Source organism: Mustela nivalis, assembly GCF_964662115.1.
Source record: "Mustela nivalis genome assembly, chromosome: 4".
NCBI classification, from domain to species: Eukaryota; Metazoa; Chordata; class Mammalia; order Carnivora; family Mustelidae; genus Mustela; species Mustela nivalis.
In genome coordinates, this window is record NC_139023.1 from 152,296,670 (window position 1) to 152,368,758 (window position 72,089).

A 72,089-nucleotide genomic window follows, 5' to 3' on the forward strand; every position below is an offset into this window, starting at 1 on the left:
TTTGTTTGAATGCCATAGATCCTTCAGGCCTGTTTTGCTTTTTAAAATTCTTTTGTTTTGTTCTTCCAACTGTGTTATTTCAAAATTCCTATTCTCTAACTTATTTACTATTCTATCTGTTCAACTCTACTACAGGCATTCTCTATTCATTCTTCATTTCATTCATTGAATCCTTTTTTAAAATCAAGTATAACTGACATACAATATTGTATTAGTTTCAGATGCCTAGCATAGTGATTTGGTATTTATATATTGCAAACTTATCTGTCATCATACAAAGTTGTTATAATTATTGACCATATTTTCTATGCTATATATTATATCTCCCTGTCTTATTTATTTAATAACTGGAAGAATATACCTCTTAATCCCCTTCACCTATTTTGTCTATTCCTCCACTACCTCCCCTCTGGTAACTACCAGTTTTTTCTCTGTATCAATGAGTCTTTTTTTGTTTTGTTTTGTTTTGTTTGTTGCTTGTTTTTTAGATTCTATATACAGGTGAAATCACATAGTATTTTGTCTTTCTCTGTCTAACTTATTTCTTTAAACATAATACCCTTTAGATCTATCTATGTTGCCTCAAATAGTAAGATTTCATTCTGTGTTATGGCTGACTAATATTACTTACACACACACACCACATCTTTATGCACTTGTCTATTGACAGACATTTAGGTTGCTTCCACATCTTGGTGATTGTAAATAATACTGCAGTAAACATAGGCATGCATATGTTTTATTGAATTCATGTTTTCATTTCTTTGGACAAATACTCAGAAGTGAAATTCCTGGATTGTTTGATAGTTCTTTTTAAAATTTTTTGAAGAACGTCTCAGTTTCCCAGCACCAATTACTGAAAAGACTGTATTTTCCCTATTGTATATTCTTGCCTCCTTTATCACAGATTAGTTGACCATTTAAGCCATAGATTTAAGTCTGAGCTTCTATTCTGTTCCATTGATCAATGTGTCTATTTTTGTGTCATTACCATACTGTTTAGATTACTAATAGCTTTGTAGTATGATTTGAAACCTGGGACAATTATAACTCCAGCTTTTTTCTTTCTCAAGATTGCTTTGGCTATTCAGGGTCTTCTGGGCTTCCATACAAGTTTTAGGATTATTTGTTTTAGTTCTGTGAAAAGTGCCATTGGTATTTTGATAGATATTGCATTGAATCTGAAGATTGTTTTTGTAGTATGGACATTTTAACAATATTAAATTTTCTAATCCATGAGCATAGTATATCTTTCCATTTTTCTGTGATATCTTTAGTTTCTTTTATCAGTGTCTTATAGCTTTCAGAATATATGTGTTTTACCTCCTTGGTTAAATTTATTCCTTGGCATTTTATTTTATTTTTTGATATAATTGTAAATGGCATTGTTTTCTAAATTTCTCATTCTGATAGTTCACTATTAGTGTTTAGAAATTAGTATATGACAACAGATTTCCAAATATTGATTTTGTATCCTGCAAATTTATTGAATTTATTTATTCTAATAGTTTTTGGTGGCTGCCTTTAAGTATATATATGTGTATATATATGGCACATATATATATATGATTGAGATATATATATATATATATGGCATTATGTCACCAGAATGTAGTTGACAATTTTACTACTTCCTTTCTAATTTGGATGGTTTAGGTATTACTGTAATTCTGGCCTCATAAGATGAGCTTGGAAGAATTCCTTCCATTTCAATAATAATTTGAATAATTTGAGAAAGATCTTAACTGTTCTTTAAGTATTTGGTAAAATACAACTGTGAAGCCATCTGGGCTTGGATTTTTGTTTGTCAGGATTTTTGATTACTGATTCATTTTCATTACTAGTAATTAATCTGCTCAGATTATTGTGTCTTCTTGGTTCAGTCTTGGAATATTGGTTGTTTCTAGGGGTTTATCCATTTCTTCTAGGTTTTCTAATTTATTTGTGTATAACTGCTTTTAGTAGTCTTTAATGATTCTTTGTGTTTCTGTGGTATCAGTTGTAATGTCTCTTTTTTCATTTCTGATTTTATTTATTTGGGCCCTCTCTCTTATTTTCTTGATGAGTCTTGCTAAATGTTTATCAATTTTGTTTATCTTTTTGAAGAAAAGTTTTATTTTTTTAGTCTCTGTTTATTTCTGCTCTCAGTTTTATCACTTTCTTTTTTCAACTAATTTTGTCCTTTTTTTTTTTTTTTTTCTAATTTCCTTAGGAGTAAGATTAGATAGCTTACATTTGAAATTTTTCTTGTTTCCAGAGGTGGGCCTATTTCATTTTATTTTTTTTTAAGATTTTATTTATTTATTTGACAGACAGAGATCACAAGTAGGTAGAGAGGCAGGCAGAGAGAGGGGGAAGCAGGCTCCCTGTTGAGCAGAGAGCCCAATGAGGGGCTCGATCCCAGGATCCTGGGATCATGACCTGAGCTGAAGGCAGAGGCTTTAACCCACTGAGCCACCCAGGCGCCCCCTATTTCATTTTTTTAAAAGATAAGATACAAGTCAAATTTATCAGATTTGTCCAGTCAGCAATGGTGATCTTCTTTCTGGTCTTGGCATTCTTGGACCCAAAGCACTTCATGGTTTCCATAATATTCATGCTCTCTTTCACCTTACAAGGACCATGTGCTTGTCATGCAATCACTCAATTTTGGCAGTGCAGATGAAATCCTGGGAACCATTTGTATTGGGTCTAGCATTTGCCATGAGCAGGAAGCCAGGACCCGTATGCTTCAGGATGAAATTCTCGTTCTCAAATTTCTCCCCAGAGATGGACTTGCTGCCAGTGCCATTATAGGATGTGAAATAACTACTCTGGCAAATAAATCCTAGCATAATCCTGTGAAAACAGGAGCTTTTATAACCAAATCCATTTTCCCTGGTGTTCGTGAAAGTTCTCTGCTGTCTTTGGAAATTTGTTTGCAAACAGCTCAATGAGATGTGACCTAAAGGCTTTCTATCTATGGAAATGTGGAAAAACACAGTAGGGTTGTTCTTGGCTTGGTGATATGGGTGGTTCTAGGGCAGCTGTGTCTGCAAGGCCTGTGTCTTCATTTTCATTGGTCTCTAAGTAGTTTTTGATTTTTTTTTTCTTGACCCATTGATTGTTTAGTGGTATGTTGGTTTCCATGTGTATGTTTGTTTGTTCCATTTTTATTGTAATTGATTTCTAGTTTCATATTATTGTGGTTGGAAAAGATGCTTCATATGATTTCAATCTTCTTAACTTTATTGAGACATGTTTTGTAGCCTCATGTGCAATCTATCCTGAAGAATGCTCCATGTGCACTTAAGAAGAATATGTATTCTGCTGATTTGGGTTAAATAGTCTATATATATGTCTATTAGTTCCATTTGGCCTAATGTATCATTTAAGACCAACATTGCCATATTAATTTTTTGTCTATCCATTAGAAAAAATGGATATTGCCATATCCATTTTTTGTCTATTAAAGTCCCCTACTACTATTGTGTTATTGTTAATTTCTCCCTTTTTGTCTTTTAACATTTGTTTTGTATGTTTAGGTGCTCCTATCTATGTAATGACCTTATTTGTCTTGTTACACTTTGTTTTAAAATCTCTTTTGCCTGATATTTATAGTAGCATTATCTATAATAGCCAAATTATAGAAACAGCCCAAGTGTCCGTCAATTGATGAATGGATAAAGAAGATATAGTATATATACACTGTAGTATGTTACTCAGTCATAAAAAAGAATGAAAGCTAGCCATGGATGGAGCTAGAGAGTATAATGCTAAGTGAAATAAGTCAGTCAGAGAAAGACAAATACCATATGATTTCACTCATATGTGGAGTTTAAAAACAAAACAAAGGGGAAAGAAAGAGAGAGAAACAAACCAAAAAACAGACTCAACCTTTGAGAATAAACTGATGGTTATCAGAGGGGACATAAGGGTGGGGGAAGATAGGTGAAATAGGTAATGGCGATTAAATAGTGTGCTTGTGATGAGCACTGGGTGTTGTATGGAGGTGTTGAATTACTATATTGTACACTTGAAACTGATTACACTGTAAGCAGACTCCTGCCCAGCAGGGAGGCGAATGCAAGACGCAATCCCAGAACCTTGAGATCATGACCTGAGTTGAAGGCAGATACTTAACCAACTAAGCCACCCAGGTGTCCCTGCATGAAATATCTTTTTGTATCTTTTCACTTTCAGTGTGTGTCTTCAGGTTTGAAGTGAATCTCTTGTAGGCAGCATGTAAATGGATCTTGGTTTTTTGTTTTTTTGTTTTAAATCCATTCAGTTATCCTATGTTTTTTGCTGGGTGCATTTAGTCCATTCACATTTAAAATAACAATTGATGTATATGTACTTATTGCCATTTTGTTGACTGCTTTTGTGGTTCTCTGTTCTTTACTTCTCTTGCTCTCTTCTCTTATGATTTGGTGAGTTTCTTTAGCGTTATTTTTGGATTCCACTGTCTTTACTTTTTGTGTATCTATTATAGGTTTTTTGTTTGTGGTTACTAGGAGGTTCATGTATAAAAACCTATATGTATATAACAGTCTATTTTAAATTGGAATGCATTATAAAAGCTCTACATTTCTCTCCCCTACATGTTTTACATTTTTGTTATCTTTTAAGTCTTTTTATTTTGTGTATCCCTTAACTAATATTGCAGTTATACTTGATTTTATAAGTTTTGTCTTTCAACAACTTCATACTTGAGTGCTGTGAAGTGTGTAAACCTGGTGATTCACAGACCTGTACCCTTGGGGATAAAAATATATGTTTATAAAAAATAAAAAATTAAAAAAAAAAAAAAGAGTGGGTTTACCTTTCCCTTCACTTCGATAGTTTTCCTGGAGATATTCCCTGTTGGTTTTCAAATCCATGTGTTTTGGGGGCTTTTCTCTCCTATGCAGGATCTGAGAACTGTGGAACGTCTTTTATCTCTCTGGGTGTCTACTGTCCCTTGTTGTAGAGGCTCTATAGATTTAGTTTCTAGGTCCCCTTCAGAGGGAATTATTACATATGTAGTTGTGGATTTGTTGGGTCTACGAGAGGAGGTGAGCTCAGGATTTTCCTACATGGCCATCTTGAACCCTGTCCTCATCTGCTGAATTCTTAACTTTGGAATTTGTTGATATTGATAAGGGAAATCTGTGTTCTAAGTTGGCCAATCGATCCAGAAGGGGAATCCCAGTCCAGGTCCTAGGGCCATTACAGGTTTTCCCCCCTAACCACCCCCCCGCCCTGGCCACAGGCACAAGAGTGGCACAGATATGGAAGTAAAAGTGTATAAACTACCTCCTTTGTTTGTGCTTGGGTCTCAGACCTTGGGAGATTATGCTCCTCTGAGCCCGCTAGTGTTAAATAAACCTCCCATCCTCCAAGGTCTCTGAGTCCTGAGTGGTTCTTTGACCAGGATCTAGTCCAAGTTCTGTAACAGTATCTTTGGTAACAAGCTCATTTTGGTTGCATATTTTTTACCCTTATATCAATGAGATATTTGAGTTTTCTCGTAGCTCACTGTTTTTTTTTTTTCTTCAAAACAGCTATTTTAAATTTTTTCCCAGTTTTATTGAGATAGAATTTATATACATCATTGTATAAGTTTAAGGGGTACAGAGTAATGGCTTTACTTACATATAATTGTGAGATGATTACAACAAGTTTAGTTAGCATCCATGTCTCATATAGATACAATAAAAAGAGAAAGTAAATAAATTAAAAAAAAAGTTTTCCTTTTAATGAGAACGCAGGATTTTTTTTCTTTCCTGTATATAATATAACAGCATTAACTATAGTCATGCTGTATATGATATCTCTTATACTAATTTACCTAACTGGAAGTTTTTGTCTTTTGACCTCCTTCCTCCATTCCCTCCCCTCCTACCCTTCTGCTTCTGGTAACCACAAATCATATCTTTGCCTGAGTTTGGTGTGTTTTTTTCTTTGCTTGTTTGTTTAGATTCCACATACAAGTCAGGTCATATAGGTTTGCCTTTCTCTGTCTCTCTACTTCATTTAGCATTATGCCCTCATAATGTTGTTGCAAATGGCAGGATTTCCTCGCATTTTTAAATTTTAATTTTACTTTTTTGAAGATTTATTTATTTGAGAGAGTCAGAGAGAGAAAATACAATACAGGAAGAGGGACAGAGGGAGAGGGGGACAAAATCCTCAAGCACACTCAGGATCCTGAGATCATGACCTGAGCCAAAATCAAGAGCTGGCTGCCTAACCAACTGAGGCACCCATGTGCCCCCTTTATGTATGTGTGTGTGTGTGTTATAGTTAAATAATGCTCCATTGTATTTTTCATTTTCAAATAATGTTCCATTGTACCACAACTTCTTTATCCATTCATCTGTTGATGGACACCTGGGTTGTTTACATGTCCATGCCTATTGCAAACAATGCTGGTATGAACATGAGGATACAGATATCTTTCTGAATTAGTGTTTTTTCAAAGCAGCTATTTTGAGTTCTTCATCACCTAGGTCACAATATTCCATGGATTTGAACGCAGTTGTTGGGAATTATTATTTTCCTTTTGGTGATGATGTATTTCCTTGATTAGTTTTATTCAGAGGTGACACTCTTCATTGTTGTTGCTTTATCTGGGGTTGTTGAGGATTTGTGCGGTGGACCTGCTCCACTCCTCTCTCCCTCTTGTGGCAAAATTCTAAATTCTTTATGCTTTCCTGTGTTACAACTCACCAGGCTGGCTGCTGGAAACTTTTTTTATTTTCCAGAGGGTGGCGCTAAAGCACCAGTTTGTAGTTCTTCCCTTGCTGGCCCTGATCTGTTTTTCTGCGAGCATTCTTCTGACCAGACCTGTCTACCACAGCACTTGGGAGCAAGTCTGAGGGTCTGGCTAGGAGGTGGGGGTGGGTGGGGTGGGGTGGGGGGTTGAGTTTAGCATTGGGGAGGGGGGTGTTGAGGGTGCTCCTGTGGGGTGATCCTTTAGTGGGTTACTCCCAAAAGCTTGCATGCAGGATTCTGAAGCAGTCAGCAGGAGCTGTGTCCCTTTGAAATTCTTATTTGCTCCCATTTTTTCCTTCTCCCTCCCCTCAGACTTGGAGGTCATGCGTCAGAACTCTGAGTGCTGCCTGAGAGAAACAAGACTTCTCTGGCCATGACCAGCAGAGCTGGGAAGACAAGCTCAGTTATTGAAAAATTATTATTTTCTTTTGTGATGATATGTTTCCTTGATTTTTCATGTTTCTTACAGTTTTATGTTGCTGTCTTTACATTTGAAGCAACAGAAATCTTTGCTAGTTACCTTTAGACAGGGTATTCTGTTTGATGGTGTTGTTATTAACTGAGGCTTTCTCTTTGTATCAGCACACCTGCTCCACTCTTTTTGCTCTCCCCTTTGGCAGAATTCTTAAGTTTTTATGGTTTTTTTTTTTTTGGTTCTTGAGCCTCACCATGTTGGCAACTGGAATCCTCTCTTGTACAGAAGGTGGTAGTAGAGCTCAAGGGTACGGCTTCTTGCTTTCCCATGCATGTCCTGTTTTCTGAGCACACACTCTGCCTATACTTCAGTGTTTCATACATGCGTGGGGGAAAAATGTACAATGAACAAGAAAATGCACATACTTTTCTAAATATGGGGGCCGGTTAAAGAGTTAATGGGGAAGAAGGAAAAGAAATAGGTAAAATTAAGGCACATAGTTTTCCCAACTCAAAATTGGTTGCAATAAATACCCAAGGAATGCCACAAACAAAGCAGTGACCTTGAAATTATAGGTGATTCCCATCAGAGTTTTAAAATGCCATTGTGTTTAATTCTAGAAACTACAAGACTGAATCATCTTCTGGAGCCATTGTTTCCTCTTTTGTTTCTTAAAACAGACCGTGATTACTAAACTGAACCTACAATAAACATTAAGGTTCCTCACAGGGATCAAGCCCCAGGCACCCGACAGGTCAATAGAGAGACACTTTGGTGGTGATAATGCCAGGGACTCCCTGGCTGTTGCCCCAGCTGGCTTATGCCGCTATGCCTTCAGCAACTTAAAGAGGTTTCTTTCCTTCTTTCTTTCTTTCTTTTTTTTTTTTTTAAGATTTTATTTATTTATTTGACAGGCAGAGATCACAAGTAGGCAGAGAGGCAGGCAGAGAGAGAGGGGGAAGCAGGCTCCCTGCTGAGCAGAGAGCCCGATTGGGGGGGGGGGCGATCCCAGAACCCCGGGATCATGACCCGAGCGGAAGGCAGAGGCTTTAACCCACTGAGCCACCCTCTCTCTACCTGATTAGGATTTTTTTGAAGCAGCAATGTTGCATTCTGTCCGTTGCCATTTCAGTATCTATGGAGATGATGAGAGGTTGCTCTCCTTTCATCCGCTGACACTCATTCCTTAGTAGTTTTTCTAATAAATTGCAGTCTTCTTGGATTTCTAAGACAGTCACAATGCATTAGGCTTTCAGTACAGTGCATGGCTCACGTGGCTAGTATTTATTTAGGAGTTTTGCACATACTTGAAATGCCAGATTAACCCTTTCTTTCTTCTTTGTGTGTGATCCTTTGGGTTTTTTCCCTTCTTCTTTTCAGTTGGGCTAAAATGCACATAACACAGACTTACCATCGGAACCATTTTTAAGTGTACAGTTCAGCGGTACAAAATACATTCACACTGTTGTGCAACCACACACCATCCCTGCCCCTAAGTCTTTTCATCTTGTGAAGCTGAGCTAAAGCTCAAACTCTGTACCTTTACTCCCCCTTCTTTATCCCTGGCCACCACCACTTTTTGTCTTTATGATTTTGACAACTCTTGGTACTCATGTAGTACTAGTATATAAGATGTCCCCATCTCCCTGTTGACGCTGCGTGAAAAACATTTTCTTCTTTATTTGACTCATTCTCTACAATGTTCTATAATTCAGCATAACAAGACGGAATTGCTAATAAAATATTATGTTCATTCTCCAATAAATTCTGTATACATGAATCAGCAATGAAACTTAATCTGAAAAATATATGTTCCACAAAATATGAACACTATACACTAAACACAGTTTAGTTTTGGCTATGTTTTCTCTTCCAAAATGAAGCTACATTTACTTAATCCAAATAAAGAACACTCAATATTTACTTTCTTAAGTGTTTAATTTTCCTCAAATGTGACAAAAATATGAGATTAAGGGAGATTGAAATTTTAACTACTTTTATATCCTACATTATTTAACTTGAGGTGTTTTTTTTTTTTTGTCGTTTTTTATTTTTTTTCCTAATACCCTGCTTATATTATAAATGTCTTAAAAACATTTTTTCCATATGGATGTTTCTATTTAATCTTACTCTGTCTAGTAAGGGTTTGGGACTTGACAATATGTTTATAGAAGATACTGTTAACCATTTAACAAGTTACCATTGGATTCTGCTTGGGGTTTATAGTTAAATTATATATCCAAGATTCCAGAGCAGGTAAGTGAGGCCATGCTGCTGAATTCTAGCCAGAGAGTGTGAGCAGACATGGCAGGTATCCCTTCTAGGCCTGGCCAGAAGAAAGTTCTATGTATATTCCTCCATGTTCTTTCTTTCTTCCTGTTGAATGGGGTATAAATGACGTCTGTTACACTGAAAGCCACGTACTAGAGATGGCAAAGTCGTTGTTAGCTGGGTTCTGGAGTGACCACCTAGAAGTAGACTCAGCCTGCTTGAGACAACTTTCCTGGACTGCGGGTGTCCATAGATTCTGTGTGTGGGAGAGGTTTGGCAGCACATTTGTTACTCTTTATTATAACTAGTGTTACTAATTAAAAAAAAAAAGATTTTATTTATTTATTTGAGAGAGAGAGAAAAAGAGCAGTGGCAAGGAGCAGGGGGAGGGGGAGAGAGGGAGAAACAGACTCCCTGATGAACAGGAAGCCCTTGGGTGGGGCTCCATCCCGGGACCAGACGCAGAGATCATGTCCTAAGCTGAAGGCAAATGAGCCACTCAGGCATCCCTAGTGTTACCAGTTAATACTGGAATTCCTGATTTGAGGTCAGACAAAAGGAGAAAATAGAAGAGGGTGAGGACAATAGATTAGGAATGTGGCAAACAAAACAAACCCCACACTATTATAACCTCTATACTGATTTGGCTCTAAGACAAAAGAGACTAAGGAATTCTGATTAATAAGCAAATTACCATATAAGAACACGAACGCGAGCAATTTCACAAGATGAAGTATGACAATATAAGGATTTCTCTTGCCATTCAACCAAAAGTAGCAATTATATAAACATGTTTCCACAAACTTTGGGGCAATATTCTTATAATGTTTCAAGGACGATTTTAATGATCCACAATATATGTTGATGTCATTACACTGGAGTTCCCTTTTTTTTTTTTTTTTGAAGATTTTATTTATTTATTTGACAGTGCATGAGAGAGCGCAAGTAGGGGAAACAATAGAGGGATGGGGAGAAGCAGGCTCTCCACGGAGCAGGGAGCTCAATGAGGAGCTCGATCTTGTGACCCCAGAATCATGACCTGAGCCACATAAGCATCCCTACACAGGAGCTCCTTTTAGTAAAAATAATTTGGTTGGGGGCAAAAATGAACTGGTTTAAATACACATCCCTTAACCGATCTAGATTGATAAGAGTAGGTATAATACTGTTCAGTCCAGTGGGCTAGTCTCTGAAAACTAACTTCATGTAGCTTTCTGTTGAATTTACAAGTATATGTAATAAATGCTGTGTGAGTAGGGTTAGCATTCTTTTATGACAACTGAGAATATCAGGAATCCTGGGTCCCATATGAGGTCTTCCCTGCTTTGCTCAAAAGACAGTTGAAAGAAGAACACATTTTATGTTTTAAGGTTTTTAAAAAAAGTGCAACTCTCTCAACATTTATTTATTGAGCATCTACTTTTGCTCCACACTGCACCCAGCTTTGATTAGACAGCAGTTTTTCTTGTTTAGACTTTATAATCTAGATCAGATGTTATGGGGTTTCTTTTTTTTTTTTTTTTTTAATTTATTTACTTTTTATTTTGGTATAACAGTATTCATTATTTTTGCATCACACCCAGTGCTTCATGCAATCCGTGCCCTCTCTAATACCCACCACCTGGTTCCCCAACCTCCCACCCCCTGTCCCTTCAAAACCCTCAGGTTGTTTTTCAGAGTCCATAGTGTCTCATGGTTCACCTCCCCTTCCAATTTCCCTCAACTCCCTTCCCCTCCCCATGTCCTCCATGTTATTTGTTATGCTCCACAGATAAGTGAAACCATATGATAATTGACTCTCTCTGCTTGACTTATTTCACTCAGCATAATCTCTTCCAGTCCCATCCATGTTGCTACAAAAGTTGGGTATTCATCCTTTCTGATGGAGGCATAATGCTCCATAGTGTATATGGACCACATCTTCCTTATCCATTCATCCATTGAAGGGCATCTTGGTTCTTTCCACAGTTTGGCGATCATGGCCATTGCTGCTATAAACAATGAGGTACAGATGGCCCTTCTTTTCACTACATCTGTATCTTTGGGGTAAATACCCAGTAGTGCAATGGCAGGGTCATAGGGAAGTTTTATTTTTAATTTCTTGAGGAATCTCCAGGCTGTTCTCCAAAGAGGCTGCACCAACTTGCCTTCCCACCAACAGTGTAAGAGGGTTCTCCTTTCTCCACACCCCTCTAACACATGTTGTTTCCTGTTCTGCTAATTTTGGCCATTCTAACTTGTGTAAGGTGATATCTCAACGTGGTTTTAATTTGAATCTCACTGATGGCTAGTGATGATGAACATTTTTTCATGTGTCTGATAGCAATTTGTATGTCTTCATTGGAGAAGTGTCTGTTCATATCTTCTGCCCATTTTTTGATATGCTTATCTGTTTTGTGTGTGTTGAGTTTGAGGAGTTCATTATAGATCCTGGATATCAACCGTTTGTCTACATATAGCTGTCCAGTTTTCCCAGCACCATTTATTGAAGAGACTGTCTTCTTTCCACTGTATATTTTTTCCTGTTTTGTAGAAGATTAATTGACCATAGAGTTGAGGGTCCATATCTGGGCTCTCTACTCTGTTCCACTGGTCTATGTGTCTGTTTTTATGCCAGTACCATGCTGTCTTGGTGATCACAGCTTTGTAGTAAAGCTTGAAATCAGGTAGCATGATGCCCCCAGTTTTGTTTTTATTTTTCAACATTTCCTTAGCAATTCGGGGTTCCTTCTGATTCCATACAAATTTTAGGATTATTTGCTCCAGCTCTTTGAAGAATACTGGTGGAATTTTGGTCAGAATGGCATTAAAAGTATAGATTGCTCTAGGCAGTATAGACATTTTAACAATTCTTCCGATCTAAGAGCATGAATGGTCTTCCATCTTTTTGTGTCTTCTTCAATTTCTTTCATGAGTGTTCTGTAGGTCCTCAAATACAGATCCTTGACCTCTTTGGTTAGGTTTATTCCCAGGTATCTTATGGTTCTTGGTGGTATAGTAAATGGAATCAATTCTCTAATTTCCCTTTTTGTATTTTCATTGTTAGTGTATAGGAAGGCCACTGATTTCTTATTTCTGTACATTGACTTTGTATCCTGCCACATTACTGAATTGCTGCATGAGTTCTAGTAGTTTGGGGGTGGAGTCTTTTGGGTTTTCCATAGAAAGAATCATGTCATCTGCGAAGAGAGAGAGTTTGACTTCTTCATTGACAATTTGGATACCTTTTATTTCTCTTTGTTGTCTGATTGCTGTTGCTAGGACTTCTAATACTATGTTGAACAAGAGTGGTGAGAGTGGGCATCCTTGTCGTGTTCCTGATCTCAACGGGAAGGCTGCAAGCTTTTTCCCATTGAGGATGATATTTGCTGTGGGTCTTTCATAGATAGATTTGATGAAGTTTAGGAATGTTCCCTCTATCCCTATACTTTGAAGCGTTTTAATCAGGAACGGATGCTGGATTTTGTCAAATGCTTTTTCTGTATCAACTGAAAGGACCACACGGATGCTGGATTTTGTCAAATGCTTTTTCTGTATCAACTGAAAGGACCACGTGGCTCTTTTCTCTTTTCTTATTAATTTATTCTATCACATTGATTGATTTGTGAATGTTGAACCATCTTTGTAGCCCAGGCATGAATCCCACCTGGTCATGATGGATAATCTTTTTAATCTGCTGTTGGATCCTGTTTGCTAGGATCTTGTTGAGAATCTTAGCATCTATATTCATCAGTGATATTGTTCTGAAATTCTCCTTTTTCGTAGGGTCTTTGCCTGGTTTGGGGGTCAGGGTAATGCTGGCTTCATAGAAAGAGTCTGGAAGTTTTCCTTCTGCTTCAATTTTTTGAAACAGCTTCAGGAGAATAGGTGTTATTTCTTCTTTGGAAGTTTGGTAGAATTCCCCAGGGAATCTGTCAGGTCCTGGGCTCTTGTTTTTTGGGAGGTTTTTGATCATTGCTTCAATCTCTTTACTAGATATCGGTCTATTAAGGTTGTCGATTTCTTCCTGGTTCAATTTTCGAGTTTATAGTTTTCCAGGAATGCATCCATTTCATCTAGGTTGCTTAGCTTATTGGCATATAACTGTTGATAATAACTACTGATGATTGTTTCTACTTCCTTGGTGTTTGTTGTGATCTCTCCTTTTTCATTCGTAATTTTATGAATTTGGGCTTTCTCTCTTTTCTTTTGGATTAGTGTGGCCAATGGTTTATCGATCTTATTGATTCTTTCAAAAGCCAGCTTCTAGTTTCATTGATACGTTCTACTGTATCTCTGGTTTCTATCTCATTGATCTCAGCTCTAATCTTGATTTTATCCCTTCTTATGTGTGGAGTTGGTTTGATTTGTTGTTGATTCTCCAGTTCTTTAAGGTGTAGAGACAGCTGGTGTGTTCTGGATTTTTCAATTTTTTTTTTAAGATTTTATTTATTTATTTGACAGAGAGAGATCACAAGTAGGCAGAGAGGCAGGCAGAGAGAGAGAGAGGAGGAAGCAGGCTCCCTGCTGAGCAGAGAGCCTGATGCGGGACTCAATCCCAGGACCCTGAGATCATGACCTGAGCCGAAGGCAGCGGCTTAACCCACTGAGCCACCCAGGCGCCCCTGGATTTTTCAAATTTTTTGAGGGAGGATTGGATGACTATGTATTTCCCCCTTAGGACCGCCTTTGCTGTATCCCATAGGTTTTGGACCAAAGCGTCTTCATTCTCATTGGTTTCCATGAATTGTTTCAGTTCTTCTTTGATCTCCTGGTTGATCTAAGCATTCTTAAGCAAGGTGGTCTCTAGCTTCCAGGTGTTTGAGTTCCTTCTGAAATTTTCCTTGTGATTGAGCTCCAGTTTCAAAGCATTGTGATCTGAGAATATGCTGGGAATAATCTCAGTCTTTTGGTGTTGGTTGAGTCCTGATTTGTGACCCAGTATGTGGTCTATTCTGGATAAGTTCCATGTGTACTTGAGAAGAATGAGTATTCTGTTGTTTTAGGGTGGAATGTTCTGTATAAATCTATGAGGCCCATCTGGTCCAATGTGTCATTCAATGCTCTTGTTTCTTTATTGATTTTCTGCTTTGATGATCTGTCTTTTTCTGAGAGAGGTGTGTTAAGATCTCCTACTATTAATGTATACATATCAATATGACTCTTTATTTTGATTAACAGTTTTCCTATGTAATAGGCTGCTCCCATATTGGGGGCATAGATATTTACAATTGTTAGATCATCTTGGTGGATAGTCCCTTTAAGAATTATGTAGTGTCCTTCTGTATCTCTGACTACAGTCTTTAGTTTAAAATCTAATTTATCTGATCTGAGAATTGATACCCCAGCCTTCTTTTGAGGCCCATTGGCATGAAAGATGCTTCTTCATCCCTTCACTTTCAGTCTGGGTGTATCTTTAGGTTCAAAATGGGTCTCTTGTAGACAACATATGGATGGGTCCTGTCGTTTTATCCAATCTGCAACCCTGTGCTATTTTATGGGTGCATTTAGGCCATTCACATTGAGAGTGATTATTGATAGATACATTTTTATTGCCATCGTGTTACCTTTGAAGTCTTTCTTTCTGTAGATTGTCTCTATATTTCTGTTCAATGCTATTCTTAGGATTTTTCCTCTTTTATAGAACCCCCCTTAATATTTCCTGCAGTGTTGGCTTGGTGGTTGCATTGTCTTTTAAGCCTTGCCTATCTTGGAAACTCTTTATCTCTCCATCCATTTTGAATTTCAGTCTTGCTGGATAAAGTATTCTTGGCTGCATGTTCTTCTCATTTAGTGCCCTGAATAAATCTTGCCAGCCCTTTCTGGCTTGCCAGGTCTCTGTGGACAGGTCTGACGTTATTCTGATGGGCTTTCCTCTGTAAGTAAGGAGCCTCTTTGTCTTAGCAGCTTTCAAGAGATTATACTTACAATTATGATTCCTCAATTTGACTATCAGGGGCCTTGATGTTTTTTGGAATCTATAATCTTGGGTGGAGACTGTTCGGCCTCTAGTACATGAACGCTGGTTCCATTTGCGAGATTGGGAAAATTTTCATGAAGAACTTGTTCCACTATATCTTCTAGACTTCTTTCTTTCTCCTCCCCTTCAGGGATTCCAATAATTCTGACGTTGGAACGTTTCATGGCATTATTTATTTCCCTAATCCTGTTTTTGTGGTTTCTAAGCTGTTTGTTCCAGGCTTCCTCCTGATCCTTTCTCTCTATCTGTTTGTCCTTCAGATCACTAATTCTGTCTTCTGTCTCAGTTACCCTAGCTTTGAGAGAATTTAGATTAGATTGGAATTCATTAAGAGCATTGTGAACCTCAGCCCTGGTAGCTTTTAGCTCTGCCCTAACATTGTGAACATCTTCCCTGGTAGCTTTCAGCTTGGCCCTATTCAATTCCATTTGGTCATCCATGGCTTTCTCCAACCTAGCTATTGCCTGGATAATTGTTAGCTGAATTCTCTTTCTGACATATTGTCTATGTTGATAGCTGTTAGCTTTGTTGCAGAAGGTCCATCCTCTGTATTTTTCTTCTGTTGGGCATTCTTCCTCCTAGTCATTTTGGTGAGAGATGACTGAACAGATGTAGCTACATGTATCGACCGTGGTGCAGTCAAGGTGCACCCTGAACCCTTCTGAGCAATCAGGATTCCCCTCCCAAATGAGAGAAAAAAGAAAAGAAAAAGGAAGAAAAAGAGAGAGAGAGAGAGAGAGACAGGAAAGAAAGGGAAGATGAAAGAGAAGGTTCCCCCCAAATGGGCCCCAAGGTAAGATTTATGAAATATACAAACAAAAACAGACAAACAAAAAGACTGATAAAAGTATGTGACAAGAGAAAAAAAAAATATATGCAAATAAAGGAAGAACCTCTTCAAAAAGAATCCCAAATGTTAGATTTATATACTATCAGGGCAAACACAAAAACACAGAAACAGTGGTGTGAGAAAAATATGGGAGAGTGGTTATAAATTCTCAGTGTGGGCGAGGAAGGTCGTTTTGATTCTTCCTGGATGTATCTTGATATCTTTGTTAAAGGACCCAACTTTCCTAAGATAAAGGGGGATTAAAAATTGGTTTGCTTATAGGGGTAGTATTGATTTGGGAAAGGGGGTTACTTTGAAGTTTAACTCTGTATGAATATTAGAAAATAAAAATATAAAAGGAATAAACTAGACTAAACTAAACTAAAATTAAAAATAAAAGAAATTTAAAAAATAAAAATGCAAAAGAAAAACACAGGTGTATGTATCAAAAAGTTCAGATTAGAAGTTTATTATGGAATTCGATGTACTGGACAGCTCGCTGTGATGGTAAATAGGTTAAAAAATTATCTATATATATAAAAAAAATAAGCCAGAATAGTGGGAACAAAATAAAAATAAAATAAAAGTTGTCCTATGAAGTAGTGATGGTGGTTCTCCTGTAGTCTTTTTTTTTTTTTTTCTTTCCTGGTTGGTTTTCTGGGGGAGGGGCCTGCCACGTGGGTTTTCAGTCAATAATGTTCCCTGAGTTAAGTCCTCCAGTCCCCCTCAAGGGGGTGGGCTCTGAGGAAACCGGTTTTTTCAGGCTTTTGTTCTCTGGAGGTTTTTATGTTTGTTCACTTTTTTCTTTCTTTTTTTTTCCCCCTCTCGCCTTGACCGCTTTTGATGGTTTTTGTAGGTTTAGAGAAAAGCAAACTGTACCCTGACCTCCCTCTCAGAGAGAAGCCTCAGTCTGGCTACAGAGCCCATATAAATTTCCCCTTGGCCGCTGGCAGAGCAGGTTCCGAGTCACGGTCCCTGGGGACGCAGGATCTTCTGCTTGTACCCAAAACCAGGGCAGTGGCTGCTGTCTGGGCAGCTCCAGACCACCAGAGAGGTTCCAAGCAGCGAGAGCACACTGAGATTTTCCCGCTGGCCCAGGCTGGGAGTGCCTGGTCTTTCTGTGTCTAAGAGCGCCTGGCTTGCACGCACCTCTTTCCAGGGAGGCTGTGGGCCCTGTGCGCATCTCGGGCTCTGAGAATGGGGCACAGATCCGAAAGCACTAGGCTGGGCCTTCACGCACCTCTCTCAGGGGAGAGTTTGGGGGGCGTGTGTCTTAGGCTCTGAAACGATGGCGCGGGTCAAAGAGCGCCGGCTGGGCCCTTGTGTACCTCTCTCAGGGGAGGATGAGGGGCATATGTGTCTCAGGCTCTGTAGCAGGGCTTGCACATTCTGCCATCCGGCATGGCTCCCATCCACTCACAGGAGCCGGACCCCAGCAATCTTGGGCACGCTGGTGGCTCAGGGACCAAGACCTGTTTTCTTACAATTCCCTGCCCCCCCCCCCCCCATCCTTTGCTCTTTTGGAGTGCTTTCAACCAGTCTCCAAGTTAATGCTGGTCCCCAGACGCGAGGCACTCTCTCTCTCGTATTAGGGGTATTACTTTCCAAACGGTTACCTCTGGTGGCTCCCTCCCCCTTTTGTTTATCTTCCGATATCAGTCCTTCGTTCCCACTCTGCTTTACCTGCCCACTGGTGTCTTCTGCCCCTGTAGAGATCCAGACGTGTATAATTCTGATCTCAGGCTGATTTCATGGGTGATCTGAGTTCTTTGGTAGGTAATCAGCTCACTTTAGGGTACAGGTTGAAAAGGAGCCTCCTCCTACTTCCCCGCCATCTTGTCCCCCCCTTATGGGGTTTCTTAAGAAAGGACTCTGAATTGGATTGTTAAGTAAGAAAATCTCCCTGGAGGAGGCTACAACTCAAGTTGAGTCCTGAAAAGAACCTCAGCAAAGGTCATGCGGAGAGAAAAGTACAAGAAAAGGCACAGGCAGCAAGGAAATAAGACCTGTCACCTCTTGACAGAACTGTAAAAAATGTCTCCTTAGAACCCAAAGGTTAAGTGAGAGGTGGGTTGAAGTGTGACAGAGGTAAGAAAGGGATCAGATTATCGAGTACCAAATATACTATTCTCAATCGTTGATTCTATCTGAATGGGGAGCTACTGAAGGTTTTCAGCAGGACAGAGCTGTGAAATTTGTATCTGAGAAAGAGGAATTCGAAGAGTACAGAGGACAGGAAGACCAGTAGCTGGGAGATCAGTCCCAAGGTTTAATATAATTGTCTGTGGAAAGTGGTAGGAATTAGAGTAGTGGTGATAAGAACAGTGAACGTTTATTAGACTGAAAGCTGTTATGGATTATTTCCTTTTATCTTGCAACAATCCTTTGAGATCAGTGATATTAGCTCATGTTTATCTTACAAATGAGGAAAGTGAACACTAGGAAATTCACACTCATAACTGTTGGGGTCCGTTATCAAAGGAATGAGACTGAGACAAAGTGAAGGTTATGCAAAGCCTCATTCTATGCCAAGCATGAGAAGTTAGGCTGACCAGCCAGGGGAACGAGACTGAGACAAAGGGAAAGTTATGTGAAGCTTTGTTCTATGCCAAGCATTAGAAGTCAGACTGACCGGCCAGGGCCACCTCCGAAGAGAGCGACCCCCTCCCGATCTAACAGGCTGGTTTTATAGGGCATAGCGGCAGACCCAAGGTATGTGGCTTCTATTGTTAAGGTGTTTACTCCCGGAATCGATACCTGGAACCATACCAGGAACTAAGGGGGCGTTTATTCCTGGAATGAAGTCTGTGGATGTAAACAACAATATGGTTACCTAGGCAATGTGGAGTTGCTCTGGCTAAGCAGGCCCTAATAGTTAAACAGGTTTTAACATTAAATTGGCCCTAACAATAACAAAGGGCACTGTGGGTATTTGGACCCAAAGCCTTTCACCAAAATCCACACTGTCTACTGAGCATTTGAGCCAATCCATCAAATAGGTCCTATTAGTTCAACTTCAAAATGTATCTCACAACCGGCTACTTCACACTCCCTCCAAGCTGCCAACCTGCCCCAGCCCCCATTATTGTCAGCCTGAATCATCACAGGTACCTCTTCAGTGGGCTTCCTTGCTGTCACCTGTCTATGTATTGTCCATTGTCACAGAACCGGCTGAGTAATCTTTCAAGTCTTAAACTACGTCAGTCTCCTGCTTACTGTTCCAATGGTTTCCCATCACAAGGTCCCAAGTGAGCTGGCCTCCACATGCCTTTAAATTTGAGTCTCATAGGAGGAAGGCCAACTTACTTTCTACCCACAGTTTTCCACTGGCTGTTTCCTCTTTCAGGAATGCCCCTTCGCCTTGTCTTTCTCTGGCAGGTTTCCTGTCATCCTTGAGCCTCTGCTCAAATGATCATGCTCTTTTGAATAATTTCCTACATGACACTCACTCTAGGAGGTAGGGGGATGTGCGTGTATTTATATATGTCAAGAAACACCTTACTTTTCCATCTTCTTGATTTACCCTTTTTTACATTATATGGTATATTTTATTATATTTTATTCTTCCTTAGGAATGGTCTTTTTTTTTTTTAAGATTTTATTTATTTATTTCAGAGAGAGAGAGAGAGAACAGGTAGGGAGAGTGACAGGGAGAGAAAGAGGGAGAAGCAGATTCCCCACTGAGCAGGGAACCTGATGCAGGGCTCAGTCCCAGGACCCTGAGATCATGACCTGAGCTGAAGGCAGACGCTCAACAGACCGAGCCACCCAGGTGCCACAGGACTAGTCATTTCTGATTTCATTTATTATTTTAGAATTTTTGTAAGTTCAGTCTCTGAACACAGCTTCAGAGCGTCACAGCAGTTTCCTTTGTGTACTGATCACCATAATTCCTCCACTTTGATAATGAAGCTGAAGTTAAAAGAAATGAAGCGAACTGGCCTATCAGTGAGTAACAGGACTAGACTTTAACCCATTTCCAGTGTTTTTTCCCCATATATCTGGATATAGTTTTCCTGAAGAGCAAATCCATAGTTGTTGGTAAGCAGTTCAGCAGAGCACAAGTTATGTGTTAACTTCAAGCTCAGATTTACTGATACTTATATTTATGAGCGCTATTCAAAATAATCTTTTTTTTTTTTTAAAGATATTTATTTATTTGACAGAGAGAGAGAGAGAGAGATCACAAGTCGGCAGAGAGGCAGGCAGAGAGAGAGAGAGGAAGGGAAGCAGGCTCCCCACTGAGCAGAGAGCCTGACGTGGGACTCGATCCTAGGACCTTGGGATCATGACCTGAGCCAAAGGCAGAGGCTTTAACCCACTGAGCCACCCAGGAGCCCTCAAAATAATCTTTTAAAAGCAATTTTATTTTTATTTTCCCATTTTTTCCTTAAAACTGTCAAAGGAAGCAAGAGGTCAAATTACCCAATTTTTAGATGGAGACACAGAAATGTGGGTGACTGCCTAAATTGGCAGTCTTGTGTTCCAGGGATAATACTTTTTCCACAAAACTGATGTCAACTTAACTAAATAACAGTATTTAATTAAACTATTGGCTTGTGATCAAATTAAGGACAGTGAAGAGTAGAGTCACTACATTTCCCAATGAGTTAAGGTTTATTATAAGGGCTTTCATAGAGAAGTCACATTTATGGGGACCCCTCTGTCTAAAAAGACCAATGTATAGAATTAACATGGCACAATGACAGAATTACAGAAACATGACTAAAGAAAAACCTGGATCAATGAAACACTGAAAATTTGAGCATAGTATTATTTGTAAAGCACGTAATATATTTATAAAACTTAGCATTTGAGGATGGGAGTAGAAAGGTGTTTTTGTTTTGTTTTGTTTTACAAATTGGCATAAATTTTCAAATGCCAGAGACACATAAATATTAATAAAAATATTAATAATTAGAATAGATCTAATCTTTAAAATGAATGTTAAGGAGGCCACCACGACTTTCCATAATGATGGAATCCTGAAATAGATTGAGTATAGGTGTGGAACTATCAATTTCTAATCCTAAAATCAAGGCAAAAGTTTGAGACATTTACCCAGTAATTCAGTGTAAAATAATCCCTTTTATTTTTATATCCGGAAAGAATTTTTTACCTTATTAAATGATTACACCTAGTAAACTGTGCCTTCCTTACTAATCTGCTTTATCCACTTTCCTTGGGATTGACTTTGCTTTACAGAAAACCACCATTAAAATTTCTTTCCTTTGGATGTGTTGAATCACTATGCATATACCTGAAACTAATATAACACTGTATGTTAGTTAACCAACGGAATTAAAATAAAGGTTTAAATAGTCAAGCATTATATACAGATACAGAAAGACCTATACAAGTAACAAATGAAAATATAACTCCAAATCATGTGTGGACACTGACAGTAAGTGCATTGGTATATTCTATTCTGTATTATGCTAGAGTTAACAGTTGGTGATGTCAAATAGTGGTTTCCAAGGAGCTTACCTAATCAGAACTTTAGAGGGCTCTAGAAACCTTCTTTTTTAACAATAGCCCCAGAGGATTCCAGGTTTTGATTGAAAGTATTGTTTGGGGAAGCACTTTCAACTTCCATTGTGTGTCAGATTACATACACATTAATTGAACCAAAAATAAGTTTTTATTTTTCAAGAGTAGTTGAACAAAAAGTATTTTTCTTATAAAAACTATTGATAGACACCTAAATGTAATGCGGTTGAAATATGAAATCATGTGTATTTGGTATTTGTATTTATTTCATAAAGGTAAGTATACCAATGAAAAGCCATACAACAATGAGAAACAAAACAACAAATACAAACGAAGGCATTTCTCTAAATTCTGTGCTTCGTCAAGTATCAAGAGCCACCAGTCTTTTAATTCTTTTCTTGTATGTTGTTCTGTATGTGCATTCTCTGCTTCTGACTGGATCTTTTGACTCGATCTTCTGTCCTTTTCCATGTGGCATTTCCCACAGATACGTGTCATTGGCTGCTGCTTTGGGGGTTGAATGTTCTTCTAAGTGTCTACTGTTCATCCCCTTGTAGCAGGGAAAGACTCCTCACTCTGCACCTACAAACAGATTCTGACTTATCACAGTGTCACCAAGATATATATATATTTTTTTACCACTATCAAAAAATTATCTTCCCATCATGTTTCTCATATAAATGAAAATCTAGATATTTTCACCATGACATTTGTCATACTCATGCAATTCCACACAGTAAAGACAACAAAGGTAGATCAGGCATTTCAATATGATATTAAAAACCCAGTGAAATTCTCTGGTTTTGTTTATGTTTCTTATAGTTTTGTTCTAAGTAAAGGATAGAAAAACAGTGTTATTTAAATGACCTTTACATGTTGACAAAATTTTAGGACTTTTGGACATGGAGGTAATAAAAAAAAGCCTACATCAGGTACTCCTCTGTATGGAATCTATAATAAGCAAATTATGTGGCAGCATACAGTTCAAAGCAGACAGAACATATCCTTCTCTTTTTTGTGTCAATTGGTTAGTTGCTAAGGAAACTGGTTTAATATTATTTATTTTTCCCTTTATCTCCCTTTTTGTGATGTTCTACAGTAAGTTATCACTGTCAATTCATTGTGTTTCCTGAAGACAGCCTACCCTTTTATATCCACACATTAGTCAACTCAGATCAGGTATTTGTGTACTTGGTTAAAGTAGAGTATACTTAAGTTGAATAAACATTTGCATTGTGACAATTTCTGTTTGTTTTTTTTTTTTCCTCTTGACGCTGAACAGTTTTGATTGCTTTGAAAGGGCACACAGCTTTAGCTGTCCTTGTTTCAGCTCTGTCAAAATCATCACTGTCAGGGTCATCAGTGTATTTTATGTGTTGGAATGGTTTGTTTGCAAATTTGGTGCTATGTTGAACACAGACTTGGAGTTCTAATTCTGTTGAAAACAATGTGCTCTGAATGTCCAAACCCCAAAAAGACAAAATGTGACTTGAAGTCTGGCCATATGCTGAAACCATAGCATTCACATATTTATTGCTGATATCAAGACATTCTTTGATACAAGATTTAGAATGATTGAAATTCAAAATATCGTATTTAATCTTATAAGTAGTTAACAATTTTTTTCTTTAAATTCAGAGTGATGGCCTCCAGGTAAGATGATAACTTTTAATGTTTGAAATTGCAATTTGACACATGTCACATTTATATAATCCAATTCTTTTCCACAGGAAATAGAATATTAAGCATGAGTTTTAGCTGTCAGAGAAAATTTCACTGTGATAACCTGTATCTCTAGAAGTAAAAAGAGATGTGGGAATAAGTCAAGAATGTCTTTATGACTTCCAATTCTAAAAAATGTGACAAGATGAATTTAAAAATAACCTTTATATTTTTTAAATGTATTGATATATTATTTGAAAAAAAAAATGCATGCAATGAGGGCAGTTAAACCAACAGAGACAAAATTTGCCTTTTCTTGCCTCTATACCTAGTATTGATTGGCCTATGTTAAAGGAAGAGATGGACTTTTATGATAACAAGTGATAAGTCACTTATATAATGTTATAACTTTTAAAAATGAAATAATTCTAAATACACTTATTCTATAAAAAATCAAACTGAATTTATGAAGGATAAAGTCATTTCGCATGGGGACACATTTTGGTATGAACTGGGTGACTGGGGCAGTTTCGCATCTCCTTCTTTCTCAGTGGACGTCTCTACACCCCAGAAACTGTTGATCTGTTTCTTGGTGAGTGTCAGGTTTGGCAAGAACATCACAGAAGTCAAAAAAAAAAAAAAAAAAAAAAGATAGAGAGAAGTTCACTTTTATTATACTTGAAGAGAATGCTGACTGTTGAGCTTTGGTTTGAAGTTCTTTTTTAGGGGAGGGATTGAAGTTCTCAATCAAAGTTTATATGATTATGTAATTTTGGGGGGCTGGGGCTGTTTGGAAGGCTTTGCTTATTGTTTATACCCATATAATGTTTCAGAAATTCTTTATTCTTTTGTTGTATGTAAAGAAGAATGACCTCAATGTGAGTTTCATTTCATATTTACTGTAAAGACTATAATCATATTTTCTTTATAAATACCTCTGTTTTATTAATTAAATACAACACCAAATTGAAAAAAAATTATGGGTGCATTAGGTTCATATATATGGGTACATTAGTTCATATATATCTATAAAATTCTAATTAGCATATAATGGCCCAGAAATGCAACTAAAAAGGAGCTAAATATAAGTTAGTTATTCTTAATAATAATGTAATAGAGAAATTTATTTATCACTGAGCTTCTTGGAATTTAAGGCAAAACAATAAGTAGATATTAATCTATACTACTTATTTTGTCTAAACCATCTATATGTTATTATTTTTCTACATTTCATGAGTTAGTGGTAAACCTTCATGGTAAAAACATTTTATCAACCCAGAGTTTAAACATTGAATGAAAAGCTTAAAGCCAGTACAGCATGAACCAGAGCTGTCTAAAGCAGAGATCTTGCTGGGTAGAAAAAAGCACATAGAAATTTCAGCCTGACTCAAGAGTTTCAGCAAAAATATGTTAGAAAATACACTTTTCAGATATCTCCCATTTCCCATTTTTTTGAATAGGAAATTCAGGCTGAGATCATTTTACCCTTCTTTTAAGGTTTAAAAAAAAAAATTATAGTTAGTTGTGGGGGAACCCAAACTCCGGCCATTATTTTTCAGATTAAAAAAACCCAAACAAACCAAAAAGCCAGAATTGGCACTAGGTGTGCATGAGAATGAAAAAAAGAAAGAAAGAAGGGACCTAACAGACTTATCAAAGGAGTTGACAAGATAAAGGAGATAGGAATAGGATAAAGAGATAATTTGAAAAAGAACTCTATAGAAAAGAAGCAAACTAGACATACTTACTATCCGTTTTTAATTCTCATGAAAATCACAGTATAAATTCTGGAAACTGCTGTAACTTCAAAGACAAGAAATTTGGAAAAATTTAAGGGAAATTTTACAGAAATAATAATTCCGTAGTAGCTTAATCAGAAAAAATGATAACTGACATTACAAAAATGTAGATACTTTGTGGATAATGTAATATTAAGGGCAGTGACAAAGGTACCTGTAGGGTCCTTTGTGCTATAGGAAAGAGATTCACTAAGGTCACACAGGTAATTGTAGGGATAATCTTATTATTAAGGTATTTGTGAAAAAGTAAGTCAGGCTTCTCAGAAAAAGAAGAATAGACTCATCTCAGTCCATTGAATGAAAGAGGACCTCAATGCAAGTAGACTTTACAAAAATTAGGCCGTAATTTTGTCATCTGGTCAACAAAATTTAATTTGTATTTACTATATGCATTTGGGTTCTCCAGAGAAATAGAACAAATAGGGTATGTGTGTGTGCGTGTGTGTGTGTGTGTGCGCACGTGCACAAAGAGATTTATTATAAGGAATTGGCTCACATAATTATGGAAGAGAGCAAGTTTCATTATATGCAGAGTGATTTGTGGGCAAGCTGGAGACCCAGGAGAGCTAATGGTTAATTTCAGTCTGAGTCCAAAGTCAGGAGACCCAGGAAGAGCCAATGTTTTGATCTGAGTTTGAAGGCAGACAGAAAGCTGATCTCCCAGTTTGAAAGCAATCAGGTGGGAGTCTCTCTTACTTGGAAGAGAGTCATCTTTTTGTTCTATAAAGGGTTTCAACTGATTAGATGAGACCCACCCACAGGAGGGAGGGCAGTGTGCTTTACTTGGTCTTCTGATTCAAATGCTAATTTTGCCAAAACCCATTCTCAGAGAAATACCCAGAATAATGTTTGATCAAATAGCTGTGCATCTTGTGGTCCTGTCAAGTTGATACATAAAATTACTGTATAATGAATTTTTTTACTTAAATAAAAAAAGGGAAAATGTATACAAGACAAAAATATTTTTAAATGGACTTTCAATATCTCACTTCTTAGAAGCCAATTACACAATAATATTTCCCAGTATTTGCTAACCATTTTAGTTATAGTCATGGCTCATTGCAGTGCTGCTAAATGCCAAGCCCTATACCATGTGTTTTCTTTTTCATATATTAGATTTCTGATAATTAATGAAATAACATTGATACATTAGTAACTGAAGTCTATGGTTTATATTAGGATTCACTCTTCGTGTTGCATAGTACTGTTGGTTTTGACAAATAGATAATCATATATTCATTATTACAGTACCACTCAGAATAGTTTCAGTGCCCTAAAAATCCACTGTACTCCACCTATTCATCCCTCCTTGCCTCTCTGAAACCCTTGAAAAATCACTGATCTTTTTTTGCTGTCTCCATAGTTTTGCCTTTTCCAAGATGTCATATAGTTGGAATCATGCAGTATGTCACTCTTTCACACCAGCTTCTTCCACTTAGCAATATGTTTAAGATTCTTACATACCTTTGTATGGATTGACAGTTCATTTCTTTTTATCAATGAATACTATTCTCATGCATAGATACACCCCATTAATCAATTCACATATTAAGGGATATTTTGTTTTATTCCAGATTTTGGCAATTATGAATAAAGCTGATTTTTGCAGGCTTTTGTGTGGACATATTTTCGACTCATTTGGGTAAATACCAAGGAGCACAAATGCTGGGTGCTTTGATAAGTCTATGTTTAGCTTTGTAAAATGTTACACTATGTTTGAAGGTGTCTGTACTCCTTTGCATTCCCATCAGCAAAGAATGGGAGTTCATGTTGTTGAAGCATCTCACAAGCATTTGGTGTTGTCAAATGGCCTAGGTGTATAGTGTTACCTCATTGTTTGAATTTACATTTCCTTAATGACCTGTTATAGTGAGCATCTTTTCATGTACTTGTTTGCCATCTATTTATCTTCTTTGGTGTGGTATCTCTTTAGATCTTTTGTCCACTTTTTGGTGGTGGTGTTTGATTTCTTATTGTTAAATTTTAAGGTTTTTGGGGGTATATTTTGGATAATAGTCCTTTATCAGATATTCCAACAGTCTCTGGCTTGCATTTTTATTCTCTTAACAGTGTCTTTCATAGGCAGAAGTTTTCAATTTTAATAAAATCTAATTTATCAAAATTTTTAATGGATTGGACTTTGGTGTTGTACACTAAATCCAAAGTCATCTATCTAGATTTTTAATGTTTTCTACTAGAATTTTTATAGTTCAGCATTTTACATTTAGGTCTGTGTCAATTTTGAGGTAATTCTAGGGATAGATATAGTATTCATATCTAGACTTAGTTGTGTGTGTGTGTGTGTGTGTGTGTGTGTGTGTATCTTTAATTTTTCCAGGACCATTTGTTAAAAAGGCTGTCCTTTCTCCATTGGGTTGCTTTTACTCTTTTGTCATTAGTTGACTCTGTTTATGTAATTTTATTACTGGGCTCTCTCTTCTGCTCCATTCATTTGTCTGTTCCTTTACCAATACCACACTATTTTAATCACTGTAGCATTATAGTAAATCTTGAAGTCAGGTAATGTAAGTTCTATGACTTTGCTATTCTGAAATATTGCATTGGCTATTCTGGGTCCTTTGCCATTCCATAAAAACTGTAGAATCAGTTTGTTGGTATTCACAAAACAACTTACTGGGATTTTGTGGCATCTATAGATCAAGTTGGGGAGAACTGACATCTTAACAATATTGAATCTTCTTTTCCATGAATATGGATTACTACTTCTTTTTTAAAAAAGTCATTTTTGTTGTGTGTGTGTGTGTTTAAAGATTTTATTTATTTGAGTGAGGGAGATAGAGCATGAGCAGAGAGAGGAGCAGAGGCAGAGGGAGAAGCAGACTCCTTGATGAGCAGGGAGCCCAATGTGGGGCTTGATCCCAGGACCCTGAGAACATGACCTGAGCTAAAGGTAGTTGCTTAATCAGCTGAGCTGCCCAGGCACCCCTTTCTTGTGTTTTTAATTTCAAATTTCAATAGTTCATTGCTGGTGTATAGGAAAGCAATTAATTTTAGTATAAAAATCTTATATTCTATAACTTTTTATACTTGGATATTAGTTCTAGAGTTGGTCTTTTTTTTTAAATCCATTTTGGAACCATATTAAATTACTATACAAATGTTAACTGATATTCCTATTATTTTAAAATAAGGATTTAAAAATCTGTCATGCTAACTTTTCAGATTTGTAATGAATATATCAGGAGACCATATTAAATTAGATATTTATTTAATATATACACTTTGTAAGGCACTATGCTAAGTATTCTTCAACAAAGTGAAAACACATTGAATCAATTTAAAGTGTTTTCAATCCAGTGGAAAAAAGGAATACAGTATTTCAGTTATCTGTCAGTGCATAATTATCCACCTGAAATCTTACTGACTTAAAACAATGACATTATTTTGCATGATGTTTTGAGTTGAGTACGTCATTCTTTTGCCTATGTGGTAGGAAACTGGTGAATGGGCTGAGCTGAAAGTTGAAGAAGATCTCTCTCATGTGTTTGGGTCTTGGTGATGACCACAATTTAGAGCACTTCACTTGTTTTTCCAAGTGGTCCTTTTCTACATCTGTGTACAATCTTCCAGTATTTTACTACATGAGCCCTCTTTAAGCAGGATAGTCTAGATTTTTTTTTTTTTTTTTTTTTTTTTAGTATAACAACTTCTTGAATTCTAAGAGGAATTTTCCCAAGGAGATAAGGACCAATGTTCAAAAACTTATCAAGTCTCTGCTTGTATCACATCCGCTAATGTCCCATTTTATAAACAGTAATTTTGCCAAGTCCAGGGTCATTGTAGGAGAATATAAATACAACATAAGATATGAAGAATATGAATACTAAGGGCAGCATTCATTGGACTGTCAATGTAACAGTTAACCATGCACCTGAAATAAAAAGGGAGAGTAGATTGTTGTTTTCCAGTGGGATTAAAAAGTCAGGACTGATTATCTTGAAATGAGGAATAATGTAGGCCAAGGATGAACATGAGATTTGAGATTGATAAGATTTCAAAATATAAGCTTGATAAAGTTTTCCAAGTGTCGAAAGCACTTTTTTTTTTTTTTGCTATTTTTTAATTTAAATTCAATTAATTAACATATAGGGTATTATTAGTTTCAGAGGTGGAGCTTCAGTGGTGAAGTTCAGTGATTCATCAGTCTTATATAATACCCAGTGTTCATTACATCACATGCCCTCCTTAATGTCTATCACTTGGTTAACCCATTCCCCCACCTCCACCCCTCCAGCAACCCTTGGTTTATTTCCTATGATTAAGAGTCTCTTATGGTTTGTCTCCCTCTCTGATTTCATCTTGTTTTATTTGTCCCTCCTTTCCCCTATGATCCTCTGTTTGTCTCCAAGTGTTGATAGGATTTCAAGTGGAAAAAGCATTCAAAAAAAGCATGAAAATCCAGCATGAAAAAAAGCATACAAATGAAAATGGATTTGCTAATGTCTGATTTGAATGCAATATAAGCAATGAGAAAAAAACAGTAAAAGTTAAGATCTGGAAGTGAATTAAGACCATATGACAGAACCATGAGTGTAATCTTGAGGAGTTTGAATTTTATTGCATAATATTTTTTGGGCAGAAGAGAAACAGGATCAGACTTAAGAATTAAGAAGACAATTTTTTTTTCTTAACATATAATGTATTATTTGTTTCAAGAGTATGGGTCAGTCTTTTTTTTTTTTTTAAAGAATTATTTGGGACGCCTGGGTGGCTCAGTTGGTTAAGCAGCTGCCTTCGGCTCAGGTCATGATCCCAGCGTCCTGGGATCGAGTCCCACATCGGGCCCCTTGCTCGACAGGGAGCCTGCTTCTCCCTCTGCCTCTGTCTGCCATTCTGTCTGCCTGTGCTCGCTCTCTCTCCCCACTCTCTCTCTGATAAATAAATAAAATCTTAAAAAAAAAAGTTAAAAAAAAGAATTATTTATTTATTTGATGGAGAGAGAGAGAGAGAGCGAGCATATGCAGGGGGAGTGGCAGGCAGAAGGAGCGGGAGAAGCAGACTCCCCACAGAGCAAGGGGAGCTGATGTGGGACTTGAACCCAGGACCCGAGGATCATGACCTGAGCTGCAGGCAGGTGCTTAAGCACCCAGGCACCCATCAGTCTTACACAATACACAGTGCTCACCTCAATACAGACCCTCATCCATCATCTATGTCCATCATCTAGCCAATGTCCATCACCCAGCCACCCCATCCTTCCTACCCCTTTCCATTCCAGCAAGCCTCAGTTTGTTTCCTGAGATTAAGAGTCTCTTGTGGTTTGTCTCCTCTCTGGTTTCATCTTGTTTCATTTTTTCCTCTCTTCCCCTATAATCCTCTGCCTTGTTTCTCAAATTCCACATATCAGTGAGATTATATAATAATTGTCTTCCTCTGACTGACTTATTTTGCTTAGCATAATACTCTCAAGTTCCATCCACATCATTGCAAATGGCAAGATTTTGGTTTTTTAATGGCTATGTAATATTCCATTGTGTGTGTGTGTGTGTGTGTGTGTGTGTGTGTACCTCCCCACATCTTCTTTATCCATTCATCTGTTGATGGACATCTAGGCTCTTTCTGTAGTTTGGTTATTGTGGGCATTGCTGCTATAAACATTGGGGTGCATGTGTCCCTTTGGATCAGTACATTTGTATCTTTGGGATAAATAACCAATAGTGAAATTGCTGGGTTGTAGGGTAGCTAGGAAGACTATTCTAAGAGTAGAGTAAATAGTTAACTGAATGATGTTGGTTGTGGTGGAGTTGGAGGAAGAAGAAGTCAAAATTTACTGAGAGGAAGTAAGAAGTATTATATACTACTTATGTTGTATCCTTTCCTGATAAAAATTTGGCAGATCTGGTGTGTGAAAATTAAGATGCAACATATTCAGGGAGGCATGGAATTGAAAAGAAGGGAAGTCATGACAGGTAGAACTCCAGTTCTAATCAAGGCTCCTAAGTATTTAACATAGTTTAGGGGCAGTTTCACTCTCTTTCTCTCTCTCTTTTTATTTATTCATTTAACAGACAGAGATCACAAGCAGGCAGAGAATCAGGCAGAGAGAGAAAGAAGGAGGCTCCCCACTGAGCAGAGAGCCTGATATGGAGCTCAATCTTAGGACCCTGAGATCATGACCTGAGCTGAAGGCAGAGGCTTAACCCACTGAGCCTCCCAGGCACCCCAGGGACAGTTTTTCTTAAATTGCTTCTACTGTGATCACATGGATAAATGGAAGCTTATACCCAGGGCTTAATGAGAAAGAAATGACTTTACCTTTTTTTTTTGAGGGGGGACAAGGAGGGACAAAGGACATGTTATGTGGACTATATTCATGTGGTAGGAAAAGATCCTATATAAATGTGGAGTTCTTTTCCTTTCACTGTGATACAGAGACTCTAGAGGGAGAGATTAATTTTTTAGGGCAAATATCCAAGATTATTTTTCCTTAAGAAATAGGAGGATGGGCAGTAGAGGTATGGCGAGATGCTAACAGAAGAAGCAAAGTGACAACAGAGGTTACTGACTCACCAGCCTTCTTTCCTTTCAGATCTAAGATATTTATATTTCCAAGATAGTTAAAAATCTTGTTCCCAGGTGTTGGTGATGACAATTCAGCTTAAGTGGACAAAAACACCCTAAAGCCTTCAGCGTCGAGTTAAGCCTGACTGTACAGGGAAAGAGAATAAGGGAGAGGATTTCGCCATGAGCCTCAAAATGATAGAGAAACTACAAAATAGATCGTGTTGCTTTCTTTGTATATGATCATCACTTATTTTCCCAGTAGAAGAAAGTTACAGATCAGTATTGATAAGCATAGACAACTGACCCTTGAACAATAAGGGCATTAGGGACACCAACACTGACACAGTAAAAAAAAAAGCCATATATATTTTGATTCCCCCATAACTTAATTACTGATAGCTTATTGTTGACATAAACAGTCAACACACATTTTGTATGTTATGAACTATATTTTTACACTAAAGTTAGCCAGAGGAAGTAAAATGTTATTAAGAAAATAAAAAAAAAGAGAAAATACATTTGTAGCCCTGTACTGTAAAAAAGCCATGGGTCAGTGGACCTGTGCCATTCAACTGTGTGTTGTTCAATGGCCAACTGTATATGGACCTGTTAATTCTTCAGAGGACAGTTAACCCCTTCAAACGATTTGATTTGCTAACTGTGGTGATGAGTGGGAATTATAGAAAGTGAGAGAGGGAATACTTCTCTTAAATAATTGAGAAGGACTGACCAACAGTAACTCTATGGTTATTGGGGAGGGCATAGAAACAAGTATAAATAGGGGAAGACACAAGGGAAGGAAGTGAGAGAGAGGAGATGGGAGGAGGGTTGAGAAGATGAAGACTTGAGAAAAGACAAAGGAACAAGGCAAGATATTTTACTTGAGAGAGAAAAAGGAGAAAAGTCACAATTGGCACAGTGAATACAATTATGGGATAAAAAGGTGCATGTAGAGTATTTATAGAAATATTTTGGTGTTATGTGTCCTGGAAACTTTTAAAAAATTACATTTGAATGAGTAGGTATTCCTACTTTTATTTTCCTTTTACTTCTAGTAAATCTGGTGGTTTAACAATGGCAAAAATTGGATGTGCTGATCTTGTCTCACATCATGTAAAGTCAATAATTACTATCCCAGTCTTGATATAGATAATGAAATAAAGATGGGTTCTATTCGGATTTAAAAAGACTTGAATATAAAAATATTTTAAGTCACAACAAGAGTCCATACTTAGGGGACACCTGGGTGGCTCAGTTGGTTGGACGACTGCCTTCGGCTCAGGTCATGATCCTGGAGTCCCGGGATCGAGTCCCGCATCGGGCTCCCAGCTCCATGGGGGGTCTGCTTCTCCCTCTGACCTTCTCCTCGTTCATGCTCTCTCTCACTGTCTCTCTCTCAAGTAAATAAATAAAATCTTTAAAAAAAAAAAAAAGAGTCCATACTTAGAAAACAAGAGAGAAAAAATAGAAACACCAAAAGAAAGTAGGCCATATAGCAAAATTAAAAAAGAACAAGATTCAAAACAGTGAATAAAATATACAATAGAATTAAAACATAAAACACTTACTAAGCTAGATAGAAAAGTTAAAATCATTGGTAGAAAAATGGAAACTCCAAGGTTTGTCAAATATAATGTAATATAAAAATAAAAATAAAAATAAAAATCATGTCAATATAAAATGTATATGATCACCATCTTCCTAAAAACTTGAAAAATAAAAGACCCAATAAAAGTACAATAAGAAAATGCAAACAAAAGACAAAAACAAAAGCATAGATCCCAAAATTAATATGGGAAACAGGAAAAATTTAATTAAAAAACATGAAGAGAAAAATCATGATAGTGATAAATCATACATTCTACAATAAAATATTTATTCATTCATTTAAAAATATTTATTCATTTTAGAGAGAGCATGAGTGGGAGGGGCAGAGGGAGAGGGAGAGAGAATTTCAAGTAGACTCCATGTTGAGCACACTGAGCCCAATACAGGGTTTGCTCTCACAATCCTAACACCAGGGCCCTGAGATCACCATCTGAGCCGAAATCAAGAATTGGGCAATTAACCAACTATGCCTCCCAGGTGCTCCTACAATAAAGATTTGAAAGACAGAGCTTGTCACATGATTTTTTGGTCTCCAAAAGTAGAGCAGAAAAAATTATAAAGTTTCGTTAAAGTGTAAGAATTAATAGATAAAAAAACAATAATAATGTTGGAATTTCTCTCATGTAAATTAGAAAGAAAAAATAACAGCATAACCATTCTGACTCCTGTATTTTATAATTTTTTCCTTGAAAAATTATATAACACAATAGGAAATAGTAGAAAGCGAAAGCAAAATGTAATAGATATATAAAAAATAAAATATTTCAATAAATGAAAAATTCATGAGAATCAATTATATGTTAATAAACCACATTAAAGTTATATAATTTAATATCAAAACCAAAATACATTTTGAAAAGGCATGTCTGACTTTTATAAAACAACTATTTGTAAGAAATGTAAAAAGTCTGGAGGAATGTTTTCCTTGTTACAGTGACTTTCATAAAGATATTTATTTCCCTGACAAATTTCCCCAGATTTAAATAATATAATGTTATTTTAATTAACTAAGCAGTTTAAAAAAAAATAGAATAAAAACACCTAAGATACATTTGGAAAAAGTGTTTTTTAAGTTTTATTTTATTAATGTACCATCCTTGCCCAGAACTCAAATTCTTAGAAATGACAGAGAATGAATACTTATTTAAAAAGATAAGCAAAATGCATAATTACCATGACAATCAGAACAAATTTCAAGTTGAAAGGGGGCAGCAACATGGAAAAACCACCTGAAGCAGAAATGCCTTTGGGATGAATTTGAAAAAGATAACCCCAAATGTACCCAGTACTCAGGGCAGTGGCTCTGAGGGCATTTCAAGGTTGGATGTGGGGGACACTGCAGCGGTATAGGAGTTTGAATATTAACTAGTTGATGTCTGGGATAGCAAGAAATTAACTTTCTTGCTATGTAATACTGACATTGACTAAGTCTTTGGGTCTAAACAAAATGCTTTTTGTACTATACTCTGTTACCCCAGAGAGAAGGAATAAGCATCTACATCTTAGTTGGAGACACAGGGCAATTTGCATGCAATCCAGTGACATGAAGGAGGAACAGGGCACTCAGTACTCAGCTCAAGCTGGCTCACCTTTCCCCACAGCCCACCGTGTTCCTTCTCATCATCACTAGAAAGACACAGATCTTACAAAGACATAAATGAGAGTTAAAATTTATAGGTAAGAATACTATTAGCAATTATACTCCTCCAAATAAAATAGATAGCACAAAACTTAACAAATTGAAAGATTTCACATCTACATATAGTAACATTGTTGATAGATCAAATTTAAAAGATAATAGAATACTCTGAGAGTTGAGAAAAAATGGAATCCATATTTGATTACTTATCAGATCTATGAGGTATTTGATCAAATTGAAGATATTTGGAGATCATGGCTAACATGTAATCCTACATGGTACAATCAAGGAGCAGAATGGCTTTTTGGCATTTTTTTTTTAAATGATCATAAGTAGGCAGAAGCAGGCAGAGAGAGAGAGAGATGGTAAAGCAGGCTCGTTGCTGAGCAGAGAACCCGATGCAGGGCTTGATCTCAGGACCCTGAGATCATGACCTGAGCCAAAGGCAGAGGCTTAATGCACTGAGCCACCCAGGCGGCCCACTTTTTGGCATTTCTGTTTATGAGATATTTTTGGTCTGAATGTGAGCTAACCCAGCATGGTAAATTCTAAATCATGACAGGAAGGGAAGCTACTAAGGATTCACAGTTCTTACGGGAAACTTAGTTTATTTTGGACGAGATCGGGTGCGTTCAGGGTGGTATGGCCGTAGACCTTAGTTTATTTTGGAAAAGCAGAAATTCGAAAGTCACACTTTTAAGATCTTGAAATCTAAATAATTATTCATCAGCGTTTTTATAAACGTTCTTCAAGGGATTTTTTTTCATTTTATTGAAGACAATTCACAGTCTCAAAAATGTTGTATAAATTAGGATATGGATTTGGTTGCTGTATCAAAGACTCAAATAACAAAGCTGTTAACATGGATAACATAGAAAAGTGAAAGAAGGTAAATAAAAATCATTTATCAATTTTTTCTCCCAAGGAGAATCACTGTTTTCGTTCTAATGTATTTTCTTCTATGCATTTTTCTATGTATGTATGTGTGTGTATTAAGTGTAAATTAGGAAATTTATACCATTTATATAAAAAGATTATACTGTCTTACAATTTTGTATCACAAATTTTCAGTAAACCTTAAACACCACCATGGAATTAATGTTTTTAGGAAAATTTATTTTGAACACCATATAATTTTTCCTTTATATTTATCATAGTTTGCAAGGCTATTTTCACACTGTTGGACATTTAAATTTCCTCCAGGTTTTCACTATTATAATTAATGGCACAGTATTTTGATTCCTATGTAACATCTGAATTTGAGATTATTTATTAGCATTGATTCTTGGAAGTAGAGTTATTGATAAGGAAGATTGTATGGCTCCTTATTTCTATCGTCAGTTTGCTATTCTGAATGTTTGTAGCAGTTTATACATCCACCAGTGCCTCGTTTCTTACATACTTTGCCAGCCAGGAGTTTCAAAGTATTATAAGAATTATTGCTTGAAAATTTTAAGTAGCTCCCTTGATCCTTGACTATTTTATGTTTTCCAGTCCTTTATGAGCCAACTGGAAAACTTGTCTTGTTTCAGAAAATGGTACAGTTGTAGATGAGTTTTCTATTTTTAATTATCCTTGGATTTAATCTCATTATCTTTTTTATCAAGATGGATTGATGACTTAAATATAAAAATAAAATTTCTGATATAATAACACAATAAAGTCAAGATTTTCCTGACAAAATAAGATGAGGAGGGAAATTATAACTGAGCAAATAAAATAAATCACAAAGGAAAACCCACATATGTAATTAAAAAATTGAAAACCATAAAACAAATCATAATTGGAGAAATTTTTCTTTAATATGGTTGTATATTAATGTATATGTATGAATATGTAATTAGTAAGATGTGTATACACACCCATACACTCTGATGCTACGATGTATTTGACATTCCATATTTTAGTATTTTCTCATTTTTTAGTTTTATTTTTATTATCTTAATTATTTCATTGTTTCTACTTATTTAATCTTTCATATAATATTAGATGGTATATTTCCCTTTTATTTGGGTATCACCAATTTTATACTTATTATCAATATTTGTCTTAAAACTTTAGGGTAGCCTAAAAGATATAAGTAATTCTTAGCATTCTTTTTTTTTTTTTTTTAAGATTTTATTTATTTATTTGACAGAGAGAGAGCACAAGTAGGCAGAGAGGCAGGTAGAGAGAGAGGGGGAATCAGGCTCCCTGGCTAGCAGAGAGCCTGATACAGGGCTTGATCTCAGAACCCTGAGATCATGACCTGAGCCAAAGGCAGAGGCTTAACCCATTGAGCCACCCGGGCAGCCTTGGCATTTGTTTTTTAAGACAATGTGTTATAACTTTAATATGATGAGCGATGAATTCTCAACAGCTATTACTAAATCTCTGGTTGCTCAATAACAGGCAAGAGGAGAAAAAACAAAAACAAAAACAAAATCCAAGCCCTTATGAAGCTTTAAAAATTGCTTATTGAATTATGTGTTTTTTTTTTTTTTCCTGACAGTGTTATATTGAGTAATTCTATGGCAAAAAACTCATGTTCTGTTAAAAAATATTTAACATTTTAAGTTCCATACTGAAGGACTAAATGTTAGCAGTGATATTTTGCTATTCTTATCTCCTTAGCCTACTAAATTATTTTGGATGTTAATGAGGAATTTAATGTCAATTGAGAGGGATATGGGTTATAACACAACTGACCTTGAAATATCACAATGATAGACTTGAAAGACATTTTGGACATAATCTAGATCACATGAAGGAAAAATATCGCCGGTGATTGGTACCCAGTTCTAACCTAGGACACCTGGGGAAAAATGACCTGATCAAATCACCTTGTAAACATGTCTCCTGAAACTATTCCTTGATGGAAAGATAAAACTCTTATTTATAGAATGATTTTAGCAGGGTATGCATGGTCTGTTTGGGTTGTTTATGGCAAACAAACCAAGAGTCTATAGATTGATGAGTTGTGATTTACTGGAAAATGTCAGTGTGAACTGTGTAGTTAGGGAGTATAAAATAGAGATGTTTCATGATTAAAAGAGCATTCATTATACAATGAGGCTGTGTTTGGTTTACTTAGTGACCTCATGTATTAGCTCTGGGCCAGGGTATATTCTTATACATCAAGAAAAGACCCAGACAGCTAGTTCAGGAATTCCAAAACTTTCCATATTTATCTGTTTCCCAGCCACCCCTATCCATTGAATTATCAATGAAAAATGACACTGGGTAAGAGATGTGACTCATGGCAGTGATGATTTAAAAATCCTACCTTCTGTGATATCTTCAACCTTTTTATTCACAATTGAGAACAGAGGCCCTGATGGGGTAAATAACTTTGCCAGGGGTGCTATATCTGTGTAGATGACACTCATTAGATGTGTGACCTTAAGACGTTGCTTAATATTTTTATGCTCAATTTTTTCATTTGTTAACTGGAAATAATAATGATACTTGCCTCAAAGTTCAGATTAAATGAGCTAGTTTATATTGACAAAATTAAAACATTTCTTAATGATAGTAAAAATGATGTGTCCATTGTATTATTATTTAGCACACTGGAGTTGTATGCTTTGAGTTTAATTTTTGGTTTCTGGTCCCGCACTCTGTATCTTCTAGGGTTCATGAATTTCTTTTTTACTGAAGGAAAAAATCTTAATAAAATAAGTAATTTCAAAATGTGCTCTTAGTTTTATAAAACAACTAGTAATTAGAATTCTTCTCTTTCCAGACTGCATAAACAATGTTTTGAAGATCAAATTATTCATGCATAGAAAAAGGATTTGTAGATTCTACAAATTAGAATAGAAATCATCACTCTAACCATATTCAGATTCGCTTTTGCTTCCAAACAAGTACAATGTAAATTAATAATAGGTGAGAAGGGATATCGCTTTTATAGATTATTTGTAACTTTAGAAATTTATATTAAATGAGTGATAAGTTTGGGGCAGGTCCTGTGTCTAACTATTAAGTTTTATTTGTTATATGACAAATAATCTGAGAAGTGTGTTCACATAAACTCATCTCACTTAATAAGCATAATAATTTAATGAGATAGATATTTTGATTGTCCTTATTGTACAGAGGATGAAATTGGGCAAGAAGTGTTTAATAAGTTACTCAGCTTCCCATACCTGACAGTGGTTGCCCAACTATTAAAGACCAACAGTCTATGTCCTCTAGTCTCAGACTTCTTCCCTGCCTGCCGTACCATATTGGGCAAATGAGCGTTCTGAGTCTTAGTTTTCTTCTCAGTAAAATAGTATAAAGATGAGATAAAGTATTCAAAGCACTTAATGGAATGCCTGGTGTATCCTCATAGCCTACTAAATTAATAAAAAAAACCATGATGGTCACATAGATAACGACAACAGGATTAGAGTCAATCCTGGTCTATCAAAGATAGAATTGGAGGGAATACTTACAAAGATGGTAATTATTTGGCTAATTATTTGTTCATTTGATGGATTTATTTTGCTTTAGCTCTTATTGAACATAGTTCTTAAAAACAAGAACTTTTGCCATCCCAATGTTAATGATTTTCTCTTAATAGCTAAGTGGTGGTGTTGGAGAAAGGTAGGGTAAGGGCACTGAGTGGTTCATTCCGTTGAGTGGTTGACTCTTGATTTCGCCTCAGGTCATGATATCAGGATCCTGAGATGGAGCCCCGAGTTTGGCTCCATACTGGGTGTGAAGCCTGCTTGAGATTCTCTTTATCTCTCCCTCCCCCCAACTCGTGTGCACACTTTCTTTCTCTCTTAAAAATAAAAGGGTAAGTAAAAAAGGAAATGGAGAAAGGGGGCAAAGAAATTTAAAAGGCTCTCTAGTTAATTTGTTTCCATTTATTTTTACAATGAAAGATAACCTCATTGAAAACAATAAGAGAATATGCTCTCCTACAAAAGAAGATGCATTTTACTCCTTTTTTTTTTCTTTTAAAGTAATCTCTTTACCCAACATGTGGCTCAAATTCATGACCCCAAGATCAAGAGTCAGATGCTCTACTGATGGAGTAGTCAGGCACCCAAGAAGATATTGTTTTAATAGATTATACCTATGTATCTTTTTATATAAATGGGATAACAAAATATAACACTACAGATATTAGTGCTTTATTAAGAATATGTATTTCTACATGAACCAGGAAGAAAATGGATTGGCAAAATCAATAACCTGAGACAGAAATATAATTTGTAAAACAATTTATTTCACCAGAACAAGTAACTTTCAATAGTCAAGAGTGGCTTATTTTTCCTGTTGGTGTTGTATGATTCATCACTCACTGCTTTGAACATTTCATTTTGTTGTCATATCTGTTAAATAAGAAAATACATCTTTAATTATAGTTCAAGAGAGCACAACTTTGAGAAGAACAGTATTTGTATTTCAAATACACATTACTCTCCAGTGCTTTCAATTTACACAAGAAGCGTCAGTTCCTGTCAAGTATATATCAATAAGTATCATAGATTAGGTGTTATACACAGTTGATAACATCTATCTTCACAGAATTTATGGTTTAGGGAAGTAGAATAGCCATACCCAGCCTGCATGAAAACTAGTCTATAAATGCTTCATATCTCACAGTACTTTTTGTTGTGACTTATTTCCTTGGGTATTCAGAAAGTATTTTTAATTCATAGGTAAAAATATGAAGACTTACAGAGTTTGATTCAAGTGAGCAATATATATTGCTAGTAAATGTCAGTGAAAACTTAAAATCTGATCTTCAAATAACAAATTTTGCCTTCTTTCCATAGATGATAGGTATTTTTTTGCCAATAGATACTCTTAGAAATAATATAAACAATATACAAAAATATTTCCTTAGATTACTTTAAAAATCTTTTATGCAATTTCAAAAAAAATATTTTATGCAATTTCAATTCAGTCTAATTTAATTTAAATTCCAGTGTTATATTTGTTTCAGGTGTATAATATAGTGATTCAACAGTTATATGTTTGGTTTTTTTTTTACATTATTTCGCATATTTAAACAATTGGATAGATTTTATTTATTTCACAAGTGGAATAGTAGTTACATATTACTTATGTAGGAGTTTATGAGTTCATGAATAAAACCAAGGTAAAAGATTTTGAAAAATATTTATTTATTTATTTTTAGAAAGAGAGAGAGTGCAGGTGTGAGTGAGCTGGGAGAGGGGCATAGGAAGAGGGATGGAGAGAATCCTAAGCAGACTCCACACTGAGTGTGGCGCACAACTCTGGGCTCAATCCCAGGACACTGGGATCATGACATGAGCTGAAATCAAGAGTCAGATGCTCAACTGACTTACCCACCCAGGTACCCCACTTCCAACTTAAATGATTTTTAAAAATTTCTACATGAAAGTGATTAACCAGAATCAAGTAAAAAATACTGAATTTCACTCAGTTCATCTGTCTGTTCTTGGAGTCCAGTGGTTGTTATTCTTTTTATTCTTAGATTTGGATGTGAATGCTAGAATTTGGGGTGCACTTTGAAAATAAAAAGTATCTAAAGGATATAAAGCCTAGGAAAAAATTATAGTATCCACTGTCACAGTATATAAGTATCTCTAAGTTATATAAATTCAGTTATAGCACTATTTACTTGTTTGCTTGATTTTTTTTCTTACCACTTTCAAGATTTCTTTGTTGTTGGTTTATGGCATTTTTTATGATATATTTGGTATGATATCTTTCCATTCATCCTTTTAGAGTTTGTTGGGCTTCTTGGATGTGTAGATTAATGTTTTTCAAAAAATTTTGGAACTTTTTATTATTTATTTATTTGTCTTTTTTGTCCTCTTTTTCTCTCTTCTGGGACTCCTATTGTGCGTATCTTGGTATACTTGTTGGTGCTTATGTTACTTGAAGTCCTTTTTTAAATATCTTTTCTTTCTGCCTTTCAGATTACATAATCTATATCAATTCAATTTTCAAGTTCACTGACTTCTTTTTAGCTATTGTACTTTTCAACTCTGGAAATTCTATTGGATTCTTTTTTATAATTTCCATTTCCTTATTGATATTCTCTGGTGGATCAGACATCGTCATCATGCCTTCCTTTGTCTCTTCTAAACTTTTTCAGTTCTCCGAACACATTCATAATAGATGCTTTGATATCTTTGTTAAGTTTGGCATCTCGGTCCTGACACAGTTTCTGTTGCTTTTTATCCTGTATATGGGTCACATTTTCCTGTTTCTTGTCATGATGCCGTTTTTTGTTCAAAATTAGACATTTTAGATGATGTGTTGTATTGAACCTGGGTCCTGATTCTCTCATGAAAGTTCTTGTTATTTTTTACCTTCATCTCTTGTCTCTGTGTGGGCATGAGAACTCAAGCCCCAATTCCTGCTTCAGTATGCTCTCTGCTCTCAGGGCAGCTGGAGTGTCAGCAAGAATGTTTACTGATTGGTTTGTTGTTTATACCTTTGTGCATTGGGTATCTTTAAAATTGTTTGATTCTTTACATTATTTATTTTTAAAAAGATTTTATTTATTTATTTGTCAGAGAGAGAGAGAGAGAGCAAGCACAAGAGCAGGGGGAGTGGCAGTCAGAGGGAGAAGTAGGGAGAAATGGGAGGGAAGAAGAGGAAGAAGCAGGCTCTCTGTTGAACAAAGACCCAGTCCTTGGGATCATGACCTGAGCCTAAGGCAGATGTTTAACCAACTGAGCCACCCAGGCATCCCTGTAAATTATTTAACTATGAAAGTATCACAAGATTTTTTCCCCCAGAAATACAGGCATGCCTTTGTTTGTTTGTTTGTTTGCTTTTCTTTATTGTGCTTTGCAGGTGTTGCATTTTTTAGAGATTGAAAGTCTGTGGCAACCCTTCATTAAGAAAGCCCATTAGCACCATTTTTTTCAATAGCATTTGTTCAATTGCTGCCTCTGCCACATTTTGGTAATTCTTGCATTATTTCAAAATATGTCATTATTATTCTATGTGTTATGGTGATCTGTAAGCAGTGATCTTTGATGTTACTACTATAATTGTTTTGGAATGCCACAAACTGCACCCATATAAGACAACAAGCTTAATCAATAAATGTTGTGTGTGTTCTGACTGCTCCACTGGCTAGCTATTTCTCTATCTCTCTCTCCTTTTCTTGGAATTCCTAGTCCCTGAGACACAATAATATTGAAATTAGGCCAATTAATAATCCTATAATGGCTATTAAGAGCTCAAGTGAAAGGAAGATTCACATATCTCTTGCTTTAAATCAAAAGCTAGAAATGATTAAGCTTAGTGAGGAAGGCATGTCCAAAGCTCTGGTATGCTGAAAGCCTCTTGCACCAGTAAGACAAGTTGTGAGTGCAAAGGAAAAGTTCTCAAAGGAAATGGTATAGTGCTACTCCAGTGAATACATGAATGAATAAGTGAAACAGCTTTATTGCTGATATGGAGAAAGTTTTAGTGGTCTGGATAGAAAATCAAACCAGCCACATTACCTTAGGCCAGAGCATCATCCAAGGCAAGACCTTAACTCTCATCAATTTTATGAAGGCTGGGAGATGTGAGGAAGCTGCAGAAGAAGAGCTGGGAGCTAGGAGAGGTCAGTCCATGAGGTTTAAAGAAACCATCTCCATAACATCAAAATGCAAAGTGCAGCAACAAATGCTGGTGTAGAAGCTTCAGAAAGTTATCCAAAAGATCTAGTTCAGATAATTCATGAAAGTGGTGACACTAAACCACATATTTTCAATGCAGATGAAACAGCCTTCTGTTGGAAGAAGATGCCATCTAGGATTTTCATAGCTAGAGAAGATAAGTCAATAACTAGCTTCAAGACTTCAAAGCTTCAAAGGATAGTTTGACTTCCCTTTTTGGGGCTAAAGCAACTTAGTGACTTTAAATTGAGGCCAATCCTCACTTATGATTCTGCAAATCCTGGGGCCTTCAAGAATTATGCTAAATCTACTCTGCCTATGCTCTATAAATGAAACAACAAAGCCTTAATGACAGACATCTGTTCACAACATGGCTTATTGAATATTCTAAGCCCACTGGGGAGACCTACTGCTCAGATAAAAGATTTCTTTCAAAAAATTACAACTTGCCGACAGTGCAGTTGATCACTCAAAGCTCTCATGGAGATGTAAAACAATATTGTTGTTTTCATGCCTACCAACACAATACAACCTCCATTTTGCAGCCCATGGATCAAGCAGCAATTTCAACTTTCAAGTTTTATTATTTAAGAAATACATTCCAGTGTTTTAGCTGCCATAGTGATTCCTCTGATGGGTCTGGATAGAGTTAATTGAAAATCTGGAAAGAATTCACTTAGATGCCACCAAGAATGTTCATGAGTCATGGGAAGAGATCAAAATAACATGAACAGGAGTTTGGAAGAAGTGGATTCCAACCATCATGGATGATTTTGAGGGATTCAAGATGTCAGTGAAGGCTGTAACTGCAGATGTGGTGTAAAGAGCATGAGAATTGGAATTAGAAGTGGAGTCTGAAAATGTGACTGAATTGCAACAATCTCATGATAAAACATTCACAGATGAAGAGTTGTTTCTTATAGATGAACAACAAAAAAAATTTTTTTTTGAGATGGAATCTACTACTCCTGGTGAAGATTGTTGAAATGTTATGAAAGGATTTAGAGTGTTTCATAAACTTAGTTGATAAATGTGGGGCAGGGTTTGAGAAGACTGACTGCAATTTTGAAAGAACTTCTGCTGTGGGTAAAATGCTATCAAACAGGATCACATGTTACAGAGAAATCATTTATGAAAGGAAGAGTCAATCAATGCAGCAAACTTCATTGCTATCTAATTTTAAGAAAATGCCACTGCCACCCCAGTCTTCAGCAACCACCACCTTGATCAATCTTCAACTACCAACAATGAGGTAAGACTCTCCATCAGAAGAAAGATTACCACTGGCTGAAAGCACAGATGATGGTTAGCATTTTTTAGCAATAAAGTGTTTTTTAATTAGGGTATATATATATTTTTTCTCTTAGACATAGTGCTATTGCACACCTAATAGACTACACTACAGTCTATTATGCACTAGGAAACAAAAAAAAATTGTTTAACTTGCCTTATTAGAGTATTTACTTTATTGTGATGGTCTGGAACTAAATGCACAATATCTCCAAGGTATGCCTATATAATAAACATGTTCAGACCAGCAAAGGTATCTTTTCTCCCACTAAACATTCTTTAAAGCTAGGCGGTTAGAATAAATTATTTACATGGAATATTAAGCAAATAATAAGGAAATGACACTTGATAAGAAGAATTACATCACGTTTAATGTTGTCGTCTAATTCCACTATCCAAGGATTTAGTTTCAAGGAGAAGGTACTGGAAGGATGAATCAGTCCTTACCCTATCAACCTCAGAATCACACTTCCTAGTCAAAGTGATGGCAGCTGCAACAGAGAGCCTGTTCTCCTTCTGTCCTACCAGTTTATTTGTATGAAAGATTTAGCAGTTTTGTGACATTGGCAAGGTTGTGAAGATTGGGGAGAATTTTGCAAGATGGTAGATATTGCCATTGATTTGATTTTTAGAACATATTTACCAATTTGTTGAATATTAAAAATTTGAAAATTTGTCATAAAACTTCATTGTATATTTTTAGTGAGGATTACATCTTTATGTTATGGATAATGAAGGGGATTTTGGTACATTACATTTACATTATTTTACATTTTGTATTATATTTGTAAGAGAGAAGAAGCAAAACTCAGACCACAGCAAATCTTTCATGGTTTTGAATCTGCACACTGCCTAAAAGCATCAATAAGGATGTCATGATATTTCAAAAAGGAAAATGTACTTACTATTAAAAACAGCATGGGTTTGAATGTTGATATTCAAATTAAAAAATATAATTGTTGTAAACATGGAATGTATTTCCCCAATATAATTACTATAAAGTTCTATTTCATTTTCAAATCTGCATATCTCTTCCTTCTTTTTATTTTTATCCTTCTACTAATTCTTTTCTACTCCTCATTAGTAGATATAAAACTAACTTTATAGTTCTGTAAATATTACCAACATTACAAATGAATATACATATTACTCATAATTACAAAATTTCCAAAGCTCAAAAAACTATGTATTTCCAGGAAACCCAAGATAAATATCAGGAAAATGTGGATACTAAACTTAGTTAACATCTCTGATATTAAATTACATTAATTTACAAGGTTCAGAACTATAAGGGAGGCATACCCAGATTTGACCTTACAAACTTGACTCTGGTGCTATTAAACTCTATTAAAGTCCTTACAATAAGACTACGTGAAGGCAGAGTATGGAGAGTTTGGCCAAAGTACTCCATGATATTGCTGCTTCAGCATTCATTGTATATGTCTAGGTGGACTCCAGAGACCTCCAACTGACTTCAGCACCTCCTGCCAGCTCAGACCAGAGTCACAAGGAGATTTCAGTTTCTGATAAGACTTGCCCAGCGGCCCATGTAAACAAGTTTCCCCTCAGTTCCCAGGGCCCTCTTTTTCTATATCTCTTAGATAAGACTCTCATGAAGTTTACCAAAGGTCTACTCTTTTTCATTTGAACTGACCAATCCAGCCTTAGCTGGGGAACCCAAAGCACTTTACCTGCAGACCCTAATAAAGGCATGTGCCATAGGTGCGGTCTGTCTGCTGGCATTCTGTCTTGACCTCCCAGTGGCCCCTCAAGGCATCCTGCATACTTCTTCTAGAACCTGTGATTAATTAACTTATCTGTTTCACTTTCTCTTGCCATCTCTTGACATCTTTGGTCTTTTGTTGAACCTTGGCTAGCCATCCAATATCACAGGCTCTGCTTCACAAGTGTGAATTTAACAAAGTCACAACACAGAGAGAAGATAGCCAGGTGAAGACGGAGGCAGAGATCTGAGTGATGCTGCCACCAGCCAGAGGACACCTGGGGCCACTACAAGTTGGAAGAGGCAAGGAAGGATCCTTCTCCTGAGGCTTCAGAAGGAACATGATCTGTGAGCACTTTGATTTCAGTCTTAGAGCTTCCAGAAGATGAGAGAATAAATTTCTCTTGGTCTAAGACCCAGTCTGTGATACCTTGTTTTCAGCCTTGGGAAATGAATATAGGTAGGTGACTTCTTTTGGTTTTGACAAGCCTGGGAACCACTGCTTTATCTTATGCTTTTATTTTTGCCACCCTATGCAATATTGAGAAAGTGACATTGCTAGGAAAATTTATAGAATTTACAGAATGTAAGTACTTAAAAGGAACTTCGAACATTAATATCAAACCATTCACAGAGCAGAGGTAGAAAAACGTTTTCATAAACCTGTTTCTCCTTCACTTCAGGAAAATTGAGACGAATGTTGCTTTGTTGTCTTAAGTTAGAAGAGATGCTTTCAGTTTCTAGACATGGGACAGTGAAACCTATCAATCATGTGAAATATGCTGTGTGTCTCTGAACAGTCTCTGTAGATGAAAAAAAGTATCTATAAAACATAACCTTGCTTTGCGAAGAAATGACAAATAAGTTTACTTGCTCTCATTCTGATCTAAAATATTAATTTTTACATATTTGCTTCCCTATTATGTTTTAAAAAATATTTAGCATTCCAAAATTATTACTCAAAATATAAATATCATTTGAAGAGCAATAAATATTTACTCAGATTAATGATTTCTTGAATCATATGTTTATTAAAAAATCTTTTTAAAGTCTAATTAAATAGATTAACCAAAACAGACTGAAATAACAAACACCACTCCATCCTTCACTGGCCAGCTAAGATAGATCAAAGCAGAGAAGAAAAGGCCCAGTCATGATACATAAGAGCAAATAACATCCCTGAAACACATCCTTCCTCCTTCCTGAAGACCTTAAAATCACAAATCTCTGACACAAATTAGCTTAGGACCTCACAGGATCTAGAGAAAATCCTCTGGCTGTTATTTTCTTTTTGCACTGAAATGTGGGCTCAGCTAGCAAAACATTCATTTCTACACTACCCTTCCTTGGCTTTCCTATTATTTTCTATCCACAGTGACAATTTATCCTGAGCAGACTCACCTGCCCCTTTAGATCAGAAGATGTGAATTTTATGTAAATATCATGTAAAAGAAGTTGTGACTTAGGGAAGGACTTGCCAACAATATTTCTTATGTTACCGTTTCATTGTTTGGCTCTATGATATTCTTACCTACTTCTTCAAGCATTGGAATTTCAGTAAGATTTTCTGGTGAGCATCTCAAAGCGTGGTCCAGTGTTATATACAGTAGTTGTTAAAATCAACTGAGTTAAGCAAGGTATTCAGGATTCATTCTCCTTTAAATATAGAAACCATTGGGATTACCCATCTGCAAGAGAGTTTTCATTTCCTTTGGTTCCAAAACCCTAAAATGAATTATTAAATGTTATATAAAAAATAATGGACTTCGCAGCACTGTAATTCTCTGCCATAAAAAAGCAATCAAACTGGTATAGCTAACACTGGTGCCTGAACAATGCAAGCTATTATGTAAAATTGGAAGGAAATGTGCAATAAATTATGCACTATGCACTTGTGCTTGCTAGAGGCAAATCTCTCTTACTCTCTCTTTTTGAAGTAAGTTCTTGCATGACTATAGTTTTCCTTTATGCCCTTTGCTTTCTACGTGTGTATCATCTTGAATACTCTGTGTGTGCATGTATGTGTGTGTGTGTAGACAGTAGATAGATAGATAGATAGATAGATGGCAGTTAGATAGATGATAGATAGATAGGAAAACACCTAATATAGGAAGGAAGCTTAGAAATCATGCTTCACTACTACACCCTATACTATATTAAAAGAAAACTCTTTTTTTAAAAAGATTTTCTTTATTTATTTGACAGAGAGAGAGAGAATGAGATCACAAGTAGTCAGAGAGGCAGGCAGAGAGAGGGGGAAACAGGCTCCCCGCTGAGCAAAGAGCCTGATGCGGGGCTCGATCGCAGGACTTGGAGATCATAACCTGATCCAAAAGCAGAGGTTTAATCCACTGAGCCACCCAGGCACCTCTTAAAGAAAAGAAAAGAAAAGAAAAGAAAAGAAAAGAAAAGAAGAGAAAAGAAACGAAAAGAAGAGAAAAGAAACGAAAACAAAAAGGAAAAGCAAATTCTTAGCACAGAATGCTTCGAAAGTGCTCGTGAATGTTTTAGTACATTAGTTTATTTCTATCAAATTACATTTGGTGAAGGTTGTACCAGTTTATATGGCCACCAACAGTGCACAAACATACCTGATTCATGGAGCTATTTTCAAAAGTTTTTAAAAGTCTGACAGTTTGATAATATGTAAATAGTACTCTATTGTTGATTTATTTTGTCTTTGGTAAAAGTTTCATTATTTTACTACATATTCAATAGTCATTTATGTTCTCTCTTTTAGATGGTAACTTTGTTGGAATTACCTTTTATGTTTTACAATTGGGATTTTTATTATCTTTTTAACTTATTTGGTAGAATACTCTAGTAAATGTTTTTTTTTTGTGTGTGTGTATTTTAAATATACTTTAGTTTTCAGACTATTTTTAAATTTTGAGATTTTTGTCATATTGTCTCATAACTTTTTATATTTAAATCTATCAATTTATACATTTCTAATTTTTTGTTGTTAGACAATACCCAGCTGAAGGTCAGCTAAATATCCATGTATGTATTTTGCAGTTCTCTCATTTAAACAGATTAACCATTAAATCATTCTGTAATTCATTGTACACATAGGAATATTTGCTAATAAATGTCTGTCCATTTATGAATTAATCCTCTTACAACTGATTTAAATCTCATCACTACACATATTTCATTCTAGTAAGCTTAGTTTTGTCACTTTCTGGTATGTTATGGTGATTTATCTATTCTAATTATAGAACAATATTACTGATTATGTGTTCCATAATAACTGGTGGTAAAATCAATCTCTATTATTCTTCTAAATCAAAACATTCATGAAGATTCTTAAAATGTAATTTACAATTAGTTTTTCAAGTCCAAAAATATACCTTGGGTACTTGCTTTAAATTATGTTTATTGATGCATTTTAGAAGCATGGTTTCTACGGAATTATGTTGAGTCCAAAGTCAGGAGCCAGGAGATGGATTGCTCTAGTTCAAATCCTGGTTTTACTGCCTCCTTTCTGTGATCTGCGCCCTGGTTAGGGTAGGCACAGAATCCAAATTAACTTAGCTTCTCCATACCTCAGTTTTTTTCATGTATGAAAAGCAGAATAATGTAATTAGCTACCTCCTTGGGCAGTGGTGAGAATTAAATAATACCATATTGACATAGATTATTGTCTATTACAGAATAAGTGTCATTTACAAATTTCTTATTCAAAACTACTTTTGTATCTTTTCATACAACATTTTTGCCAGATTCACAGAATTATTGCCCCTTTCTTGTTTACACTGAGTTCTAATTTCACCCCCTACCCTTCCAGCTCTTGGTAGCTTTATTTTCTTCCTTCCATTTCCTTGGTTTAGCTTTATTTTTCATTTATATATTTATTTATTTATTTGAAAATTAGGTCAAGTTCTTATCATTGTTCCCTTTTACATGAACTATTAGGAATGTAAATTTCTCTGCCTACAGCTTTGGCTATATTGGTTAAATGTTACCTGTAGTAGCACATTCTTATTTTCTTCACTATAACTTTGTTGGCCAGTCTAGTTTTTAAGTTCAGATTCACTCAAATTTAAATATGTGCAATGGTTTTAAAAAATTTCAATGGTGATTTGAACTCCACAATGATAACATAATTGCCTTATCATGTCCCCGTTTTGTATCTAGTTTCTTTTTTATTCTTTTTGTATATTATTTCTTTTGTCCTTAGCAGCATTTGCTTGCCACTTCACCTTTCGTTTTGTGAGAGTAGGTAGTTAATTAGGTGCTAACAGCATGTCTGCAGGGCAGGAAAGAAGAAGTCATGGCCAACCACAAGGAGGTCAGAGGCGCCTTCTGGCAGCAGTCCAACACAAAACAACAAGCATACAGATCAAACCAGATGACTGAGAAAGTAGGTCAAAAATTCACATTATTCCTTCATTTTACCCTGTTAGCACACTAAAATCTCCTCCCTGAGGGGCCATGGCAGGAAACCCCTGACCAAATAAGGAAGAAAACTGCCGAAATCGAGAGCCTCTGGTGACATCTTTTGGATGGGCTGTCAAGGCCTTAGAACCCAAGGTCTCTCCAGTCCACCTGGCACCAGTTTCTTATTTCACAAAGAATAAAATTTTTGAATTTTATGGTAATATAAATTTATTTCTAATGGATATTTTCTTTGAAATGTGTGCATTTCTTCTAAAAGTTGAATTATAGATGTTCTTTTTCAAAAAAATTCATTTTTATAGGGCTTTAGTCTTTGAATTATCTGTTACTACTTTTGTATTGAAAACAGGATGGGTGGAGTCACCTCAATTTCTTTTACTTGCCAGCTTTCGACACTAACATCATCTTCGAGGATTAAAGCTAAACCCAGGTTGATATGCATAGGCCCTAACCAACTTCTTGACGTTTTATCGCCATTTAGTATTATTGGTGTGAAACTATATCAGCCAGTTCTAGAAACTGATTGTCTTGCTATGAATTATAAAATTTATTTCTAGAATTTGACATGGTTTGTACCATTTCCTTCACTAGAAAGAATAATTGACATACAAAATTTCCCCAGGTACTGCTTCTTCTACTGCCTGCATTTTTTTTCCTACAACAAAGCATAACTCCTGTCTTTAATACAAAGATTGTTGGAAGTGTAGCCTTATACTGAATATACAAATGTGAGGTATCATGGGAAATCAGTTCCCAGATGGGGGACCACTCTCTTTTCTCTGATCTGAGAAAGGAATGGCCACACGATGCATAGGTTTGGTACATAGAGCTGGGTGGTACACTATGGAATGTATTGACTGCCCAATATTTATTTCCCACCTCTCTGATAACAGAAGCCAGCCTCTGGCCATGCATCGTGATTTGCCTGAGCTATTCATAACTATCCTGTTGTCCTTGACAGGTTGTCTGCAACCTCTCGAATGACATTTCCATGTAAGTGTGATGGAGTGGTTTCTGAGAGAGTCTGTGTTGTGTACATGGAGGTCTTGGTCCTTCGATTTCCTACAAGAAGATTTATGTGAGAATACACACTCAAATAAAGATAATCAGTAGTAAAGGAGCAAGCACAAAGTGGTTTATTAAAGGAAAATACACTCTCAAGGTGGGAGAGTGGGCAGGTCCCACAAGGTGAAACCAATCATAGGTTCTTTTGCAGTTGGATATTATTGGCTTTCTGTGGGCAAGGAGGAACTGCGAGGTACAGTGGAGTGGTCTCTGATGGAGGCTGCTTCCATGTCGCTCTTGCCAGCAAGAATGACACGGAGACACGCGTGGAGGCAAGCTTCTTTAATGGCTTTTTTAAATCTTCTCTCTCTTTTACAAGTACATTCAAGCATATATACACCGGCAGCTTAGCCCGCCTAGCCAATCACCGCACTGTGCATGCAGCTTCCTCGCGAGCACCTATCTAACTATATATGGTCACATTGCTCCCATGCAGTGATCACGTATCTCTCACTCAAGCCTCTGACCAATCACACTCCGTTCCTCAATTGCTTGTTATAGCCTGGCTCATCTCTCTCACTCAAGCCTCTGACCAATCACACTCCGTTCCTCAATTGCTTGTTATAGCCTGGCTCAGCACTTTTCTATTATGGCCCTTGACACTTCCAGTCATTTCGGAAACTCCCATAGGTTGGGAGGGGAAGACTTTGACCCTACAAGGTTTGTAACAGAACCATCATGGCAGCCTTTCTCCATCTGTTGGGGCTGTTGCCTCAATGCAAATGCATTATGACGAGTCTAGAGGTCACCTTGGGGCAGAAATGGAAGAGGAGAGCACATGTTCTGCACTAGTGGTTCTTGCTCTCAGACCCAACATCTTGGAAGCCTGGCTTCTACCTAACAGGAATACTTTTGCTTGACTGATTAAACAGAAGTGACTGACACTTCTCTTCCTTTGCTTTTTCTTTCATTTTTCTTTTTTTTTTTTTCACCTTGAATTCAGTCCTGATACTGTGTTGCAGCACTTTTCTTATGACCACAAGGCAACCAATATGATTATGAATGGAAAATGTAGGCAAAAATGTAAAAATCTCCTAGCACTGGGTCTGTATGACACTTTCCAGCACTGAACTACAGCAACAGCCAACTCAGACTTCATTTCATATATAAAAACTAAGCATTTATTTAAACCACTGACAGTTGGACTTCTTTATAATTGTTTTTAAGATTTTTTTTTATTTATTTGACAGAGAGGAAGAGATCACAAGTAGGCAGAGAGACAGGCGTGGGGAGGGGGAAGCAGGCTCCCCGCTGAGCAGAGAGCCTCATGTGGGGCTCGATCCTAGGACCCTGAGATCATGACCTGAGCCAAAGGCAGGGGCTTAACCCACTGAGCCACCCAGGTGCCCCAACAGTTGGACTTCTTACTTGAATTTGAAAGCATTCCTTCTCAAATATACCTGCTACGTTTACTCTCTTATTTTACCTGTAGGTTACATTAGTATTTGAGTAATACAAATTCATTATAAATTCTTGTAAATGATTGAATAACATTATAATATCCAGTATTGATAAAACTTTATATTATTTTCCAAATATGTTTATAGATTTTGTAACCAAAATTAAAGGAAGCAAAATTAATTGCGAATAGATTATGCATGTAACTCCAAGTCAGATTATAAGCAAATTACTCATGTCACTACAGTTTCCTTTCTGCAAGGGTATCACAGTTTGGGATTTTACTCTGGAGCACAGGCATATAATTTGATATCCCCATATCCCATTACTTCTTCTGTTATGGATCGAAAACTCTACAAACAATGTATAAAACTGTGCTATTGACCTACATGTTCCACTCCATATTTAACCACCAGATGTGATATTGTAATATTTTTCCTTTTATGGAGAGGGATAGTGTCAGAAAACTGCCGCAGAAATAGAGCAAATCTCTTTCAGGATCTGTCAGTGTAACTTTTGATCTTTGTGGTTTTGAATTTTAGAGACTGTCTTCTGTAGAATATCTTAGATTTTTTGAATATTATAATAGCTGCCATATTTCATCCAGTTTATTGTTTTTTCCCTATTTTATAATTCTTCAAAGGCAGAGGTCACTGTGTCTGACACATGGTAGGTACTCCTTAAAGGCTCCCATGTTGAATAAATGAATAGACAGTTCTCTGGGTTTTTTTTTTTTTTTTTTTTTGTGAGAGAGGGAGAGAGCAAGCAGAGAGGAGGGGCAGAGGGAGACAAAGAGAGAAAATCTCAAGCACGCTTCACACATAGCATGAGGCCCTATGCGGGGCTCCATCTCAGGACCATGAGATCATGATGTGAACTGCAATCTAGAGATAGATGCTTAATTCACCGAGCCACCCAGAAGCCCCTCTCATATATTTTTTTAAAAGTGGACTTTATATTTTAGGGCATTTTAGGTTCCCAGCAAAACTGAATGGAAGCTACAGAGATTTCCTTTGTACTCCCTGTCCCTACACAGACACCACGTCCCCCCACTATCACCTCCCCCATCAGAACAGTAAGTTCATTTATTATAATTGATGAAGTTACATCTTTATCACCAAGGTCCTTAGTTTATACCACAGTTCACTCTTGATGTTGTCTATCCTAGGGTTTTGAGAAATGTATAATGACTGTGTTATCCTAAAAATAGTTTTACTGCCTTAAAAGTTCTCCGTACACTGCTGATTCATCCCTCCCTCCCTTAACCCCTGACAATAATGTATCTTCTTACTGTCTTCATAGCTTTTCATTCATTTAGTCGGAATCATACACTATGTAGATTTTCAGTTTGGCTTCTTTCATTCAGTGATATGCATTTAAGTTTCCCCATGTCTTTTCACATCTGGGTGGCTCATTTCTTTTCAGCACTGAGTAATAGTCTATTGTCTGGATGTACCACAGTTTATTGATCTAATTACCTATTGTAGGACATTTTGGATGCTTCCAAGTTTTGTCAGTTATCAATAAAGCTACTATAAGCAACCATATGCAATTTTTGTATAGACAGACTTTTTTTTTTTTTTTTAACTTCTTTGGGTAAATACCAAGTAGTGCAGTTGCTGGATGGAATGGTAAGAGTATGTATCATTTTGTAAGAAACCATCAAACTGTACTGCAAAGTGTCTATACCATTTTGCACTTCCACCAAGCAATAAATGAGCTTTGCTGTTACTCCATGTCCTTGCTAGTGTTTGGTGCTGTCAGTGTTTTGGACATTCTGATGGCTGTAAGATAATGGTTTTAATATGTGAACTCCTACTAATGATTACCAGCAAAGATTTTCTTTCTTCACTTTTCTGTAGAACTGGAAAATGGAAGATGCAATTCTTAAAATTTTCTTTGTGATTTTCAACCTTGAGGCTTGTTTCAAAAACATGAAGAGGGTGTTGATCTTTGCATGTGAATTTTCCTATTTTGAATATATTTTTTATCATATTTACTCTTCTTAAAAAATCAACTGATATTTCACATATTTGGCTCAATATGAATCATTAATTGAAAGATAACTTTCTTAGGTCTGATGAGTTTTTAGCAACCACATTAATTGATATTACCCTGAAGGTAAACATAAGGTTTTCAGAATGTAAGACTTGTCATTACTTAAAGCAACGAGCACAGGGACCTGGAAAAGAGGAAAAGAGGAACCTTGAAATGATGAATCTGCTAATTCATACAGGCTACATGCTGCCTGCTTTCCCCCTCAGACCTTTGCTTCTAACCTTTTGATATGTGAATGACTGACTCATTGATCAAAGTTCCATTTCCCACCTGCAATGTGAACCAGTAGACTCTAAATCTCTCCCATTGTCTGCGGCTGTTCAATCACCCTTGAAATTTCAAGGCTCATCTTCTAGCCAACATCCCAGTGTTCTTTCCCCAGAAACACTCATGAGGCAGGAACAGGAAAATATTTTCTCTAGAGTAATACAAAGTCAATAGCTAAAATAATGTTATGCTTCATGAAAGTGTTCTTTTGTTCCTTAAGGAAGAAAAGATAATCGATGTAAGAATAGTTAGAATTCAGATGCTCTGCCCAAGTTTTCAGAAATGAACAATCTGAAGTTGAGTCCATGTTACAGGCAACAGTTAGGAACTAGATTTATGAAGACTGTCAGAACTGGTAGGAAGCAGAGGAGAAAATCACTGAAACCAAGCTGTAATGGACCTGACCTTTACCTTGAACTTCTGATCTGTTATGTCACCTATTTGGCCATGACCTAAGAGTCCAGTCTTCGGTCTGGACTCTTAGGTCATGAAAGCATCTGAGCTCTAAGTTTATGTAACTTCTAAAAACAAAAATCAGGTGGATCAAATTGTTCTCTTGTGAAGCCAGGATGACAGAATGGAAGTGTTGGGTCAGGTATGCCTTTTTTTTTTTTTTTTTTTAAAGATTCTACTTATTTATTTGTCAGAGGAAGAGAGAGAGAGAGATTGAGAACACAAGCAGGGGGAGCAGCAGGCAGAGGGAGAAGCAGGATCTTCACTGAGCAAGGTCTTTGATTCCCAGGACCCTGGGCCACAGACACTTAACTGACTGAACCACCTAGGGTCCGAGATATACCCTTATGTCTTTTCACCTTTTAGTGCTAACACCCAGGAAATGGCCTTTATGAATTTAAAAATATTTTCTCTTCGAGAGTGCTAATTGAGTGCAATCTTATTCATAGGTTATGAAGATATAAAATAGTCTGCTACAAAACTACTGACATGAATTCAGAAGCCATCTATATTAGGAAGCTCACTCTTTTATATGACATTTTATGATCCATTTCAGCAGCCTCATAGTGGCCCTCAGACGACACTCCAAAAATACTAGTCCTGTGAAGTGAGCTCTGAGAATGCTGCTTTAGGGAATAAGAGAGATTGTGGGTTTTGTTTTTTTTTTTAAGGCAGATTTGTAATAAAAAAAAAAAAATGAGTGAAGTGTCTTCCCAAAAGAATTTCAGAAGTTGAGCAAACGTGGTTAAACATAACTGGTTAATCTAGGGGTGAGTGGAAGTAAAAATGTGAGTGTGAAATAGAAAGACAGTGAAAATGAACAAAGACTAAAAGGGAATGCTGAGTATAAAGTACACTGCTGTATCTTTTCCTATTCTGACCTTCCCACAGGCAGGAAACATAAAATAAATATGGGAGTAAAACAGGCAACATAAGAAAATAAAATTCAGAAGCACATTTCTTAGGAGAAAATGTCAAAGAAAGAAAAGATCAGGGTGGGCTAATAAAGTGTAATGGAATTTCCCTGTTGTCAATTTATTTTAAGAAATTCTAGATGACAAAGCGTGTAAGTCAAGCTTCTCCCCGAAGTGGATTCATTTTTGCAACTCGTAGCAACCGTATGGTTGCCAGGCCTCTCATTACACCAAGGGGGTGCCCAAAGTAGTAGGGCCTGGGGCCACTAATGAGCAGCTCTGACTTCAAATCTTCCAGGAAAGCCAGGGTCTGGTAGTGTTGCTTTGGGCTATGATTTTACACAGTCAACATATGAGCATCCGAAGACAAATCGGGCAGGGTCCTAATAGTGCCAGAGTGCCAGGTGAAAATCAGAAAGGAGAGCATTAGGCTATTTTTCTTCAACTTCATTAAAGACATTTAAAAAATCTATATTATTGTAGCCTCTTTTATTTCCTTCACAGTCATTTGTTAAGGTCGGAGATGCTGAGAAATGCTTTTGGCATCCTGGAAGAGCAGGGGCAAGAGAAGCAAGAAAAACATATGGAAGAGGAAGAGAACAGTTTGTTTTTCAATCTCCAAGATGTTTAGTAGCTACTGTGGAAGAAATTTAAGAGACCCGAGATGAGTTCTTAGTCATCCATGTCCCCGTATAAGAACTCTAGAAATCTCCTCTTAGAGCTTGAGAGTAATCAGGAATACTACTCATTGAAGGGTTCTAAGAAGCAGAGGACTGTTGAATGATTGTACCGCAATATGAATACAGTAGACACAGTTATGAACAAGGGAATTATTTCTCTTTTTATTCTATCTGTTCAGATTGCTTATACAGAGCCCCAGATCTGTTTTGAGATAATCTTTTCTAAAATGTTTGGTTAAGGACATGGTAGGTTAGCTTTTGAAATTATATAACCTGACACTTGAATTTCTTTTTTATGGTTGATATGATTTAAAAGAGAACAAGAATGAGGGGTGCCTGTGTGGCACAGTCGGTTAAGTGTCCAACTCCCAGTTTTGGCTGGCTCAGGTGGTGACCTCAGGGTCCTGGCATTGAGTCACATGCTCAGCTTGGAGTCTGCTCAAGATTTTCTCCCTCTTTCTTTGCCCCTCCCACCATGCCCTCTCTTTCTCTCATATAAATAAATAAATAAGTAAATCAGTAAATAAAATAAGGATAGCTATTTTTATTTTTTAAATAAATGATCTGTCATTTATTTTTGATCTGTCAGTTATTTTTCCCCAAATAAAATATGGCAGAGGGAGGGTGAAATAACATTTGGGCTTGCTCTCATGTTCCACTACTTTTCAAAAATGTGAAATGTTTAAAGATTCTTTAAAAGCCCATTTTTGATCAGTATTTAAATAAATACTCAGATCTTTTTCAAAAGTTAAAAAGATTTCACAGAATAAATCTTGGTATTAGGATCTTTTAGGTTAAGAAGAAAGGTATTTGAATGACCCTCAATTTCTAAAGAAGTTAGTAAACTTGTGTAAAATATGGAGCAGGTTTAGATTGGTAGGTAATATAGTGATTGCTATTTTAAGTTTTCTTGCAACAGTCACCAATTGGAAAAGGAAATTAACATCTTCTTTTTTTTTTCTTAAGGTAAATTAAACTGTTACATTAGAAATATTGGCATTATTAAACTGTCAGTGAATTATTTAAGACTCTAAAGCATCTCTGGCCTCTGGACCTCTTCCCTGCACCTGAAAGACAATACTACTTTGGAATAATCAAAGCTGATTTACAATGAATGATCTGTTACTGGTATCATTTGTCGATGGAGACAATGATGGACCTGGTATGTTCTGAGGAGTTTAAGAGATAACTGATGCACTTGGTAGAGGAAGAATGGGCTTTGAAGTCAAGGGAAAAAAGAAAAAACCAGCAAAAATGGGACAAGAGTGTTTACTATTTTATGACTTCAGGTAAAATACTGCAGATTTCTGAGGCTTGTTTTTCTCTTATCTTAAACTGGAATAAATAGAAATTTAATATAAGTATGAATTATGTGCCTTCTTATGATAGCACATATAAGAAAGGACCTTGTACAAGGTAGCTGCCCTATAAATATTATTACCATACTCTCCAGATTGCCTCTCTTAAATGCATGCATAGTGTTGCACAATTCTAACTCTGATAAAATACAGAACTTTCCCAGGAATGTAATTTTAAATCACCAGATCCATATTATGAACTCATAAATAGTATTTATTGTTTAGTGATATAAAGGCATTTAGAGTAGTTAAGCACCTTTCAAATTCTACTCCTATCAACCCAAAATATGATTTGCATGTTTCCTTTTATCTGTGGCTTACCGGCTTCTCCTCCAGGAAAGTTATCTTCCACTAATGTGGATTTAATCTGTCCTCACTCTCTTCCTAATTGTCAGTTCCCAAAGACGGGAACCCCTCTGCTAGGAGCTCATCCTGTCATTAACACATTAATATTCTCCAGTTTCTGCATCTAAGTCATAATCCTTTCTAGTTATTCTATAATTTCTTTCTTTTCCTTCCACAAAGCTTTTTAAGGCAATCTATCATTTAAGTTTTCTCTACTTCCTCATTGGCAGTTCCTTCCCAGATTGGCTTCTATTTCCATGTTCTACCAAATTATTCTTTGTAAAATCAGCTTTCACAGCCAAACTCAAAAGTCTCTTTCTTTTTTATCTTAAATCTCTCTGTATATTATGATGTCCTTGACGATTTTTTTTTCCTTCAAACTCTTATCTTTGGTGTACATAAAAGCACACTTTTGGTTTTCCTCTTAACTCTTTGGGATCTTCCCAAACCTGTTCACAAGTCCCCCTGGTCTGCTCGACCTGCAAATATTCCTAATGCCTAAGGCTCTATCTTTTGCCTTGTGTTCACCTCCTACTCTATGTTCTTCCAGGATAACCTCATTCAAATCTGTGGTGACTGCTACCCATCATATCCCAAATATATATTTGCATTCTAAATCTCTCATGCTTCCCCTCTCTGTCTAATTGAAATTTCTGCTTGGTATCTCATAGTCTCTTAAACCAACTATTAGAAGTTATTTTTCAACATTCCTCTATGGTTTTACACAAATTGGCTTAACTGGCAATATTTCCACCTTGGCAAATGTTACCATTAACAAACAACTCAGCTTCTTAAGGCAGATCTGGTGATCAGTGTTGAGTGACGTTATTCTTGCTCAGCTGTGCTCTTCTCTCATCATTTACTTATCCTGCTTTCTGGTGTGTTTTTCTCAAGTTCTTTCTCCAACTCATTTTCTCTATTCTCAGGGCCACTGCCTTAGCTTGGACCGACATTATTATTTTGTCATTATTATCCAGATTAAAGCAAAATAAGATGCTGACTGTCAGACTCTATAACACTGCTATTGTCAACTTCTTAAATGGCAGCATAGATCATGTCGCTTTCTTATTGAAAACTCCTCATACTTCTTCATTTATATCAGATATATTTAAGAGTAATCATGTTTATCATGTAAGCTCCTCACAATCTCTTCCTTGCTATTACTTAGGTCTCACTTCCTGTTACTACCACAATTATCTTTGATTTAGCTATGAAGAAATACTAATAGATCCCCCAAAATATGATGGTCTTTCATCCTCTATCATAATCCATGGTATTTCCTTTGATTGGAATGCTCTTCTCTTTAACCTCACTTTTATTATAATTCTTTAATTTCAATTTATGTATTGCTTCCATCAGAGCCATTCCGGATTTTTGCCAAATCTCTTTCCCCTACTTTTATTCTTTCCATCACAATGCATTATGTTTTACTTAAACTGGTCTCTGTGACAATAAATGCTAGTTCTTTGAGGGCAAAACCACATCTTATCTAGGTCTGTGTTTTTAGCTTATGGTATTATGTCATAGTGATTCTTTTGTGTAAATAACTGTTGAATAGTGATTAAATAAAGGCTCAGGATACTTGTGAGGGAATGCTCTTTGAGTGGGAACAGATGAACTAAGTGGGAAAGCTACAAAAGATGATCTCTTCCTATGATTTTACCAAAATTGCCTTTGTGAGGCCGGATAATCAAGCTATCACAGTTAATCTAATTTGAAAGATGTATGCCCTCCTATGTTCCTTGCCTCATTATTTACAATAGCCAAGATATGGTAGCTAAGTGTCCATTAGTAGATAAATGAATAAAGAAGATGTGGTATGGAATATTGGAATATTACTTAGCCATAAAATAATGGATATTACAATAGAATATTACTATAACCACAGAATAGAATGAATAGGTATAAAAAAGGGTGAAGTTTTGTCATTAGTGACAACATGGATGGGCCTAAGGGTATTGTGCTAAGTGAAATAAGTCAGAAAGGCAATAGAAAGGCAAATAGCATATTATTAAAGAAACTAAAAAACAAAGTAAATGAACAATAGCAAAACACAAATAGACTCATGAATACAGAGAACAAATTGATGGTTGTTAGATGGGGTGAGGGATGTGGGAAGATGGGCAAAATAGGTGAAAGAGATTAAGAGGTACGATTTTCCAGTTGTAAAATGAGTAAGTCATAGGGATGTAATGAATAATATAGGTAATATTGTCAATAATATTGTAATAATTTTGATGGTGACAGATGGTAACTAGGCTTATTGTGGTGATCATTTTGTACATAAATGTTGATCACTATGTTGTGCACCTGAAACTAATATAATATTATAGGTCAATAAAACACTTACACACAGACACATACACATGTGCAAAAATTATGAGGTTTCAGGGTTTATTATTGCCAGGTATTGGGAATAATATGTCCTAGGATTCAGGATGTGAATTTTCATTGAATAATATTTTTTCATATTTTCCCGAGTTTCTACTCAAGCAAAATTTCTTTTCTAAGTAGATGGGAGTTTAGGAGTTGCTACAACATTTCTGTCTCTATTTTATAATCTTTACATCTGCCCTGATTATTTTAACTCATTTATCATTGAAAATACATAAAAGCTTCAAGGGATATATGGGCAGTGCAGTCATTTAGGCGTTCAACTCTAGAGATTGAGCCCTTCATCAGACTCCTTGCTCAGTGAGGAGTCGGCTTGAGATTTTCTCTCTCTCTCTCTAATAATAAATAAAGAAATCTCTAAGAAAAAAGACAATACACAAGATGGCAATCCAAAATGCTATTATAGCATTGATATATCAATTATATTTAAAAATATAATTTTGGACATGAGAGGGAGTGGATATTTCCTAGTCTAATCCATTAATTTTAAAGTCTTAATGGTTAAGTTAGTTATATAAATCACACAGCACACTGGTAATTTAAGGATTAATCTTGGGATCTGCTTAATGAATAAATTTTTAGTAATCATTAAAAAAATTGGCTATTATAAGAATTAGCTGCAAAACGTTATCACTATAGTGTTTATTTGACAAGTTTTTAAACACTTGAATAATATAAATAACTGGTATTTTTAGTATGGTCTGACATTATGAGTTTCATTTTATTGTTAATCTACCTTGAAGCTTTTTATTTTCTTATTCTTTGGCTTTTCTTGTTGGCTACAAAAATGAAAATAACCCAATATAGGAGTGACATTTTTATCTCCTGGAAAATAGCAATTAAGCAGCCAAGGAATAATGCCATATTAATTGATAATAACATTAATATTTATTAGCACATGTTGCTTTCCTCTTCCTGTGTTAATTATATAGCCTGTATTATCTTATTCATTATTCACAATGGTGCTATATAAAAGTTTTGAATCATTTGCGCTAACACCTAAAAGTAGATTTTGTTTGACTTAAGCAAAAACAAATGAATTAAAGGGATGATGGAAAACAACAGAATTCCCCAGATGCCTAGAAATCCAGTCTTGGAGAATGTATATGCAGGAATAAAATGGAAGCCAACTTAATTCCTATGATAATAGCAGATACCTGGTCCAGTGGGAAAATGGCTGCCATTACGGCCACAACAGTAGGTACAGCAACTTGTGTGGCTGATGCTCTGGGCACTACTGCCTGAGGAATGGGACTTTGTTGTAATTACCTTCACTAGCAGAGATAATTATCTGAGCTCTTCAGACCAGAGCAGGTATCTCATCAAATTAGCAAGAGCAGTATCTAGCATTTTAAGCTTCTATAGTGACAGGAGGGCTCTGTTCCATCAAGATCATATGGTGGGGAATTTTATGACGCTTAGAAGATTTAGACACTCAACAGCCTGAAAGAACAACTAGTGATCATTTTGCAGGTAAGAAAATTGAAGCCCAGAATGGTCGTATAACTTGCAACAAGACACAGAGTTAACAACTGGCAGAGCCTTGACTGGAAACTAGGTCTGTATGATTCTCACATTTGTGCTCGTAGCCCTTTGTGCTCTGGCATTATCCTATCCTCAATTTCGGGTTTGGTTCAGCCATTCCCCTAGTTGTCAGCTCTGCTTCTTAGAAATCACAAGTACACACTTTTCATCATTTTCTGTCTGGCTGCTGAGGGGTCCGTATTACTTCATTTCTATTTTACTTTCTGAACCAAAGGGAACACCAGTTTACATCTGCTTGTGTTACTCTTTCGAATGGCAGCTCTTGATATTGCTTTGGGATTCTTTACACAGGAAATTCACACAATATTTTCTTTTTAAATGTGAATTTTTTAAAAAAGATTTTATTTATTTATTCTACAGACAGAGATCACAAGTAGAGAGACAGGCAGAAAGAGAGGGGGTGAGGGAAGTAGGCTCCCTGCTGAGCAGAGAGCTGATGCGGGGCTCCATCACAGGACCCTGGGATCATGACCTGAGCAGAAGGCAGAGGCTTTAACCCACTGAGCCACCCAGGTGCCCCATAAATGTGAATTTTTAATTCATTTTATATACTACCTGTCTTGAAGCTGTATACAGATATGATCTTAAATCCAAGATTTTAGACATTGATTAATAATTGAATTTTTAAAATAAAATTTTTTGGGGAAAGAGAAATGTAAAAGATGCAAGGACATTAGAGAATATATTTGTAGGCTGTAAACATTTTTGAAGCAAAGGGAAGAAGATTTTAGGCATTGTCAGTTGCTAGGAAACCGTATCTCAATTAGATAGTTTCAAAATTATTGAGTATCTCATGCCTTGCTCTAGGTCCATGGAGTACTAGTAGGAACAAAAGAAAATTTGATGCAATAAAATGTTGTTCATTTTCAGTGCTTAAAAAAAGATGACTGCCAAAACAATTAATTGAAGAAAATGCTGTACCAAGGTTAGGACTCAAATCAGATATTATCCATTATTTGGAGATTTGGGCTTAAGCTGTTGTATAATTATAAAATTATATGAGGGCATGAATTAATCACTTAAATTTTTGGAGGATTAGGGTCACTATTTTAAAGTTATAAATACTATTAACTACGTCACAGCGTTTTCATATAAAATAAAAAATAGTTTTTAATAGCATGTTGTATAATATATGACAAGCATATAGTATATAGTGTCTGAATCAGATGTGCATTTATTTTGCACATATTTGATCCTGATGAGCCCTCATGCACTATCCACTCCATCAACTCTCATTTGGCTTAAGGCAATAACCTTTGACAGACTTCCTGGTCAACGATCTTTCTCTTAGAGCAAGCTATCTTTCCCAAACAAAAACCTCATCCTCTGGGGAAATACAGTTACATAAAAACAGATCAATAAACTTCCTTCCCTAAAATTCAATAAAGGTAGACTAAAATAAATGGAAGCAGTAAAACACGAACAAAAGAAAGACTACATGTTCATCGTATAAACTTTGAAAACTGCCATCGATAGAGTTCTCTATGAGTTACTGAGTGATTCCTCTCTGATTTCTTTTGAAACAGTATGGTGGGACAAAGCGGGTGGATACATTTCTGAAAACTCTTGCAGTAACAGATATCTAGAAGGAAGAATTCAGAATAGGCATATGGGGTGGCTGGAAGTGCACAGAGCAAGGACAAATGAAAAACGGACGCCCTAGTCCACCACTACAGTGGAAGAACGTTTAACTCTGGTCAGGGAATTTCAGGATTCATCAGAGTAGTTTTTCTTGAGAAAAGAAGAGAATGGGAGACATCTGGTAAGTTCCTAATTTTCTAGATCTCACAACAACCAGAGTCTTCAGAGAATGGAAAAAGCAAAGGAATAAGAAAATTAAGAACTGGTAGAGATACTGATGACCCTGGGAAAAGATGAAAAGAAATCTCAGTTTAGTTTAGTTCCTCCCTCCTGCTACAGATAAATAACAGTATCTCGAACTATTTCTAAGTTTTGCTTTAATTTAGAAAATTAGTTAATATTGTCTTCGAAATATTAGTCAATAAATGCATTTAGAAAAAGAGAATGGAATGAGTGACATACATAATGGAAGCCCAGAGGAAAAATATATTTACCAGTAATTATGTGACAGAATGCTTTGAATTGCAAGAGACGTCACTAAAAATGGAAAAACATGGAAAGATAATTAACTGATATAGTGGGTTACATCAATATCTCGAAGTCAAAGCATTACTGGTACAAAGCTAGTAAGGAAATATGAGAAAGTAAATATTATATTCACATTAAGAATATGATCAATAACATGCTTAGTGATGAATGTAGCAAGAAATATGTAGAATGCCTATGTAAATAAAGTTTTTGAAATAAACCAATACACTTAAAATACACTTAAAAAAGATTTGAATAAAGAAACCACCTCATTCTTGAAGCCTCCATATTTTGAGTATATGGATTTTCCTTCAAAGGGTCTATAGATGAGATGTAGACCCAGCAAAAATACCAAGACTTTTTAGAGTGGGGAGTGGAACTTCACAAAATCTTTCCGAAGTTCTTCTGAAGAATAAAAAATAAGTGGCTAGTTATGGAGGGTGAAGGGAGAGGGACTAACAAAGTAGAGAAGAGCAAGCACAGTCAAATATGTCATGAAGGCCAAAAATAAGAAAGAGAAGGACGCTGGGTCTATACTTATTCCTTATATCACAATATATTTAAGATGTAATATAAAATTTTAAAACATAGAAGTCTGAGAAAAATACATACATTAATATTTTGAATGAGAGAGCATCTTTTTTCCTTATGCCATAAAACCAAGAAGTCCAAAATAAGATGATTCCTGAATTTAACCTCTTCATTATGACAAAAATAAAAATAACAAGCCCGAATAATGTCAATGTCAAAATAAGGGAAAATGAAGCCTTTTTGGATAAAATTACTTGTCCCATATAAGAAACCAAAAAATTATTTTATGTATAACTTGCTTATGTATCGTTGGATAAAAACAAACTAATAGAAACAGTGGTCAAATTATATTGAAAGACCTTGTACAAAGTCAGATAAAATGAAAACAGGCAAACAATATTTTTAAAAGCTTCAATTTCATTTTTAATTTAAAAATACAGTCAAAATAACAATAATCACTTTTCACTTATCAGATTAACAGTAATGAAAATGAATCAGCTAAATCTCTTTGTGGCAATGTGGAAAGTAAAGATTGCGGTAGAACAAAATGAGCAAAAGCTATTGGCTGCTGTGTGTTCTATTGTTTAGGGCATGCCGGATTCCAGAGGGCCTTCTCCATGCTAACCCTAGCTACCCTCTAGGGCACTTTTGTAGGGCTGTTAACAAAAGCACCTGATACTCAGTTCTCACTACTCTCCCACCACAAAGTCTGGCCTTTAGCTGGTATACACTTCTGTCCACAAAGTTGTGTTCACAGGAAATGCAACTTTAGTTTTCTATACTCTATATCACATTTCAAGTTCTTCTCGTCAGTTCAGACCTCCCCTTTATCTCAGGCTTGCATTTGATTCTAAAACATCTTAGTCAATTTCAGCCCTTACTGACATTTGCTGACATGTCCATTCTCTCCTTTGGGCATTGATAAGTGGTTCATGCATGTTGCTGCTGTGCTTTTTCTGTGCTTTCTTATTTTTGTCTTGAGTCCTAATGTCTCCCCGGACCCTACTTGGGAGTCGGGGAGCAGGGACCGTAGATCCCATTTGCAATCAGATCACACAAAGTTATTTGTATATTCCTTTGCACCTTTCTCCTTGGGTTTGACAGCTTTGAGTCTGGTTGTATCAGGTTCTCTTACTTTCCCCCCCTACTTTATCACTCCACTGGCAAAAATGCTTGCTCTGATACAGGAGGTTATATTTCTATCTATGGAGTCCCTTCAAGGGCTCAGATCTGAATTTTGGAGCTTATGAGCCTCTTCTCTGCTCTAAATTTCTTTCCTGAGGCAGTGAATGACAAATGACCCTCTAGGTATTGGGGAATGCTTAGGGGCAAAAATCGATAATATTTAACAATATCTGCTGACAGCTGTTCTCACTTGTAACTGATGCCACCTGCAAAAGATAAACAAGGACAAAAATGTGTGATGACACAAGGACGGGTTGTAGGAGCAGTTTGGGGAGACAGGCTGAGCAGGAAAAACAACCCTAGCTGAGGGTAGTAGTTGAGCTGCTTCTTCTTCTTCTTCTTCTTCTTCTTCTTCTTCTTCTTCTTCTTCTTCTTCTTCTTCTTCTGCTTCTGCTTCTTTTTTAAATTAACATATAATGTATTATTAGCCCCAGGGATACAAGTCTGTGAGCTGAGCTTCTTTTGAAGAATGTGATGGATAGTGATTGGGAGAAGAAGGGAAGAAAATTTATGGAATTACTGATGTGTACATTTTGAGGCAGAGAATGGCTCGAGACAGGCTGAACATATAAGCAGGGGCCATGTGATGAATGTAATGATTAAGGACTCACACTTTATGCTATAGACATTTTAATTAGGAGAATAACATTATTTTTTTGCATTTGAAAAGATCAGTTGAGAGGCAATGTTTTGTATGAATTTGATGGGAACCAACCAGATTTAAGCAGACAAAGTCATATGCTCTTTCCATAGTTCAGACAATGGCTTGTCAATGATGGAAGTTAAAAAGACAACCTTGAGAAATACTTAGATGATGTCTTGTGAGAAATTAGATGTGAAGGGTGAGGAGGAGAAAGAAATGAGTTATAGCTTTTATTTTTTTTGACTTTGTACTCTTGAAGCACAACAAACCAAAAGAGGGAGAAAGAGTAGAAAGAGAAGACAAGGGCTCTGGAGGGCACTGAATGGTGAAATTGGAACAGAAATTAGTTTATTCTGAACCTGGAACTATCAAATGTTAAGGTGGTCAGAAATTTCATATTTTCTCTCTTTTGCCATTATTCACTTCTTTTAAAAATTGAATTTATGTGAAATAAGATAAGAAGAAAAAGAAAAATTAATATTTTTGAGACAAAATGTTGATATTGAGGGAATGCTCACTTCTTACAGTTTTAATGTATCTACTTAAAAATATATTTAGTTGCTTGATTTTTCTCCCAGCATAAATTAATACACTCAACATAAAAAGCTGTATATGAGCTGATCAAATCTAAAGAAGCTAAAAATTATGCCATACAAAAAATAATCCACCTGTTTCAATGAATTCACAGCTGTAACACATTTTACTGACATTGGCCCACATCAGTAAAAGAGTTTTCTGCTTACTTCTGATTTTAGAATGTGCATCATCTGGCCTCCTTATAAATTCTATGCTCTTTTTATGTTTCTACTATTAATTAGTGCTGATTTTCCTTTATTTAAACTCCCAAATTGTGAACACAGAAATAGTCTGAGGGTTTTAAGTACTCCAAAGTATAATCAGTAGACTTAAAAAAAAAAAATCAAGGTGGAAACCATAATCCTACTTGCTTCTACTCAACCTAACTAAAAATGGACAGTGAGAGTCTGTAGTTTGAACTACTATCTGACTGAAATTAACGATAGTGTTATCACCAAAGTCAGCTGAGAGATACTTCTGTGCAGCCATGGCTAGAATCAGGTGCATGGAACTAAGAGATCTGGAGGGTAAATATATGTTCAGTAACATTAGGTAATACCATACTGTTCCCTCCAACAGTCAAACAAATGTACATTTGCACCAGTTGAGAATTAGAGTTTTTCCAAATATTGTTCCAAATCTGGAGACTTGATTTTTTCCCAACATTTAATGTTTAGCTATGAAAATTTATGTCTCCTTATTTGTAAAAATAAAAAAAGGCATGTTTTGCCTATTTTATTGAGTATTTTGCAAGTATCTTCTCCCAATATGTGGCTTATCTCTTCATTGTCTTTATGATATCTCCTCATGAGCAGATTAATGCCTTTAAATCTATTAATACTTTGTAGTTGTTTCTATTTTATATTTGTTTCCCTTCTCTGCCTTGATGTAATAATCTCCTAGTTTTCTTCTAAAATCATATTCATCTTTCCTTTTTTAGTTATGATCCTGGGAGTTTTTTTCATTTATAATCTTCTTGAATTTGTAGAGATTTGTTTTTTAACCTAAATATGATCTAGCCTAGAAAATGTTCTGTGTGTGCTTGAGAACAATGTGTATTCTTCTGTTGGATTGAATGTTTGGTATATGTCTGTTAGGACAGTTTGGTCTACAGTTTTATTCAAATCTCTGTTTCGTTATTGATTTTTTGTCTGGGTGATCATCCATTGTTGAGAGTGGTGAATTCTGACCCTCTTTTAAGAATAAGAAATAAGATTGTGAACACAAATTTAGGCTCTATAGTGAGTTTTTCACTCAAATGAGAATGAAATCAAAACAAATAATAAATTTTGAAATGCATACAGATGTCTCAAACATCATATACTTCTGAAAAATAATGTTCGTTAAATTACAAACATTTAAATCTTTGATTTACAAGAATTTATATTAAATATCTAAATGTTGTTTTATAACAAAGTAATATTGTACATTTTGTTAATAGTTGTAGAATTTGGGAAAACAGCTTTCAATTTATTTAATGTATATGAGATGTAAGATTTCAGTATCTTCTACATTTTCTCAGAAATGGAATCTTAGATACTTTTTGAATTGACCACATTCATTAACCAGTTGGTCACAATGTCAATGTTTTCTAGAAAAGTCTCATTCCTCTTCATTAACTGGATTATTAAAAAAATCCAAGAGATTACTCAGCCATAAAAAGGATGGGATTTTGTCATTTGTGATAAAATGGATGGACCTAGAGGGTTTAAGTGAAATAAGTCAGACAGACAAATACCAAATACCATAGGATTTCATTTATATCTGGAATCTGAAAAACAAATGAGTTAAATAAAAAGGAGAATCAGATTTACAAATACAGAGAACATACGTGGGGAGGGGTGGGGGTATGGGCAAAAATGGGTGAAGGGGAATGGGAGGTACAGGTTCCCAGTTATGGAATGAGTAAGTCACAGGGATGAAAGGTACTACGTTGGGAATATAGTCAATGGTATTATAATAGCTTTGTATGGTGATAGATGGTAACTATGCTTATGGTGAACATAGTATTTATTATATACAGAGTTGTTGAAGCACCATGTTGTATACCTGAAACAAATGTAACATTGTGAGTCAACTATACTATAGGAGCAACAAAAATTGTTACAATGACCATCCCAGATTCATGAGGAAGGGGAAAAGACTCCACAAGTTGATGATCAGGGCAAGGTCACATTGCAGAAGAGCACATAGCACAGGCGATTACAGTTGTGGCCATCTTTGGAAAATCCAATATGCAATATACCTTTCTTACAACATATTACAACCAGTTCTTTATTCTTCACAATTTCTGAAAATAAAAATATGTGCACATAAATATAATAAAAATATTCTAAGAATCCAAGAAACTGTTTATTTCTTTTCTTCTAAATATACTTCTTAATGAATAAAATAAAAAACCTTAATGGGTACTTTGCTAAATCAGAATAATTTATAATTATTTCATTGCTCAAATTTATTATTTTTGTTTTGTATTCCAGTAAGTTATACCTGAGTTTTCTTTTGTCCTTTGGTAAGTTAAAGATAGCAAAATAAGAATGAAACTCGACCTCATCAGAAGCTTATAGTTATCACTTGTTTTATTGAAATTTTCCAACGTATTTTAAATAAAATTAAAATAGTATATTTGAGCAACTTATTTAATACAATTCTACATTCTTGTATAATTGGACAGTTTTCAATATACATATTAGAGTCCGTAAAATGTTGGATGGCTTAATTAGCTTTTTAATGGATAGATCTTAGTTTCTTAAGATGGTGAAGGTACATATGTGTTTAAAATATTTCAAACCTGTATATAGAAGAATGAAACTCGACCATTCTCTTACACCATACACAAAGATAAACTCGAAATGGATAAATGACCTCAATGTGAGGCAGGAATCTATCAAATTCCTAGAGGAGAACATAGGCAGTAACCTCTTCAATATCGGCTACAGCAAATTCTTTCAAGTCATGTCTCCAAAGGCAAAGGAAACAAAAGCGAAAATGAACTTTTGGGACTTCATCATGATCAAAAACTTCTGCACAGCAAAGGAAACAGTCAACAAAACGAAGAGGCAACCCATCGAATGGGAGAAGATATTCACAAATGACACTACAGACAAAGGGCTGATATCCAAGATCTAGAAACAACTCCTCTAACTCAACACACACAAAACAGATAATTATATCAAAAAATGGGCAGAAGACATGAACAGACACATCTCCAATGAAGACATACAAATGGCTAACAGGCGCATGAAGAAATGTTCATCATCACTAGCCGTCAGGGAGATTCAAATCAAAACCACATTGAGGTACCATCTTATACCAGTTAGAATGGCCAAAATTAACAAGACAAAAAACAACAAGTGTTGGAGAGGATGTGGAGAAAGGGGAACCCTCTTACACTGTAGGTATGCAAGTTGGGGCAGCCACTTTGGAGAACAGTGTGGAGATTCCTTAAAAAATTAAAAACAGAGCTACTGTATGACCCTGAAATTGCACTGCTGGGTATTTACCCCAAAGATACAGACATAGTGAACAGAAGGGCCATCTGTACCCCAATGTTCATAGCAGCAATGGCCACAATCGCCCAACTGTGGAAAGAGCCAAGATGCCCTTCAACAGATAAATGGATAAA

The 72,089-nt window shown here is 36.1% G+C and overlaps 1 pseudogene across 1 annotated transcript; it reads right to left on the reverse strand.

Annotated features, from left to right (window-relative positions):
* Nucleotides 1-2,469: 2,469 nt before the first annotated feature.
* LOC309863148 (peptidyl-prolyl cis-trans isomerase A pseudogene) lies at nt 2,470-17,395 on the reverse strand (annotated as a pseudogene). The gene is made up of 2 exons: nt 17,362-17,395; nt 2,470-2,998 (listed from the first exon to the last, which is right to left on the reverse strand). The product of its transcript is annotated as a peptidyl-prolyl cis-trans isomerase A pseudogene (transcript).
* Nucleotides 17,396-72,089: the final 54,694 nt, after the last annotated feature.